The sequence below is a fragment of the Anser anser genome, assembly GCF_964211835.1.
Source record: "Anser anser genome assembly, chromosome: 13".
Lineage (NCBI taxonomy): Eukaryota > Metazoa > Chordata > Aves > Anseriformes > Anatidae > Anser > Anser anser.
In genome coordinates, this window is record NC_139734.1 from 14,632,679 (window position 1) to 14,697,286 (window position 64,608).

The 64,608-nt window shown below is 42.0% G+C and overlaps 1 long non-coding RNA gene across 1 annotated transcript; it reads left to right on the forward strand.

Annotated features, from left to right (window-relative positions):
* Nucleotides 1-40,292: 40,292 nt before the first annotated feature.
* LOC310881152 lies at nt 40,293-54,732 on the forward strand. The gene is made up of 2 exons (XR_014572142.1): nt 40,293-51,747; nt 51,909-54,732. It is a non-coding gene; the product is annotated as an uncharacterized lncRNA (long non-coding RNA).
* Nucleotides 54,733-64,608: the final 9,876 nt, after the last annotated feature.

The following is a 64,608-nucleotide window of genomic DNA, read 5'->3' on the forward strand; positions in this document are numbered from 1 at the left end:
ACTTTCTGGACAATTGCAGCAGCACACAGAGACCAAGGGGCTGTCTGTTCCAGCGGGATCAACCCCACAAAGGAACGGGATTGAGAGTTTGACATTTAAAAGTTTTCTGAAGGAAAACAATTGACAATGGACACAGTGACAGCTTCCTTTCATCTTTGAGGAGTGCTACTATAGAAATATGAAGTGCTTCAGGGGAGAGATGGTATAGGCCATGTACACTCTTGTGAACAGATAAAACAGACACACCAATTTCTATCTAAGCTCTCTATGTAGAGCACCTGCTGTTAAGAAGCCCACATTTTGTTTCTGAGGTGCAATAATCCTAACAGTAAAGAAGCACGTGTGAATATTTAACTTTATTAAGTAAACTACACTGATCCTTTAAACAGGTTGTTGGTTATCTTGAACATCAAAAACACTCTGAATCCTCTATGCTTAAATGTATCCATCATCAGTTTGGTACAGATACACAGGCACTGGCAAATAACATTGTCACAGAAGATAATAGGCTCCTGCTGCTAAATAAACACTTAGAGGAAGATTCACATTTGAATTTTTATTCCGTTGGCTTTAATGAGATGCCATCAGCTGAAGTTTACCCCCATATTTAGATGTCATTAAGTGAAGCTCTTTACAGTCATAACAACAGTAAAAATGTTCCCAAGAATTTTTAGAATAATTTCTACTGGAAATAAGCTTTTCTGGCAAACATGCATTTCTTTGCAGGCTTCATGCAGGATTGCATTGGTAGATAAGGAACCACACAGAGCAAGGATGGGACAGAGGAATCCCATGGAGTGACCTGGGACTCTGTCAACTTGTGGGGCCAAGTGTCCCCCAGCAAGCAGGGGTGCAGCCTGTGCACACATGGTAGCAATGTCCTCTGTCCAAAGTGTTGTAGTCAGTGTATGGCTTGACGCTATTGCAGTTACATTTGGCATGGGCGTAGTGTACAGGTCTGGTCACCTAGCCACACAGACAGGAGAGGTTCAGACCTGTTGAGAGTACCCATTTACGGTGCTTTGATCTCCTTCATACCCAGGTACACAGACTCCCTCCTGAATCATTTGCAAAGTAGGAAGTGCACACATTTTTGCAACCTACCACTGTTCCTGGGGGTCCTTCTCCATAGACTATCCTCCTTTCATCTTCGTGTGGTACAGAGATTTTAATTAAACAGTAAGTGACCATCATAACCCAGTGTTACATAAAACAGTACTGCAAGATTCTGCGCTGAGCTGTCATAAACTATTTGCTCCTCGTCAATCAGCCCCCAAACTACACAGCATCAGCTAGCAAGAGATGAGCTCTGAGCCAGGCCACTGACACAGAAAGCAGCCCTTGCATCCCCTATTGCTCCCCAACAACATCTGCTCCCGAATGCAATGAAAGGCTAAGACCAGCCAGGTTTACTGTTTCTCCTTTCTTTGTCTCCATGTGCTGCTGAATTCAAGTGTGTCCAACTCCACATCCCCGGGGCCTTGGTAACGTCTGGGGATTTTAGGATCTCCAAAACTAATTTTCTCCTTCATATTCCAGCAGGGATAACTTGGAGGAATAATGATTTGGCCATATATATATTTACATCCTATCACATTGTACTCTAAACAACTGCCTCTGGGTACAAAAGAACACATTAAAATGTATGCAAACTAAGTTAGCAAATGTCAGCTAGAGGTCCTAAATACAAACTGTGCTTCTCAGCCCCCAGGCTGGAAATCTAAATAAACAGATGTTCTTTGCACTGTACCCTGAAGGTTAAACTTAGCCTTTGTTAGACAAACAAGGGACATTGGTATTCTTTTCTATATATGATGTGCTTATGGCATATATAACTGTGGCTTAGACCATTTGACATATTTCAGCTTAAGGATTTTAACAGAGAAAGGGAAGTTATAATACCTCTAGTAGTGGAGGAGCAGACAGACTGTGAACAATTAATCAATAAATCAATAAATCTACAATTCAGAAGACTGAAGGTAGGATTTAGATAACATTTCCGAAGACTATTTTCCTTATTAGCTCAATATAATGTTTATTTGGAAGTGTATCAAGCCAGGGTTATGTTAGCTTGGTGCAGCACCTGCATCTCTCCTGAGCAGAGCAGCTTGGCTTGCACCACGAGAATGGGGTTCCCAGAACTTCACATCAGCTCTGTAAGCTGCAGACAGCAAGACGGTGACTCTGAGGGCTCTGAAACCTCCACACCTTTGAGGAAGGCAAAAACATCTGAACTACACACTGAATTCAATCCAGAAAACAGAATTTAAATATAGTTATGTGCAGTCAATAGTCACATTTAAATAGTGAGCGTTCAGTTTTTGTTGTTGTATTACATGTGCTTCTCCACACAGAATGAACCTATTAAAGTAACAGATATTGAAAAAATGAAGAGGTCTAAGGGCCTGGTGGGGCCTGGTGATTCCTCCAGCTGATGGAGGAAAGGTTTACAGTCTAATGCTTACAAAGGACCTTAAAGAAAATTTCTGAAACGACCTATAGAGAAAATTGCAACTCACCCATAAACAAAAAATTTGAAGAGAAAGTTGGGGAGAATCCTAACCACTGTGTTGTTTTTCCCTGGAAATTAGTGAAACTAAATATACTGAAAGACCATTTGCTACTCACAGGTTGGTCAGCGGGGTTTCTACTTTCTCTTGAGCTCTTTTTGGGCTTTGAAATATGAACTCAAGGCACATGTTCATCTTTTTTTTTTTTTCTTTTTTTTTTTCCCCTGGGTATTTGCATTTCTTCGTATGTCTCTAAGCTGAGCTGCTTAACTCTTTTCCCATCCATGCTTCTGTTCTGTTCTTATTCTGCATGTCTTTGAATTTTTTATCAAATGCAAACTTCTAACCCACGTACACATATATTTTTCCAGTTCAGCAATAAATAACATGAATATAAGCAGTCCATGTTCCAACTGTAAAGTGCTGCTTGTGGTAATGGCTGCCTCCCACATTTGATTGTTTTAATTTACCCATTTCATTTCTCTCCACACAACTAAGTGAATTCTTTGTCTCCCAGGGCCATGCTTGCTGACCTTGGAGATTATTTGATCGTGTGGTTCTTTACAGAATGCTTCAAGTTCTGCTAAATTAGATCCAAATTTTCTCAAGGTCTACTAAAAGACATTCTTTTACTAAGTATTTTGCAAATTGAGAAGTGGTGCTTTAGCTTGTGTACCTGAATGCTCTGATGGTAAGGCGTGAGAAGTCCCTGGAAGATAGAGGGATGGCTGAAAGGGGTGATCCAGCTTCTTCAGATGATTCATTCTGCTGCACGTCCAGGGACAAGAGATCCATTTTGCAGGGAAAAACAGGGATGTCATTGTTCCTTCCTTCATGTGTCTTTTCTCCCATTCCCTTCAACCCCAAGGAGGTCAGGATTGGGGTGAAGGTAGCCTGCCCAGGCCTCTCTGGGTGCTTTGGCAAATTCTCCCATGAGCAAGGGGACAATGTAGACTTGAAGACTTTATGGGCTTAGTTTTCAAAGAAAAACAGAATAAAATGTATACCCCACAACCACCCATCATGATGGACCCTACACTACAAGGGGAAGGATTAAAGAGCAGGGAGAGCCGTAAGGACAGTTATGTTCAATGCAGCTTTGCTAAGATGAGTTACACATCACTAACTAATCCAGAATGACTCTCAAGGTCCACTGTTACTCAGCATAGGTCAACCAATAGGACTTTTTAATGTTTTGCTATGTTGTTTCAAGAATAATGGGTTCAGGTACAGAGACAAGGCCTTGTAAACTGTCTGCAATGAGATACTTTGTATTTGGAAAGTAGAGAACTATGATTGCTGATCATCTAATTAAATTTCAGGCTAAGTTTGCTGTAATTTGATTTACTGATGTGTTCTGAGTGAATCACAAACATTTTGAAATAAGAGGCTAGTATGACAACTGTGCACAATGATACAGAAAATAAAGGACTTCTCTATGCCAATTGGAAATAAATCCACAGTTATTTAAATAAAGGCATGAATTATTTATGGAACTTCTGTAGCACAAAGATGCTGATGCAAACACTATCATAACAGAGAATATAAAAGCAAAACTAAATATGTGACTTTACTGCCAATAATTCTGTAATGTGTCTAAAGGAATAGTACTTTGTTTACTACATTCGAGCTGTTCCCCCCCACATACAGTGGACAAGAGTTTTCCTGTATTACATTCATGCAATCCACTAGACTACATTAATATCCTTGTACTAAATAATTCCTTCCTGGAGTTGAATCAATATTCATGTTATTATACAGGGAATATATCTGTTGAAAACTTCCAGCCAGACTTGCCCATTTCTACCATAAGATCCATTTATAACAGTTTTAATGTCTTCCATCAACAGTCAACATTTTGCAAGATTAAAGAAAAAAAAAAAGTTGAAAACAATTCAAAAACACAACTTTCAAAGCCATTTTCTATAGGAATAAATTCTTCTGTAGTGAGGGTAATTGCTCCTTTTAAAGCACTGTTTCCACTGTTCTGTTGGAAATTATGCTTAAGTGGGGACTGAACTCATCATTTCCTCATTTAAACGTCTGTAAACAGTGTAAGTGCTGGACATTAGGTCTTGATCAGAAATCTCTGCAAAAATGTTCATTGACATTTTGTGCAAATTAAAGCTAGTTCCATTTTGTATAAAACAGCATTTGAACTCTTTGCTCCTCACAAATGATCTGGAACGGTAGACATTTCTGCTAAATGGTGGTGTTTTGGCTGCCTTGAGCTAGAGTTTAGGGATAATGGTTCATGCAAGGTGTAGTTAAATAATGGTTAAAATCAGTAAATAGGCCTTGGTAGATTCAAAACAGAATCCATGGAAAGGGGCATGAACCACGCTATCCTGTCTCAGAGTCCCACTACTAGGATTGTATTATATCAATTATAAGTTGCCCTGCAGCTATTATTAAAAGAAATAAAATGATAGCCTAGAGGTGTTGCTCTTGATGCATCTGTAGCATTAAGTGATGGTCTCAGACCATTTGTAACAGTGCATAACTTAAAAAATATCCTTATAAAACACAACTTGACTCTGCTTTTAAGAGAAAGAACCAGTCCCCCCAGTCCTCACACAAAGGCAAAACTTCACAGGAACACATCAGATAAACATAATTTCCAGAGGAGCTCTTAATTGACTGCACTTGTGGAAGATGCATCAAAATGTCCCAAAATGACATGTTGTTGCTTTTTCAATTTGCTGATAGTTTGCCTGCAGGTAAACCTCTAGCACAGTAATAGTTTTTCTTGGCCAACATAACCAATATAGATTTAGTATCTTTCTTTGCTAAATAAGAGGAACATTAACGATAGCTGCTGGCTAGAAAATTAACCAAGTGAACTCTTCAATTTCTCTGTCCCTGTCTGTCTCTCTCATTAATTTTTTATGGAAATCAAAGACTAATTCTGTCTCTCTGCTTGTAATCACATTCGAAACATGTTCATGACTCAGTAATCTGCTTATGAGCATTGCTGTTCTCTGCAGTAACTCTGCAGACACCCACATTTGGGGCGGTCTGAATGCTCACACAGCTTGCAGTTGCCAAAAAAGATTTTTTTTTTCCTTGCTGTTTTTGTCATTTTAGACTCTCCCTCCATTATGAAAGCTAACGGCATGAACAGGAAACCCATCAAGCCAAAGTTAGAAGTCATAAGAAGCTATTCACCATGCTGCAAAACTCTGGTAAGCAATTTCTGATGGCTTTATTCAAAAAGTGAAATTGCTGCTGGTGCCTTAACAAAACGGAGCCCAGTCTGAAAGGCCAGATGTGAAATCCCACACTCATTATCTCAATGCAAGGGAAGTCTGATCCAAATTTGATATTTTGGCTTGAGCAAATGCAAATAGCAGAGTTCCTCTGCATACAGAACGTACTGTGGATGAGGTTTTATTTTAAAATTAAACCTGATGCCAACACGTTAGCTTTCTGAGCTGTGTTCAGCATCATAATTACCTGCTTCGACCAGTAATAGGTTGCCATCATACAACAGAACTATCCAGTTTGTGGTAGCTCTGCTTGTTGTTATTATTCCTCATTCTGCCCAAGCAAAGAGCCTCTGGGGAAGAACTGTGAGCAGATATCCATATGATCTTTCCACCAGCTACTAGAATAAAAAGTGAGCAAGGTGAATTCACGTTTAACAGCAATAGAATGACTTGTGTGCTCCTCAGTAAGAAGAGACAAAAGGCAATGAAGAACAAAGGACAAGGAACTGCTCTGCGGGATCACAAGGCACACAGATGGGCTTACCACGCTTATCCTTTCAGATACATTTTCATGGCGCAACAACCCAGCTAATTTTACCTAAGAGAGAAATGGCAAAGCAAAGAGATAATTCTCTATTAAGCAAATGAACTTTTAGTTATAGCCAGATTTTATATCACAAAAATATAAGACAGCAGCACAGAACTTCTTTTCTATTTTTGCATATAATCCATATAAATACTTTTCCACATTCAAATTATGCACCAAAATCAACTCTTGCAGATTAAATACATTTATTTATTTATTTATTGTGAATCTGTGGACAGCACAAAGACGTTGCTAGCAGAGTTTGCAGTAAAAACAGTTGGAATGTTTCTACTTAAACCCTTACTCTGTACACAATAAACATGCACGTATGTATTGCACAGAGCTCTGGTAATGTATTCTAATATTCTCTCATGTTTCCTGCGATCACAGTTCCCAAAGCATAATATTTTGGAAGAAGCTAATTTGTTATATCATCTAAAGAAAACAAGCACAGCCTTCCCAGCTCTGCTCACACAACACATAAAAGTAGAAAGGATTTCTTTATCCTAAAGAATGATCCTTGAGTTGCCTAAAAATAAGCTTTGAGAAGCACGTGGAAATAAACACCACAAATATGAATGAGAGGGAATTCTAAATGAGACATTTATTAGATTCAGAAAGGCAAAGAAATAATACAGGAACATGTGCCTTCTCTTCAAAACTAATTCTGTTTGATTTGACATGTTCATTTTTGTGTGTTTAGAGCTAGGCAGAGATTTGCTGGAAAGAGGTGGTCATGGGGACATGCAAGTGGGTCAGAATGACATGTTTCTGCAAGCTGGATCAAATAATTTTTTTAACAATTGCCTCATGGAGAACGTGTAAGGACAAAAACACACTGCTGCCAGCTAAGCAAAACTTCTCCTGAAAGTTCTTGTGCAGAATGTACTGTACTTTTGCTTATTTACCCCTTTTTTTGTTTTATTTTGCCAACTACGGTATTTCCATATTAATCTAGAGCATGCTCATTTTAGGCTTTAAAACTGGGTCAACACACCCAGAAAATTCACACCAAACTGCAGTTCCTGAGCACAGATAGGCAGAGTTGTCAAAATATTCTCATCACTGAGTAAATCTGTGCTTAGAGCAAAACCAACAGCCTGGAAAACACAAGTGCCCTGCAAGCTATCAATTAGCCCTTACATCAGGATAAACTTGTGTCAAAAGAAAATTACTTCCATTTACTTGAAGAAATTCAACTCTGCTCTGATTTACAGAAATGGACAGGAAAGACTCTATTTGCATGAGGAAAGGGAAAGGTCTTGCTTTGCCATTTGGTGAGCTCCCATAGGGAAGCTGCTATACCCTCAGTGGGTACAATTTTAGGCTGAAGGTCTTCCGAGATTTCAAAGGTTTTCCATTCCTCATCAAGATCAAAAAAAAGTACTTTCAAGAGATGTTTTCACAAAAACCACAGTCTTCACAGAGCAGTAATTTGGATGTTTGACCTTCCACTCAAACTCTTGGTGTAAGTCAAATGCAGCAGGGTGATAAAGCAGTTCTCCCAGACCCTGTGCAATTGCCTGACCAAGGCTATTTGCAATTCAGGGGAAAAATACTGTCTTTTAGAAAATGTGTATTTTACAAAGAAAGTGTGCCTCTGCAAATCCCCCAGCATAATACTGCATATGGTGCTTGCAACATCTTTAGATGAACCAGGAACAGTACCTCTTCCCAGTGTGTCTTTGTGGCAGCTGGGTGCAATGTCAGGGCTGCAGGTTCAGGAGCTTTTCTGAAAGTATAGAGGGGTTTCTGCTCATACTGCCTGTGCTGTGCAGGAGCTTGCAGTTTCAGCAGGAAAACTTAATTTGCCATATATTGTTAATCTTAGTAACCCTGCTTAAGTATCTGGCAACATGACCAGGGACCCATTTTTTTTGTAACTGTGAATGACATACAGGAGACCACAGAGCAGCCCTAAGAGAAGCTTCAGTATTGGATGTAGTGTGAAATCTGGCCCTTTTGGGGATGTTCAGCTGAGATCACCCAGAAAAAAACTGTTCAAGACCTCCAGCTCCCAGTTGTACATTTGCCCTTCACCCCAAAGCCCACTGATTTCAGCATGGGCCACCCCTCCAGAGACCCTGCACTCTTTACCAGGGAGAAATTACAAGCCAGTAAAAGCTCTGCAATACCAGTGCAAACTATAGATTAACTTCCTTTTCAGAAACCAATTCTCCTGAATGTCAGAGAAATCCACGTTTCCACAAGTACTCTGGACAGATCTTGTTTTCTCTGGTGGGTCTCTCCTTGTTTACAACATTCCAGATCTATGAGCCCTTTGATTCAGAACAACAAGATGAATAAAAAATAGTGTGGTATAGCATAATTGAAGTTGCATGAAGAATACAAAATTTTTGAAATTCTGTAAGTTTCATTTGCAATGGCTCAAACTGGACTTTTGGTCTCTTTCGAGCTTCTCTTACTGCCTGTAATTAAATGATTCATTTTATTTAGCTAACACATGTAGAGACATATGACTTAAAACTGTACCTGCAACACAGTTTTTCATTAACTTTAACAAAATTGACATCTGTATTTTTTGTTGATTTTTTTTTGTTTTGTTTTGTTTTGTTGTCGTTGTTCTCACAGGCACTGAAAATTTGGAACAGATCTAAGATAAGAAAATATTTGAAGCACTTTTATCCCAGTTTATGCTTACTGATCATGCTTCCCAACTCTGTATCAAACACAGAGCCAGATGGTAGTAAACAAGTGAGCTTTTCCCCGCCTGTAGATCTTCATACAGGCCTGTATAGGCAGTACTGTTAGAGCACATGAATGCAATATTCAGTTGGTTGTTCAGGTGCAAAGATCAAACCTTTGAAGTGAAGGGGTAGGTAGAAAAATATTAAAGATTACTTCATTACCTCCACTTACGAGAGGAGTGGTACTAGTTTCTGCAAGTTATGCTTAGGTGAGAAAAAACATCTTGCTTATGATTCAGAACATGAGACCACAAGCTAAAAGAGTAAGTTCCCAGGCAGAAATGTTAACTCCACAGAAGTCCAACAAAAAATTCCCAGAAACCTGGGTGAAACCAAAGCTTCCCCCCAAACCACTGGCCACATCTCTGCCTTCCTGCACTGACATTTTCCTGCTCTAGTCTCACTGTTCACTCTTCTTTTACATGACATCCTCCTAACTTAATCCTTCCTCCATTTACAATGACACCATCTTATTCCAATATGCCTCTGTCTGCTTCTCTTCCGTTTCTTTTGTTTTTGCATCTCTGCCTTTGGAGCCACTGGGGAAATAAATAAACAAATGAAGTGGTAACCTTTACCGTGCAGGTTTTCCCAGCCAAATGAGGCAAGAGAAATCAAAAAACACCACCCTTTTCCCAGCCAAGGACCTTTCAAGGGTTTCAGTCTTTTGAGGAGACTGAACTCACAGACCTGAAATTTGCTCAGATGTATTTTCCTACTCTGGTTCTAATTTAATGTTATTGGCTCTTCATGGCTCCCAGGCCCCATTCCCGCTGTCCAGTCTTCAAATAACACTGCAACACATTTCTGGTTGAACGTCTTACAGGCTCTCCGTCTTAGACTCCAATGGGATTTAATGAACAGGAAAATAGGCATTTGAAAGACGCAATGGATCTCAGGCTACTGAATGAGGTAAATGTAAATTGAATGCTCAAGACTAATTGATTTAAAAAAAAAAAAAGTGTAATAGCTAAACTAATTTTTACCAAGATACATTTTCAAATAAGACATATATTCCCCCTTCAGTTTCAGTACTGCCAATACAGTGCTACATCTATTGGTATGGCACACAGGATGTGTGGGTCAGAAGAGTTCAGTCTTAAATTTGTAGGAAAAATGAGGCTGTATGTATTTTCCAGTTCTCATCTGTGTTAAACTCTCCACCTTGAGGTATGCAACATTTACCAGCTTACACGTTTGACATTTCCCGCAGTCCTTGCTTTGACTGAATGCCCATTCTCCTTCTGCTTTGGACTATTTCAGAGCCTGTTAACAAGGAAAAATAGAACTGGCCAGGAAAATAAATTACTTTTTGAAAAAGATCACTGTAGTTCAGACATGTTTCTGAGTAACTGGGCTGAGGAAGGGGATAGCAATTGCAAACCACAGGCTCAGAAGTACCTAGACATAGTGACCATGCATTAGAAATTAGGCTTTATGTTTCTTCAAAGGCATCAATTTGTCTTGTGTTAATGGTTAATTCAAGTCACCTATTTAATGTTTAAGAGACCAGTATAACTTGTTTGCAAGAATACGACACTGATGAGCTATTGCAACATCACAGTACCCTCAGAAAAGAATATGCACCAAAGCTAGAAAACTGCTCAATAGGAATTCATTGGGAAGATTCCAAAACCCTCCTAACCCAGAGGCTGTACCCTGCCTTCAGTTGATATGCAACCCTTTCCATCAACATAAGTGAGAATTTCAGCTTTAAAATGCTCCTGAATCAGTCACTGCTAGAAATAATGAACCTTCTGCTGGTGATGCTGTGAAGACCTACAGGAAGCCACAAAACTGAGCCCTGTGGTCACTGCGAAGAAGTATATGCACTGGGGCTGAGGGCTGCCTCTGTTGATAGGTAAGGCTTACAATACTGAGGTCTGTTTTTTAGAGAAATGTTGGCCGGGTAATAGCAAACCTGACACTGGTATTATAGAATTGTCTTCTTGTGTCTTTGTCAGAGCTTTGCGAAGGACAGGACCAGGACATGCTTACAAAATATCCCCTATTAACAAGGGGCTAGCCCCATTCAAATGGATTGGGGCTGCTCAGCTCCACTGAAGAAAGTTTCTGTGCTGCCTTCCAGTGTATGAGGTTGTAGCTGCACATACGCTTAATTTAAAAAATTAAAACTAAATTCTTAATTTTACACCATTACCCTGCAAAACAAGAATGCACTGTCCAACAGAGCACTAATCTGATTTTAAGGAAACTTTCAGCATATTCTCCTCCTGTCGTTGGAGAAGGAAATGGGACAGGCTGTGCATGGCCCTTACAGCTGTTAGTGATGAACCTGGCAGGCTGATTTGGGCTGAGCCCTCTCTCCCTGGACCTCAGAGCAGGCTGGCACATCTGAGCTCCAGCAAACACCCTGACATGCCCTGGCACAAGGGAGAGGTCGTGGGTGATAGGTTTCCCTTCCTCAACTCCCCTGCAAATGCTTGCTGGGTATAAACCACCTTCAAAGACTCCCTCCCTACTCCAATTTCTCAACTCACCCACCTGTCTCTTGTACTTGGCTCTGTAACAATAACAACAAAAATAGAGAGAAACTGCCTCTTGTTAAAGAAAAATTTGCAAGAAGGAAGAGATTAATGTGGAACAGCTGTGCTATGGAGTTTATGAATAATTTGCTGAAAATAAACCTTAATGGCAAATTAAGAACAGAGATTAGCTCTGCAGATCTGTGCTCTCAGTGGGTAACTACGTTGCACAAAAGTGCACCACAGAACTCAGCATCAGGAGCAGCTCTGCTGGCAGCGTCTCCTTGGGAGCCAGGCAGCAGTGTCCAGTTAGCAAGCAGTGGTGGGGGAGCTGCTTTGTGACCATTTGCTTGGCTTCAGTTAGGCTTTTGCTTTTGGAAACCCTGACTGTGGTGAGTCCATTCAGGAAGGAATAAAAAGGAGAAAACCGCCAAATGTAACAGCTCGGATATTTCCCCTCTGCATTGTTCCCAACAGGTAATAAAATTTTGGGGCAGCTGTTGAATGCTATCACTCCTGTCAGGAAAGCTGTGGACTCTGCCGAGTTCAACCTTTGCTCTCTAAGACGGATATAGCTTCCCCCATTGTATTCAGGATGGCATTACCTGTTCAGAGCCCCAGGCGAACCAATGCCAGGACTTTGAGGTCTCTCCAGTGATTTAGGGTCCCACCCCAGGTGCCCCAGAGAGCTAACAGCTAGCTGGTAGCATGCATCCCACGGGCCTATTTGAATGAATCTTCAGAGCTCACCAAGAACCTGAGATTGCATTTCCTAAATATTCAGCAGCACAAAACTCCTGCCCTGCTTCCTGCTTCCTGCTCCTATTCCATGTGAGGCTGTTCACATGCCATGCTCTGCCCTGCATGTGGCATCTCTGCTACCTCCATTGATCTCCGTGCTTAGGACTGCACCTGGCTCTATTTGCAGAGCAAACCTCTTCCTGCTGGTGCCCACTTTTTTGGGTTCAGCACCATGGATGTAGAGCATGTCAGCTCCCCTCCTGCTATCAGGGCCAGAGCCCACGAGGGGTGCACCTCTAAGAGCTCAGGGGTGCTCGGGTCCCCGGCCTAGGGGTTTCTCTGCTGCATGCCTGTTCGAGCAGGATCTGTGAATTAAAACCCTTGGCTCCATCATCAGTTTCTCCCATAATGGCTGGGTACCAACAGGGAGAGAGATGAAAATACCAAGCCATTCTCTCTCTGAAAGGATAAAGGCCAATAAAAAATGGATGTTGGCAGTCTGACATGAATAACCACATGGGCTGGCATTCTGAAATGTCCCAGATTTGCCAACATGCCTGACTGCTTTGTGGACATTGAATAACATGACCCTAAACACAACAGGAACCACTTGTGCCTGCAGAAACGATGGCAATTCATTTTGTGGTTCATTCAGCCAGCTCTGATCACTGCTTTTGCTTCAGTTGAGAAAAGACATTAATCTGCCTAATTTTTCTCTCTGTAATTCAAATCAGACAATCTCCATTTGCTAAATGTGATTGATAAATTAATTGCACAACATTAATTCCTGACACTAGTTCAGAACATGCAAACTGGAAATAAGTCGCTAGGAACCTTTATATCTGGAAAATAAATTATGGATGATTCAGGAAATGTTCAAGCTCAGTATCAGGATATTTTCAGTACCAGTGGAGGATTGAAAGCTCATTTAACCTAGTACAGTTCAATTCTTCCTCTTCTAACACCCTCAGCAATCATAAGAGATCACTGGAGTTGCATGGCCAAACATGAAGGCCTATTTGGATGGACATACTGCATCTGGCAGAAGAAATTTCCCTTGTGTTGCTTCTTGTTTTTCTGAATTGTAATGTCACTCCAAAAAGAACAAAAGATCTTTTCCTTCCCCTTTAAAACAAAAATATCCAGCCAGCAAGTAAAACAAAAATGTTTTCTCTTCAGTATCAAATATTCATAGCTTTTTATGTTTGCTTGCTTGTTAGAAGAGAGAATTTGAAAAATTACACAGTATATAACAGAAGAGATCATCACTGGCAAAAGACAACGGTGAAAGGCTGCTAGCCTGGCTGCCAGCAAACCCAGGCTCACAAGGAAATGACACTTGCTCCTTTACTAACCCACACAGACACATGGGACAGGTTGCGCTGAGATGCACCCTGATTAATGGAAAATTGTTCCTCAAAGCCAATGAATCACTCATTATGAAACATGAAGCACATCCAGTTCTTTCCAAACCAGAGGACATTTACTAGCTGCTCAATAAGCTTTATTACGGTATCTCCTACGAGTTTTATGCATGCAATCAAAGCGTCTACATTGAGTTCTGCAAATTTTAAGCACCTCCATAAAGCAATGAAATGACCTTCACACACACACACACACACACACACACACACAAGAAAAGTTAATAAAGGCCAATAATAATCAAGTTTTACATCAGCGAGGCACAAATATTAACCATATGCAAATTGCACTGATAAATCTGAAAGGAGCAAGCAGCAGCCAATGCTTTGTGTAATTACTGGAGATACTGGGACCAGAAACAGCATCAAGAGTCTCTGTTTGCTAGTCCTGCAAGACAAACCATGGAGTAGACACACACGAATGAGGAAACTAAAAGCAAACGTGTTCACAGGCCTCTGTAAAAACGAAAGGAGCAAAGCTGTAATTCAAATGCCACTTAATTTTTATGACTTTAACAGCCAAACAAATGCCCTTTCCCATGATTGGTTAAAAATCCTCTAATGGCATACAATTAGGAAAGGTATTTAATAAATCAATGCCACCCCCTTCTTGCCTTGGGCTGACTGGCACCTCTGTGCAGGTCCTTGCAAGCCGTCCTGCTGTGACATGGAGCTCCTCTGGTCGGTCGGGGGATGCAGAAAGAACTGTCAGGGCAAGGAGAGCAGAGCAGGCACAGAAGCTTTCTGCAGCACTGCCTCTGTCTTACTGCACATTCCTGGTGAATAGCTGCTCTTGCCCAGAGCCCACACCATCTATCACTGGTAGGAAAGCCCAGCAAAGTGCCCCCCCCCCCTTTTTTTTTTTTCTCCAAGCAATCATATAAAGATGTACAGGTAATCCCACAGCTCTTCTACCAAATCAAGGTTTGATGTATCACTGCATTCACTAGCTGTCTGCCACTACCTAGCAAAGGGCCTTTACTCTCTTGTTTTCATGCATTAAATACACAGTGCATCTAACAACATTTCAGCTGGTTTTCTTCGCACTGCACTACAAGCTTTACAAACAGAGTAACTAGACTTACTTCTTTTGTAAATACTGATAAACTGGAAAAAAATAATACTGTGATTGCATTATTATGCCTTTCTTTGCCTGCCTCCCACCCGCTTCCCCCCCCCGCCCCCAGCAGATCTGTCAGCAGATCTATACAGTCCAATGTTGACAGCTTGCATGCAAGTTAGGGCGCTGTAGCAACAACCCAGCAGCATCAAGCCTATAATTTAGATAACCCATTTCCCAGCCTGGCTCTGATTCTTGTCCTTGCTCCACTTCAGAGTCACAGACTGAAAATCAGTGCTTCCAGAGGCCACAACGCCTGCAAATGCAGTACACCCACGATTGATTTTCCTTAGGGGTATTCCATGTTGCTATTCTGGGCCTGTAATTACATCTCAAAAAAAAGTTGTCTGTCAAGATGAAGTCTACTTTCCTGATGATGCTGATTTTCTCTTCCTTTCACATTACAAAATAATACAAATAGGACGAGAGAGGCTTTTTTCAGATCTCTCTTTTTTTTTTTTCTTTTTCCATCTAGGCTGCATAATTTTAACCTCCAAACTAGGCCAGCTCAGAGAAGGAGCATTTAATTTAATCTGTTACACTGATTAACAAAGTTGTTGTATTGTTAAAGATTAAATGTGAAGAGTTTACAGAAATATCAGTCCTTTGGTATAAATGGCTGTTAGATGATGCTAAGAAAAAGCAGCCAGGATAGAGGAAGAGTAAAGAAAGAGTAAAGAGTAAAGAAAAGAACCTGACAGAAGCATGTCAGTCAGCAAGCTCTGACATTCTGGTCATTTCAGATCCTTGGGATCTGAAATGATGTTATCCCATTCATTGGGAAATTCAGCACTCTCACAGCACACATAATCCTAATGCACAACAACGATGATGGGTCAAGGGTAAGGAAAGCCTTATAGACTCCAAGATTAAATACAGTGGGTCTAATATCTTCTGTTGTTAACTTACAACGTTATAAAATTAATCAGAAAACGTATCATCAAGCCCTTTAATATAAATAAAATCGGAAACAAAACCCTCTTTTCCCTCCCTCTCTTCCTGGCATTCATGCTATTGTCACATCTGAAGGTACAGACCTGAGTGTGAGTGGTTTAGGGGTGTTTCTGATCACGTCCCTACATCTTTACATTGGTTATGAAGCTGTAAGCCTCAAGTAAAAGACCACTGGCTGCAGATGTTTAAGCAGACCCACTCACTGCTGCAGCCTGCTGTAATTTTGCTTTGACATCACTTCCTCTTGGTTTGGCAGTCCGTGCTATATGGGTTTTTGTCCTTTTTTCTTAACACTTTTGTTATCCTTGTGAAGAGTCTCAGTAGTGGAAACGGGCATTCCTGTGAAAAGCCTCACATCTGTGCCAAAAGCTTGTAGCACCAGACTCCTGTATGTATCTGCCCATGCTATGGTCTCTGTGAGTGAGGTGCATACTTGCTGCCTTTTCTCACTTGCTCTTCTGGCTTTCCTCATTGCCTCAGCGTTTCCAAAACGCTGGAACAACTGTGCTGAGAAAAACCTGGAGTTTGGTCCACCTACCTGCAAAACACAAGCCTCCATCTATTTCAAGAAGAGAAGTAGCTGACCTTTAAATTTTGCATTGCGTTGGGCTTGGAATAACTCAGAACTCTTTTCATACAAAGACTTTCAAATATATTAATCATATACAGCAATTCATAGAGTCTTTGTGTTTGTTCACTGCCTTCTTATTTCCCACAACTCCTGATAAATAATCTCCAGCCTGCTCCTGTCTGGGGTACGGATGCACTTTCAGGCGTGGTGCTAATTTTTTAGCCATGTTTTACACCTTGCAATCAAGGATTTTGCTGCCTTTGTAGATTTGTTCTGAAAAGTCCTTGGCTCCTTTTAGGACTAAAATTAAGCCTCCTTCATTGTGCATTTAATTAACTTTTATTTGCTTGACATTTCATTTTTATTATTTTTAAGCAATCTGAGGTTCTTGGCATTAAAAGCACATGTAAACTAATCCAACTGAAAGAATATCTTCATAAAGATTTTTTTTTTTTTATCATGCCACTAGGAATATTTTCCTGGGAAAGGAAAACGGCTGCAAAAATTCACCTTGATTACCTCAGTAGAACAGACACCATGCAAGGCAATAACAGGGTGAGAGAAAGTATCTGCTGAGAACTTGTGGATGCTGCATCAGGTAACTTGTCCTTCTGGTTTAGTTCCTACAGGTACCAGTAAGAGAGTGGAGCAACTGCAGAATACTTATTTCACTGGAAATAACACTTTTATTTCTTAAGTGTTTTAAAACTTGATTTTAGCCTGGCTCCCTAAAAGATTGAAGAGGAAGCAGTGTGTGAACTCCTCAGCCTGGTTATTTCTATGGTTCTCCTCCCTTCCTTCCCATTTTGGCACATGTGGGGAATGATCTGGTGCTCCTGAGATGTGGCCTGAGTGGAAATCAGTGGCCACACAGGAACATGAGCCCATCCTCACTGTTAGCACTGTGGAAAGGGAGCAGGGAGCAGCTGTGTTTCCCCCAAAATCCTCCATCCCACTCAGAGCTCACTGGATAGGGAATCTCTTGCTGCAACAACTCCTCCCCATGCTCCCGCCAGCTCCTAGCCAGAGCAGGACTGACCCAGCAGAAATAAAACAAACAAACAAAAAAAGTAATTAATCAACATGTACAGCAAGTCTTAGGGGAGCACAAAATGCCCTGCTTCCCACAGATAACTTGTTTTGACTATAACCAGCATATATATATATATATATACTTAATACATCTGAGAAGTAGTGGGATAGTTTAGGAGAAATGTTGTGTATCACATAAAAATTGAATCAATTAATATTCTGTGCCTTAATCAAGACAACAGCTTGATGAAGTGCCCTCATGAGAATCAAGACAAATGACAGATCTTTTGCTTTACAGGTAATCTCAACCCACAGTGTTCCCCCTATCCATTTTAAAGAACTCATAATTCAGCAAAAAGGGGAAACCTGACACTTATTGAATATGAGATATTTTTGTAATGGCACGGTTGGTGTATTGATTACATTACTCTTTTTAAATATTTTAACACAGTCTTTGGCTAATGGACTATTTAATTAAAGAGAAATAAACATTAGTTTTCAATTTATGGTAAGGATTGTCCTTATCAGGATGGGTTGCAGGATGTGATCCTCACTGTCTTTGCAGATTTATCACTTGTACCAGACAGATAGGATATAAATAACACCAGCCTTAGACTGGTGGCACCCACTCACTCTTCAGCACTTCATAATGTTCTGCTGAAAAATCAGTGTTCTCTGAAAGCCTAGTCCTGAATAGCAGGCATCTTTTTCTCAGCTGAAATTAAAAATGGTTGGGAGATGAGCAATGAGGTGCAGTTGTCATTATTTAGCCATATAGGCTACATAGTCTATTTGGATGATACTAAAACTGGCATGCTGTTTCCTGATAATAGAAAATAATGTTTAATAAACATTGGGTTTGCAAGCATCCATTTTATTCCTGACTTCTATATTCATTTTTGTTTCCATTTCCTATAATCTGGTGGATCCAAAGTGACAAATTTAATTTGCAAATTCCACCCCCTTACTGAAAATTGATATTCCAATCTGCATGGATGCGAGAAGGAATACAATCAAATTCATTGCTGTGGACACACTTGCCAAATAGGATCTTTGAAGCCTCTGGTTCCCACACTCCCACTGAAACCAATCTAATAGGTTTGCCCAATCCAATTTTTTCTGCAGCCTGACACTAGCTTTAGACCTCACCTAATCCGTAGCAGAGACCTCAGAGATCAGGGATGTCTCTTCCCCAGCCCAAGGCATGTGGTAGAAAACAGAGCTGAGCTTTTCAGAGAAAAGAGAGGCTTCAAAGAGCAAGTCTGGGTAAGAGAGAAAATTGAGGGTAATAGGCCATAAAGCAACTGTCCTGGTGACTAACAGGTACTTGAATGTAAGCAAGTATTTACAGATGGTTTACACCATGTGGCAAGGCTGCCACAGGGAAGGGATCTCCGTGGCCTAAGGTAGCTCAGATATCCCCATGCAGGCTGTAGGAAGGAGCCTGAGCCACTGCAGAGCTTCGGCCCTGCTCTTGCCATTGAGCCATCCCCGTAAGTCAGCACCTCTGTGCCAGGGCTGGGCTGATCAGTCTGGGAGAAGAAGGAGAAAGTGGAGAACTACATAAGGTCAAGCCAGAAGTTTTCACCTAACAGGCATAGGTGGGGAGGGGAGGAAAAATACAGCAGGAGCCTGCGTAGGTTTTGCTAAGACTTTTTGCCTTTTGACTGTGCATCTGGAAACAGAGGGCAATGCCCCACTGCCCAACCTGCTATACTCAAGGGACAAACAAGCATAGCCTTAAACACCCTCTGCAGCACTCCCTGGGAGGTGGTTTTCCCCAAGCGGTTTTGTGTGAGGGTCCCATGTGGGGACCAAGTGTCACCATCTGCTCCTGGGAAGCGAGAGAAGAGGAAGGGGTCCCCGCAGAAGTGTTTTCTTTGTGTCCTTCAAGGGGCACAAATTTGCTCTACCCTGGTCCCCAAAACCAGCAGGCTGTACAGGTTGTTCACTCCGAGGTTGTTTGCCAAACAGTGGGAGCAGAAACCTCTCCTGAGGCACCCCCAAGCTCCAGACATGAAATTTGATGGTGTCATGGTAACATTTTGAGGACTGCCACCTGTCCCTTGACTCACACTATGACATTTCTACTTCTGCACTTTGCGCAGTGGTTTTCTCCCAGCTGCTGGTAGCATGGCTCAGGTGTCTGCAAATAATCTGGGGCTCTGTGTCTGCAATTCAAATTATTCCTCTCCTTGTGCAGCACCTTGCAATTGTCAACATTGATTTTCAAAGCTTGCAGCACAGCGTTAACCAGGAGCTGCTCTTTCTAAGGGATTTCTGCTGGCTGTTTTTCTTCTCCATCTCTTTATTTTTCTCCCCTCAAACAGAACCACTGGGAGAGAGTGCCTCAGCACAGAAACACTTTGTTTGGGTGCCAAATCCTCATTGCAGTGGGGCGTAGCCAGGAGGCTCACATCCCTCTGCCAGGAAAACTCTTTGCTTTTCAGTAGCTCTCAACCCCCCAGTATCCCTCTGGCAGCTGCAGGCAGGAAGGAGCGACCCGATTCCTGTCCCAAAGCATTCCCACCCCCCTCCCCGCTCCTCTGCAGGCTGCAACTCCACAAGACTCTTCCCAGCTCAGAGATTTTACTCTGGTCCAGGTCTCTCCCCACAGAATCTGCATACAACTGGCCTCCAACTTGCCACCTTGGCTCTGAGCATAGTTTTTAAAATCAAAAAGAAAGCCAGAGCACGGAGGAGAATGAACAACCCAGGCAGTGCAGCCAGCCTTCCTATTCTTCAGCACCATACCGCAGAGGATGAGGGTCCCTCCAATCCCTGCTAGCTTGCTGCACTCCTTCAGAGCAGATTGTGTATCCAGAAACAGAAGAGACTTTTTATTTGCTACTTCTCTGGAGAGCTCTTGAGTTGCTCTCTGAGCAGCACTCATTAAAAAGCCATCCGTGGCAGCCATTCGATTTCTTTTTAAGCAATCAGTAGTTGAGGCAATTTTAGAAAAGGGATGTAATTCTTGTAAGAACAATTTCTGCCCGGACAAATGCTGCTGATGGGAGTGGCACAAAGAAAACTGGGAAAATAAACTTCTGCCTGTGGGGAGGGGTGGGAAAAGCAGAGGCTGCACCAGCGTGCTGTCCCCCATGCCTCGCACTGTGCCCAGAATGGCAGCCATGCTTGAGGGGCCAGTGAGCGACCCTGAGACATGAAGGAGACTTCTCATCCAGCAGACCCCAGTGAATGTCCCATGGGTCAGTCCCCTCTCAGGAAGGAATGTATTCATTAACCTTTATTTCCTCCCTTTCTTTCATTGCCATTTTTTCCCTGCTTTTCTTTCCCCAGCAAGGGAGAAAGGCCATCACAGAAGCATGCCAGCATCGTAGCAGAATGCAGGGTTTTATCCCTTGCACCAGGGATGATATTCAGTCATGCTGATTGCGTGAACATCCTGGGAAATGGCTGGGCTGCAGAGTCCCCAGGTTTCCTCCAAAACACTCCTCTCAGAAGCAAGAATTGCACATGGTAATACAGCAGCGTTTCTGCTCTCTAGTAGCACTTTCCTGGTTTGAGGTAAACATGGCATTCCCTGTTTCCCAACTCTATCATTCATTTGCAATGGGCAGTTGGCTGAGAGTCCAGCAGAGCAGCTTGCTTGTGGAGAATGTCTGGATGCAGGAAATTAGCAGGATTTTAGATGATAAAATTATTGGGGTGCTGGAAGGGAACACATATAGTTATAGTAATCAAGCTTACTCATTCTTTTATATCATTTTAAAAGAATACCCATAGAATGTTGAAGGATCAGGAGAAGTAGGGAAAAAATGAAAACTGCAGGAAGAGATGCACACAGGATTCATGAAACAAGACAGAACCATACCACACAGCACTGAGGAGAGATGCAGAGACACAAAGAGTAGCACAAAGCCCTGCAAGCTCTTCCACTAGCATCCCACAACCCATGCACGAGCAGCCACAACAGCCACCACCTACAGAGCTGGAGTCAGTACTGCAGCTTCTGGAGAGATGTTGCTGCAGTTATTTTCTACCAGAAACAGTGCAAAGACATCTTTAATCAACACATCTACCTGGGAAGGAACAGAGCAGGAAAGAAAAATTGCCCCTGCTGAATAGATATTGATGCCAAACCTGGGCCTAACCCTGGTGAAGCCGCAGGCTGAAGCAGCCCAAGGGACTGGGCAGAGCCCAAGTGCTGCTCCTCCCAGCTGAGCCCAGCACAGCTGCCCTGGCCAGGCTGGCTCTGGGGCTTGCTGCATCTTTCATCTTGCTCTGTCCATGCACGCTGCCTGTGGGCTTCAGCTCAGGGCAGGCTGGTAGCTGCTCCCCCTGCACCTCTGGGGTCGGCAGCAGTCCTGGGGAAGCCCCGAGGGCACGGCCCTGGGGTCTGGCCAGACCCTTCTTACACTTTCTGGAGTCTCACTGCCCAAGTAACCTGATGCTATTTTTCTTTGTTCGGTGGTTTGTGAAGCTGATGGAGGCACCAGCCTCACGCAGACTGCAGTGACCACCAGGCTCTGGCCCCTGCTTTGGTGTATTGGCTGGTTGTGGAGATCTTCCACCCGTGACACCCGTGACACGTGTGTTTAGCAGATACACTCCTAAAACCACATTGGAGAATTGGAGTTTGGACAATGTTTCCTTTCCCAGGTGTCCATGGGAGTGCTTCAGCAGGAAGTCTGAGGGGCTTTGCCTCTACTTAATGCTCTCATTACATTTATCAGTCAGTCCGTGAAAGATCTGGTGTTTGCTTCAGTCCTTCCCTTAGCAATCTGTGGGCCAGGAGAATTGGCTTCTTATGCCAGGTTTGCACTAGGCTCTGCCAAGCTCTACTAGTGCTGGAATTTTTTAAAAATATACCTCTTTCTGCCACATTTCTCTGCTGGCAAAATACATGGCAGCGATGTGTAGTACCAGCATAAATTGCATTTGCCAGTTGGGCTTATTTTGCTCACTGAAACAGCTTCAAAGCCGCATTTGTGTTTTGCTAGAGCAGCCAAATTTCTCAGCACAGACAAAGCTGACTTTCCAGCTCACAGCTCTGCTCTGGCAGAGGAGCAGATCTGACTCTGCAGACCCTGGGGCAGCCTGGGAGGCTGTCCAGGTCCTGCCTCCGCCACAGCTCCTCTGCTCCCCAGCTTCCCTGCTCCTGCCAATGATGGGAACTGACTTCCAGTGGGTCCAGCTGAGAAACGTTTTTTTCACCCTATTTCATCTTGCTGTTTGAATCAGCTAAAATCTGCCATTTCCTTCTTTCTCTTCTAAGAACAAAAACATTACACAGCAAATACAAACATGACTCTCTGTGTTAAGACAATCTAAAACACGTTATCTTTTTACAGAAGGTTTCAAAGTAAAAAAGGATTTTAGTTAAATCAGCAAGGAGAGTTTTAATCAATGTTGAACAGTTCAGCTTCTCCTCTAGCCATTGATTAACGAACATGAAATACCATTTACCTTATAACTATTCCAAAACACCTAAATATGTTAAACAGCTTTTTGATTCTCTTTCTTTTTGAGGATGCGTGAAGATTCAGCTGAATACAATTTGTGCCATCAGCAACTGGAGTTATTCCATAGTTGTCACTGTTAACATTACATTTCTCTTAACAATAATGAGGTGACACTGAATTATGGAAGTCTTTATACTGTTTTAATACTGTGATCATTCAGGTGTTATGAATCTGTAGGAATGTTAAGGCAGTTTAGCTATACATCTGCTCAGATTAAAAGGCAATACTATTTCCAACAATTTTTTGACCAGGCAAATTTAATCAACACTTTAAGCCACAAATGGCTCTCCTGCACCTCCCTTGCAAGTAGTCAGGGGTGTCTTCTGAGGCACTTGCTAAAACCTCTCAAATTAATCGCAGCTATCAGTGAGGGCACGAAGGACATCTGGAAGGGAGAGGAACACAGGTGTAGTGAAGTCATTCTTTCAGAGAGTGGCTGATGTCACCTCTCTGACAAATTTAACCACTCTTTTCAGTGGCTTGTGGGGACAGGACAAGGGGCAATGGCCACAAAACGGAGCACAGGAAGTTCTGCACCAATACGAGAAAGAACTTCTTCGCAGTGAGGGTGACGGAGCACTGGAACAGGCTGCCCAGGGAGGCTGTGGAGTCTCCTTCTCTGGAGATATTTAAGGCCCATCTGGATGCCTACCTGGGCAACCTGCTCTAGGGAACCTGCTTTGGCAGGGGGCTTGGACCTGATGATCTCTTGAGGTCCCTTCCAACCCCTACAATTCTGTGAATCTGTGAATTTTGTGAATCTGTAACAGCTGAGAGATGGAGACCTGTTCCAGGGTTGAGTTAGACCAAACGAGTGGGCAGGCAAGAGCATATGCGTGAACCTCCAGCCACAAGCACATCAAACACATTTGCACACGAATGGGGCCAGTTTTAAACTTTGTGCCAAGAAGGAATCGGGGCTGTCTTCTTATGTAGAGCAGGATGTAAATATTCGTGATGAAGCATGACCGAAAAAAAGCTACTAAATATTTTAATCAACTCAGTCATCATGTGAAACAGAAGTAATTTTCCCCTCCTAGGGCCACATGGATGGGTGCACATGTGCTGCCTGATGTAGCAGAGATCATCTATTTAGGCTGCTTTAGCTTAATAGCTAAAATTCAGCTCTTTGACTTCCTATGTTTAGGAAAGAATTTGATATACATTTTTAAAATCTTGAAATAGAAAGAAGCTAGTAATAGCTGCAAAGAGGGAAAAAAAAAAAACAAAAACAAAACATTCAGAGAAAAGCACAGCCCAAGATAATCCAAAATTAGTTTAAGAGCATTCCCCCTTATACTGCCCGTTTCTTTATCTCATTTTAAATCTCTCTTTGAAAATCCCAACCGTCCTTCCTAAATCTTTATGTCATGTACAGGATGGTTTTGTTATTCCTTACCCAGATCATTAAAACACGTGTTGAGCAGCGTGGTACCTAGGGCAGGAACTCAAGCTCCTGGCTGTCAACCTTTGCCATGAAGAAAACCAGCTATTTCACCTCAACCTTTGTTTGCCATTTCCTCCTGATTTCTTTCTGTGCCTCTTTCACCCTGTGGGCTCTTCAATTCTCCAAGCACTCCCTTGCAAGCAGAGCTAAACACCAACTTCTGCCATAGTCCTTGTCCAACAGCAAAGTGTGCACAAATTTTCATCATCTTGTTTTGCCAAGAATAGGAAAAATTAAAATGTGATGGGGTATATTTGAGTTACATGCGCCCAGAGCTCATGTATGTCTTACCATTATTATTAATTTAGATTTTCAGTATTATAATTTAAATTATAAGAGTCAGTTTGACTGGTAAGTACTTCTGGAGTACTCTATTCCAACCCTACTTAAAGCAGGGCCAAATTCGTAGCTGGACTAGGCTTCTTCGAGTTATACGCTCCTACAGAACATTTCAATTGGAAATCCCATTTTGGGCAGTATTTAGGCAACCATTTACAAATTTCAGATCTGGTAGATGTACTTCCAGTCCAAGCAGTTTTTCCACTTCACTACACTGTTCTTAGCTAGTTTCCATACAGACTGAATAACAGAGCAGGGAGAAATACATAACTTTAATCAACTGAGACAATTTTTGAAGAGAAAAGGGAAAAAACACTATGAGAACCACTTGAAATGTATCTTGCCACAAAACCTTTGGAAAGCAGTCCAAAAGAAACTTAGGTACCAATGGGGGTCAGACTTAATACCCATCACCATAAAGATAAGTGAACCTGAAGGTACAGGTAATTAATTTCCAGGCTAATGAGACATAACAGTAACAAATTTTGGCTCAGTTTGTCTTCTGAAATCTGTCGGCGCCTTGCCATTGGCTTCATTGGCAGCAGGACCCGGTTCCCCGTTCAACACAAAGCTCATTTTCATTCCCCAAAATGGGCTGTGCCATGAGCTGGTGGCCTGGAACTGCCTCATGTACCTGGGCTCCAAAGCAGCACCCCAGGCAGTCCGAATTCCCACGGGGACTGGGGATGGTTCCACATGTAAATGAACATCACAGATCACTGGCCCTTTGCCAGAGGAGCTCAGCACCATGTGGTGCAGTTCACCCCCCTCCTTTCATGTGGTCTCCTTAGGGACTTAGAGAGCCTCATATGGGGGCCGCTGGGCCCCTGCAATCCCCTGCCTGGGAACACACTAGTTTTGGCACCTGCGTTACAAATCCCAATATGTTCTAGTACCCAAACCAAAGCAAAACAGTGTCTGATCTCAGAAGTGAATTTGGACCTTTAGAGTCTTATTGCAGGTATCTGGCCAAAATCCTGCCATCCTTCAGACTGAACATGAGGTATGTCAGAAAAAAAAAAATTCACAAAATCACTTTTCCTGTATTTGTTTCCCATTTCTTTTGTACTCTTCTTCTTTGCCAATGTCTTGCCAATGTATTTCCCTCTCAGGTTTTCGGCAACCCCAGATCCCTCCAACAGCAGCCAGACCGGCAGCCCACGAGGGAGGTGGGACTGAGCAAACTTTTCAGATAAATGTGGATCGTTTTACTGAGATTTCAGGTTTGTTAGGATGTAAAATTAATAAAGTTAATTAAATTAATGAAATTAATTAAATCACATTTAGGGCTGTGCCTAAAACTGGATGTTTCCCTGGTAACACGGAGAACCTAGTAAATCTGATGAACAGCAGTGTGCACAGATTTCCTCACTGTAGTATCAGCCCATGGAGCTGCAGGGAAATGGCTGGGAACAGCAAGTCCTCCAGCTGCTGTGAGCCACCAAGCACCTCCAGCCCAGCATGGAGCACAGCTCACTGCTGTGAACTAAGCATATTTTGGGGACGCAGACACAGCCTCCTGCACGGCCTGTGTCCGGCACAAATGACAATGCAAAGGCTGTTATACCTGTAATGTCCAGCAATGCCAAAAAATGAAGAAACTACAGCTGCGAAGTGCAGCTTTAATTCTTTCCCACTTAGGGAAAAAAAAGAAAAAATAAAAAAAAAAAAGAGAAAGTAGTTTTACTCGGAGGACTTTGAAGTCACCAAGCACCTTGGCTTTTAACAGCACAATGTCTGTGAGAAACATAGACCCCAAAGCATTAAACTATACAAGTAGAAAACTCAAACATGTCCTCTCTGGGTAATTTGCCTCAATTCCCACAGTGCAGCTGAAAGGGGAACCAGTCTTCTGACCCAAGACAACCTGCACAGATGTCTTGACCTTGGTTAATGAGCCAAGGCTTCCCAAACCATACTGTCAGAGGCGGTGACAGTAAGTATTCAGAATCAGTGTTTGCAGGGAAGAACGCATGCAGTGCAACCAAATTAATTAGAAAACATAAAAACTGACATGATGTTTAAGAAATGAACAAAAAGGAATCCAAAATCATCTCCTTTGCTTCTTCTTACTGAAAATGTTTTAGTGTATTGTTCTTCAATATAATTCATGTTATCAGCTGGTAGAACAATTATCTAAGTAAAAGATTTAACCATAATTAAAGACTAAACAATATTCTGAGAAAACACATACTCAGCCTTGCTTGAACTGAATTTTAATTCCCCACATATTTGGTGCTTTATCTACAGATTTTCCAGATAACCAGTCTAGGAGGGTGCTAGGCAGCATTTCATAACCTCTCACACACGACTTACAATCCATCACGTCACTACCAGAAGGACCAGCACATTCATTGCATGAGTTTCTTTGGCCTGTCCCAGTCCATACAATTAGCTCATGCCATATTTTGGATTCTCAGCTGAATACAGTTTATTTCTCTTCCAGCATAAAATACAGGGAAGCCTAAAACCATGTCTGTATGTGCACAACACATCAACTGCAACAAAGCAGTAGGGCACACTGGCTATTTCTCTTAGAGGTACCGCAAAATCCCCCACCAATACCTTTATAACACCTTTTATATTGCTTCTGTCTTTTTAAAAATAAGTTAATATCACAGAAAATAGGGAGGTAGCAGAGGGTGGATGGGGGGAGGTGCTTTTAGCTTGCTTTTAGTTTCTCACTGCTCTAGTCTGCTAGTGATAGCCAATTAATTATATTAATCTCCCTACTTTAAGTCTGTTTTGCCCGTGACAGTAATTGGTGAGTGATCTTCCTGCCCTTAACTCAACCCTTGAGCACTTTTTCAACATATTTTCTCCCCCTCTTTCCTACGAGGAGGGGGAGTGAGAGAGTGGTTGCGATGGAGTTTAGCTGCCCATCAGGGTGAAACCACCACAATAATAAACAGCATTCTAATGACTGATAGCACAAGGAGATGAGAGCCAGCGTTCTCCTTGCCACACGCCAGCCTCTCCCAGTTAGGCAGCTGCAGCTGACCTTTCAGTGAACAACAGGCGACTGAACCCATCAACTTGTCCACGACAAATGATAGAGTGCATTAAATTAAGAGTTTTACAGCAGTGAAATGTCAATATGCCAATGGTTCCTGATGGCTTTCCATATGACTAAGCAACACATTCATATCCAGAAAATGTCAGCATCCTGTGGCAAGAGCTGACAGACGTTCAAAGCATGTTTGGCTTAGGGACCTATGCAGCCACACATCACCATTGTCAGCATTGCTTGCTGCCATGCATGGTTCAGTCTAGAAAGACCCCAGTAAAGGACAGGGATAACACACAGAAATGCAACCTGGACTTACTGCAGTATTGAGCTAACTTTAAAGCATTTTAGAAAATGCTCAAGTGTACATACCAATACAAGGTTGTGCCATGGTGTATCAGCTGAGAACAGAGAAGATTAAACTGACAGTCTATATTTTGATTTATCACATAAAAATGGCTGGGTTTTTATTCATTTGGCTTGATAAACAGCTCTTCTACTTGACTTTTTAATTAAATTGTGAAGACTATTTATTATATGACCATAAATTGTTCGTGTAACTAGTTTTGTTATTGAGGGATCTGAGAGCAAAGGCCAAATAAAATAAAAAGTAATAAAAATGTATGTTTTTCTCCAAAAAATCAATAGTAATTTAAGCATGCTACAATTCTATTTGAGAAAGATTGATTATCTCACAGGAAGAATTTTTAAACATTTGGCTGGTTCCTTCCATTTTCCTAGAATCGCTTTCTTTTAGAAAACTGACAGCAAAATGTTAAGACATGTTGACTTTTAAATACCAGGCTTTGAAAATCACCTACGTTTGTGCATATCAGGTAAGTGACGGGGAATATATATTTTAATAAAACTGCCCGTAATCTTGATAAAAAAGTGAAACACAGCCTGACATAATGCTTATCCACATGCAGCAACAAAAGTAATCTGCAATAACTATTTCCCCACATATGAATTCAATGCCACATAATAACAATCAACACACAATAGAAGAAAAACTATAGGTACAATTACAGATCTGTTTTTTTTACCACTTGTACAAAAAGTCTGTTAACATACAGTGATGTTGGACGAGCTTTATGCCAGTTGGATGACAGAAAACTGCAAGGAAAACTACAGCTGAAGGAAACTAATTATGGAAAATCCTGCAGAACATAACACTAAATACAGAACTGAGTACAATAATTTCCACACTTTTCTCTTCTACATTACAGATGTACAGATTTGTTTAGGTAGATTTCTATACCTACACTTGCATTATATTTTATCTTTCTCCTCCTTACAAACATAATAGTACCAATTAAGCTTAAAAAGCTGTGCAAGCTGGATCAGTGAGGCTTAAAAATGTTTTAGCTGATTAGACTTGGAAAGATGCCTTGCATTTAACATATTTTCCTGGTCTATGTCCATAGAGCTGAAGGTGACTTCTACTTCACAGGATTTCCAGCGGATCTCCAGATAAGTGGGCTGCCTCCATCTCTAGGAACTCCTCAAGAAGATCACATTCAGACAGAGCATAGCTTCCTCTCCTCCTAGTATCCATTTTACCTTCCTTACATATGCTAAGTCATTTTTGGGCGTGAACAAAGCCCCACCGAGGGATTTTCCATCACATGATTTGCAGAATTTGCCCTTTACTACCTGCTAGAGATATTTAAAAGGACATGTGTCAAGTCAGGACTCTTGAAGGAAAGTAGGTGTAGAAACCCAGGACTCCCAGCAGGCCCTCTGGAAAAGCAGCAAGGAAGGCTCATGTGCCTGTTGCGAAAGTTCTGTGAAACATTTCATTTTTGGTGAATTAGCACTTTCAAAGGAAGAAGTGCTGCATCAGAATATTGCCCTTTAGCTCCAACATGAAGGTACATAACAATAGTTTGATTTGCAACAAATCCTTCAATAGAAAGTGCTGAGCTAGCAGGGCTGCTTGCCTGGAAGGTTGTATAAAAAATTTGTACAAACACCATCAAAGATGAAATGAAGCGTTAACTTCTGGATTATAACTAATCCCTCTGGAAATAATCACTTATTCAATCAACAAAATAAGACCAGTTACATTAACCTTGAAAGATCTACTAATAGCTACTCTCCAAGCTTCACATACACAAATGATGAGGTTTAGCACCAACAGTTCCTTGAATCTGTTTCCTCACTCTATTTTCGCCATAAAACAGTAAAAAATATCCTCAGGCCTTTTTACTGTTTTGTTTACATAAAATGTAATAATTCAGGAGCTAATTTTCTTCTCACATGACCATGTTTATTTCAGACCCTACTTCAGCAAAGTTGCACTAATGCATATAAACACAGAGGGAAAGCACACAGGGGGATGCTTTCTCCATACAGCACTACAGAATTATTTAAAACCTAATTCAAAGTGCCTGCGGGAGTTGGGTCCTGACCTAAGACCATCCCAAACTCAGGACATCTCCAGTCAGACAAGTGGCGCAAGTTTTGAACTCTAAAAACCACCATGAGCAAGGGGATCCAAGCATTTTCAGCATGTGTTGCTGGGATGCAGAGCAAATGGAAAGAAGGCTGGGAAAGGAATTGCTTTTTCTTCCCCCCCACCCCACCCCCATCATCCATAACTTAACCGCAAATTCCAGTGCAGTGTATTTTTTTTCTCAAGAATAATTCTGACAGAAGATGGCTTCCTATGTAAAGCATCACCCTGCACTGTCTTTTTCATGTTGTGCTGCTGCTTTTTTGTGGGTGATGCTGTGCCTTTCCATGCTGCACAAATTGCCTGTGAAAAGAAAGGCTTTGCAGTAATCACAAATTCAGCGTGGCCGTTTCTGGAGTGTGGCCATTTCTGGTGATGGAGCACCCCATGAGCATCAAGTGGCCGAGGCTCTTGGATACAAACCCATCTCCATGCAAGCAGCGTACACAGCTCAGTGAGCTGGCCAGTGGGAAAGGAAAGAATGTTCCCTCAGCCATTTCCAGTTTCTGAATCCCTGAGGTTTTTTCCAAAAGGAAATTCAGAATAAATCAAACAGGACAGGTCATTTAGATCCCTTGGCAGGTAAAAGCTACAGGAACATGAGAGCTTCTTACATGTCTAGGTCCATACCCTACCAGAGCTTCATGATTGCTCCACAGGAACACACTGACAGCTGAAATCACTGAGAAAGGATGGTTCATGAAGAGCCAGGAGCCATCTGGAAGGCAATGTAAAGCTGCTGTGTGATATGGGCAACCATCCCATTCACAAAACTGCAAAAACTCAGCTTCTTTCAGTATTCCCATAAAGCAGTGGCATTTAGCTGCTGGCTATGCAGAGACACCAGAATGGTAGTTTCCTAAAGAGCTGGAATTATCTGGGATATGGTCACTGAAATTCAGGTCCATGGAAGAGTATCTGTGCTGTACTCCATTTCAAGCATGGTACCAGGGGACATCACGATGCCCCAGGGTGGTTTCCACAACTGCCACAAGGTTACGTAAGGGAGCTGCCAGCAAAGATGTGGAAGAAAAGGAGGTGTCTCCTCTTGGCCAAAACTTGTTCAGTTGCAACTATAAATACTGAAAAATATTGTGTCTGCTGTCTGGCAGTGCCCCTGGAGATGTGCAGCAGCTGAGCAGAGAGCTGAACTTCAGCACTGAAGTCTTACAAAACCCAAAAGCTCAGTTCTTGGGTGCTCAATCCAGCTCTGACTGCAGAAAGTTTATTCCAATGAACTGAGGAGCAAACTTTACTGGTACTTATATTTATAAAAAATACAGCTAATATTTCTGCGATATTCATTCTGGGAGCTCTTGGAGGACAGCAACTTCAGAAGAAAGCAAACTTGAAAAGAGAAAAGAGTTTGAGTCAATAACAAAGTGTCTTTATCATTCATACATTTAACAACTGCACCTTTCTGTGCAGTTTTTAAAAGAAAATCACCTTCATTTGCTAGCTGTGCATTTGTGAAACACCTTTAGCCTTCAATTCTCTGGAAAAAATAATTAAATTTAATAGAATCCACCCACGTTCTAAAGCTGAGATGGGAAGTACTTATATTTAATAGAAACTACAGCTTCTAAATGATTATAGTATTTAATTTGCATTCTCTTTGCTATTTTAACTGGAGCTTTATTAGAACTGCATTGCTGGTTGCTGTGTTTATCTTTTACCGCCATTGTCAGGATAAAAAAAAAATAATACATGGAAAGCAGATGAAAAACAGAGAAAATATAAAAAGACAGAGCACAAGCAGGGTAGGCTGAATATTTGTGTTTTGGGAAAAAACATCTCAGATCTCTAAAAAGCTCAAATCCCCATTTGCTCTCCTTGTGAGCTTGCAGGAAGAGAAAAGAAAATATAGGATGTTGCTGGCTCATTTCCATACCAATTAAACAGAGAGAGGCAGACTGTCAATGGGTGAATGTGCAGCACTCCAGAAAACTGTGCCCATTGACACTGGTGCAAAAGTCTTCTCACAGCCTGCCTTTTTCTCTCTGCTCTCTCCCTCTGAGGTCCAGACAGGCTTTGTGAGTTGGATCAGATGCTCGCGTTTTGCCGGTTCAAATCCCCAGCTGAAGATTACACATCTGCACTCAGATGTGAATTTCTGTTAATAAAATCGTCACAAACATCAAGAAACAAGGTTGTAACACTGGGCCTAGTGTGCCCAGAACATTTGGCGGAGGTGAATGAGGATTGGGTGGGAGCAGAGGTATCCAAAGGGGTGGGTGAGCTGGGACCAGGTGGGTACCCAGAGCCCCACAGCCCTCCTGAGCCCACAGCCCTCCAGCTCCAGCCCCAGCAGTCCCAGCCATGGAGGAGGGACGGGGTGAAGAGTCAGAAGGTAAATGGCAGAGGGGGGGAGGTGAACACAAAAGCCAATTTGGTGAATAATCATACAGGATGATAAAGATGCTATACAGTCTGAGCTGCAGTCTCAGTATCCGTGTTGTCCTCTGCTACTGGCTCAATAGCATTGCCCAAATAGTTTTCAGAGAAGTCATAATGCCCCTGTAGCATGTTTCCACAGGGTCACAGTCTCTCCACACCACCCTGAGTTTCTGGTGGTGACTGACTGGCGGAGAAGGGTCCAGGCTGAAGGACACCTTGAGTTACCCATGTCCAAGAGGCAGGTGAGGAGATCTGCCAGCTCCCCTGCATGCTGCTTCTCCCTGTCTGAGTGCAGGAGCACATCCACCTGCTTCTAGCAGCATAGAACCAGACCTGTGCAATGCCTGCAGAGATATTATGTGATGAATGTGGATCAGGCCACTTGCCTAGAAATCTGCATATTTCTCTGAAAGGGCCATCATCAGTTAGCATTCCCCAAGCCCTCCCACAGCAGAAAGTATGGAAAGAATTAAATGGGGGAAGTCAGGACTGTCCAAGTGCAGGAGCACCTGCTGCAGCACATGAGACACTGGTGAAGCACAATATATTTAAGCAACCAGAGCACTCCAATAGCATTCACAGCTCATTTATGCAGAATGACCCATGTGCCTGCAGCCAAAAATGGTTCCTGTCCTGAATCATGGTACAGGAGTCTGGCTTAAAAAAAAAAAAAAAAAAAAAAAGAGAGACAAGAGGAAGCACTGTAGAGTTACTCTATTAGTTGAATATGAAGGAGATATGCTACAAACAAACAAATGTCATATAGGAGCCTTATCTATGCTGACTAACTTAGTCATTATATTCTCCTTCAACTTTGACCATAGGTGGGGATTTGCTCAAATTCATTTAGTCATCGTTGTCACTTGCTGGATAGAGCAAGGAGCATTAGCTCACCTATTTATAGATGTCACTGACTTTATGGCCCTATGAAACTGTGCTAAGTAGTCAAGGCAAATGCAGCAAACATAATGTCTCCACTTGATAAGAAACCAGATTCACACAAAAAAAAGTAAGAAAACTATCATGATTTCTTACTGGTTCTCTTTTTAACAGGAAAAAAAATAGAGAGAGAGACTACAGTGAACTATATTTCTTGTGAATGACAGGCTTATTGGGAGACTAATGTGTCCGTTGATAACATTTTAAGAAAAGGGACATGTTGCCCTTTGGTTAACTGCTGCTTTTGAGACTGTCAATCTTTTGCTCACTGCATTCATGAGTGTAGACAGATCACTACCAGAAAGCAAAGTTTGATCCAGTGTAACACTCACCTAACCTGGAGCAGAGCCAAAGATGCCTGCAATTACAGGACAGCAACAAGTTTATATCCTGGGGTTCCTGCACTGCAATGCATACAAAATATTTCAGACAGCATGATTCAGATAACATTTCAGATAGCATAATTGATAACAATTGTTTTAATTAACCCTTGTCAAACAATACAGAACAAAGCACAGTAATACCAATACTCCAAGGTTAGAGCACATTTTTTAAGATTTACTTACATGTGCTCAAGTGGATTGTCATCACGACTCTGTCTTGGCAGGAAACTCAAAGAGAAAAAGGTTACTGGATCATTTATGCAGAGACACATGAGCTTGCAACTATTAAACACAAACCTAGCAAAGACCTTACTAGATGGGAAAACAGAGGTTCAAAGAGGAATTAGCCTGGATTACCAACTGAAAATGATTTCTTCAGTGGTCTCTCTGTGCCCAAACTAGAAGGTCTTCAGCGTTTCTTGAAACATGTTCCATGTTATCTTGGGAGAAATATTCTAAAGAAAAAAGCCTACCAGTGCTGGCACTCTTTCTTGTGAAAGGCTGCTACCTCCTCCACCTCCCTTAGATCTACGACAGAGTGGATCTGCTGAGGGGTTTTGCAGAGCAAAACCTCCTTAAGATAATGATTCCAGACCATGGAGCACAGCGGGCGCAACCCCAAATTTCACTTCATAGCAAGAGAAAGAAAAACTGCCTTCAGCATTTGAAATCTTTTAAGCAGGTCAGATCACCTGATTAGAAGCAGTCTGGCTACTTGGAAGAAGATTTTGTAGGAGTTTATCATGGCAGAGAAATAAAATTTATATACCCCATTACAATTTAATTAATTTACTTGTAATTATCCAGCCTAATTCATCTACAGTTGTGCCAGGATGAAACAGTTTATACATCAGCACACCAGATTGCCACATGTGGCCTCACGGGTGCCCACACTGGTCCCAGTCAACACTAGGGGCTGAGCTGGAACCCAAACCAGTCAGAACACAAATGCTGGGGAAAAGCAAGGGGGTTCAGATCCTCATTTAGGTTTCTTCCCAACATGCAAAGTTTGAACATCACAAGCTGTTCTGAAGGGGTATGAATGGTCATGTCAGGTCCTCCAGCCCATCTCTGACCTCTGGCAATGAACCAAATTGCTCTGCAGGCCACCATCGCAGATGGACAAGGCAAGCCACAGGTCACCATATGTGAAGATGATGGCTGGAAATGGTGTTACAACGCAAAAAAACCACATGTCATGTTGCACACTATTGCTTTAGAACCTCACCAAGTCCTCAGATTGTGGCTGAATCTACCAGGCTCCAGCTGCACTTTGCTCCTTTCTAGCAGTGCTCAATAGTTTGTGTTCACTTCAAGGTGAGCTCTTCCTTCAATTTTAATTCAACTGTGTCGGCATGTTTTTGTGCTCACATTCAAGTGAAGCTAATTTTACATGGCAATATGCCAGTTCAGGAAACCAATACGCAAATTCATAATTATTCATGCATAATTCAGGAATTATTTGCATACAGTAAACAGGCCATCATCCTGATGAAGTGTCAAATGATATAAAGTGCTAATGAAAGAAAGGAGAATAGACAAGAGATCATGAGACCAAGAGAGAGAGAAAGTGGAAGTGTAAATGTATCCTCTAATGAACTTTTGAAAGTCTCTCCAGGCTCTTGTGCCTGAAAAGAGACTCCCAAGACACCTTTAAGCCCCGCTCCAGGAGCCATCCCCTCTCCCACATTTGTGTTCAGGACAGCACAAGTAGTCCCAGGGAGCAAAGATACAATTTCAGTCTGGCCTAGGGGTTATCTGGGTATAAATCAGATCTTTCCAATCAAACCAGAAATTAGTTCTTCCAAGACCTAGTAATTCAAAAGACCCATCGTTGTCAGAGGTGAAGTGTTTCATTATTAAAGGGCTCTTTGGCTGTCTCAGGAGGGTGCCTACACTTTCCTGGAACCCTGTTATGTATTATGTATGGTGAAATTATTTTAATCATTTCACTGCAAGAGCAAACATTTCCCAGACTGATTCAAGTCTCTCTTTTGTTCTTATCCTGGGGTTTGTGAGACAGGGTCCCCAGCTCTGGCAACTGTGAAAATACTCTATATTGCTAAGAGTGCTCATTAACAACATGGTATTCACTGAGGAAGAAAGGGAGAAGTGGATTCACACTCTGAGATTCTGGCATTGGATTAATTCATATTGTTTTACAGTGAGTGCTATATTCAGTGGAGCGACCTGACTTTTACAGAAAACATGCTATTCACAAGGAAAAAAACAATCAAGTTTTCAGCCAACAGTAAATTCTTCCTTTTTTAAATTTGCAGATTTGCTTATTATTACCTAAAGTTTTAAAGCTTCAATATTTCAGAAAATGTCTTTTAACTTTCAAAATTTAGAATAAACCTCTTATTTTTAATTATGATTTTATGTAGATATGTAGATAAATATTTCTACCAAACTGTAGACCCAAGTTATTTCAATATTAATCTTTATAAAAGCCTCAGAGTAAAATGTTGATTTTTTTTTGTGAGAAGAATGCTTTTCAAAGTCATTTTAAAATGTTTTATTTTGAAAACTTCTTCTTTTTAATCATAGTTATTAATGAACAATTTGTCAGAGCAAGGAACAGTGCAAAAACACATTAGAAAGCACAGTTTCTGTGCTGACTTACCATGTATGACCCTGTTGCTTTATGTATATTATACTTTGCATAAAATTAAATAGACGTGGTAGTGGATTGCACCTGGTACTAACTCCTACTAGACTGGATGAAGCCCAACCAGGCTATTTTAGGTGTGCAGGGCTCACAGGGCCTATTGGAGTTTCTAGTGCTTTTTGTGTGCACGCATTATTGGTTGGTTTATCATTGATTAAGGTTCATAAAAGACCTGACTTTGATGGCTGCTTCTATTGAAGTGGAAATCGGTGATATCTACCCAGCCTTGCGATAGATTTATTATACCTCCACTGCACTGAAAACATACCTGTTATTATCGGAGGGGCAGTTGACATCATCACTAAATACAGGTACCAAAACATTCATTATCTCTAAGCGTTTTGATTATATTACAGTTTGTTCATTTATACTCTCATATCAAGAGCAGCAAGGCTGCATTCAGAGGACAAAAGGAGAGACAGGCATTCATTGTGTGCTTTTTTGTTTGTTTGCTCACTTCCTTTTTAAGAACATAGGGTTTGTGGAAAGGCAATATTATTTACAATCAGCGCTTCACTTTTGCTTGCTGTTGGTTTGCTGTTTGTTTTTTTTTCTTTTCCTTTTCCTTTTTTTTCTTTTTTCCCCCCCATGAATTGACTGCCAGGGGAAGCTGAGATTGGGAGATAAATACATGGGCTGCAGTAACCCTTGAGAAGAGCTGGTGATCTGTGTATCCTTCTGTTTCATGCTGTTGTATGCATGATAAAAAGGATTTTTTATGGGGAAGATGGGTTAGGAGAAAGTGTTCTAAGCACAGTGCATGGCACAGAGAGAAAGAAGGAAACAAAGTCTGGAAAAGGCAGGAGCGCTTTGTGCTATAAGAAAATACTTCAGCTTGTCAGAATGAAAGACAGGCATTTGCAAAGTGCATAATTTCCACAGAATTGCGTGGGCTGTGGGTGGCTTCAAGGTTACAGCTTCTGCTCTGCCACAGATAGGTTTCAAGGCCAGAACATAATTTTATCCTGTGATATAACCGTCTGTATTATTAAGTTGCTGTGGCATGTCTGAACGCCTGTTGCCCAAAGCCATTAGCGCCTCTGTTTCCTTGTTTCTCTGAAGCTGTGGACAGCATGAGAACAGGGCAATTTGGTATCACTCTGTGACTTTTCTCACCTTGGCCTTGTGAAGTGTGTGGGTGACACAGTCACAGTCACAAACATTGCTTTGAGCAGCAGCACAGCAATCAGCAGTGGCTTTTAAGACATGGTGAAGGTGATGAAGGAGAAAGAAGGAAAGCAGAAACTCCTGCAGCGGACATGAGCTAGGGAAGACGATGTTTTGTCGGTCATCCCAAAGGAAATTCAGCTTAAAATTTAACCACTTCAGGGCAGGAAGCAGAAGTTCAAGGAAGGGAGATAACATGGGCAATATTTTGTACTTGTGAATTCACAAAGGTTGACTTCACCTACTTTCTAATGAGTTTGGAATCACCCTTGGAGAGGCATTGGGTTGAAATTTGATTTCAAGCAAATTCCCCCAAAATAAATCAAAGAAAACACAAATTACATGCCAACAAGACAGACCTCGAGGAGGTTGACAAGGATGAATGCTTTTTGATGTCTTTTCCTGATAGATGATTGTAGGGGTGGGAGAGGACTGCATGGTTGTGACTTCCAGAAATTGCTCCATCAGGGCGCCCAGGATGCTCTCTCTCAGACCAGGGCAGGCAAACATCTTCACATCCATGGTTCCTGCCTTAGGGCAAGAACTAGGCAAAATGACCTCCTGCAGTCCTTGCCAGTCCTGCTAACAAAAGATGTCTTATTATCTATGAGCTCCCCCTAATTTCTCTGTTGGCATCTGCGACGGATTCCAAAGAGACACAAGGAACCCTTGTGAAAGAAATTTTGGGAATATTTTTTGGTGCTCAGGAGGCTTTGCCTGATCCTCTGGAGCGTCTCATGAGATAGATACATCATGTTGTAGTTAACATGGTTTCTAACAATGCATTAATAAATATTAACAATACCTTGAGAGATGCTGATCCTTCCAGCCCTCAGAATTAAAAAAAAAAAAAAAAAAAAAAAAAAAAAAGCTTGATTCTGGGAGACTTGCTGGACACCAGTGGAGAATCAACAAGGTGTTTGTCTTCACACAGGTTACGAATAGACCGACTGAAAATAATCAATATTCACCTTCACTCACATCAAAATGTCTGCTATCAGCTAGGAGAGCTGTGTGGAGCAATCAGAAAAGAAAAAAGAAAAAGAAAGAAAGTACTCCTTCCTTTGTTACTTTACCCATAAATAACAGACAGAGAAATGTGCCAAAATGCTCATAAACATGTTTTTTCAACACAAAACCAAACCTACTTATCACAAGAGCCATGCAGGGTTGTGCAGTAAATGCTGACGGGTTGAATACACAGTTGCTGCCTGGGGCCGCTGCAGAAAATTTCAGGTTTTGCTGTCACCGCTGTGTTCCAAGGACAGCTCAAAACAAGGTTAAACAGCAAGGTAAATACTGGGAAGGGAGGGGGGAGCCTTTCTGGTGAAACACACGGCAGGATTTTCGTACCTTGCGAGCCCTTTCTCTCCTGTTTGCTAGCTTACCCATAGTAGTATTAAAGCAGCTTTCTAATGACAAGCTCAGAGTCAGATTTTCCCTGCCTACATAAGATTACTGCCAATTCTACCCACCAAAAGTATTGACCACTGCTTGGATGGGGTCATGCCTAGAGCAGCCAGGAAACAGAGAGCTGCACATTGTAAAACACAAATTAAGTCTCCACTGACAGTGGTGAGTGTTAGCACAAAGACAACTTTTCCTCCCAACATAAGGCTTTGTAAGAGGTTGCAAGAGTGAAAAGAAAAACAACACGTGGTGAACATGACCTTTGGGCAAAGGAAGAGCCTAGGATTAAGCAGTTACATCTGTTACAGCCTGAGGAGGTGCAGGAGGGTGCTGTGGCAGTGGCAATGCTGCTGAGGGCCACCTCTCACTTCTGCAGCATGGACAAGACAGATGAACTCATTTTTTTGCCCTAACTGAGCTGACACCAACCATCAGCCCTCTCAAGTTAGATACCCAGGGCCAGCACAAGCACTAAAACAGGTGGCAACCATAAACCATAAATTCCCTTCTGAAACTCCGCATTAAAGCAAAGATTACACCATCTTAACAACACAGCCCCTATTTATTTTGCCTTGTACCTTACCTTGTATTTAGCTTCATTAAAATCAGCTTATTCTACACCAGTGCAGAGCTGCGTATAAATTATGCTGCTGATGATTATAAATTCATGTTGTTATTTTCAAAGTAGGAAACCTTCTCAAGGTGGGAGAATCTCTCCTATAATCCTTTTACTTTAATCAACCAAGCTTGTAAACTTATTATAAAGTAAACAATCAGAAAACTGGTATCAAATTTGTCTGACAAGGTTATCCTGCCCTCCTTTAATATTTTACTGGTTATGAAGTAGGATTTAAAATAAATGCCTTCAAGGTACCTTCAACCCTGGCAGATGGCATAAGTAGCAAAGCAAGAGCTGTAACTGAAAAATCAATAGCAAACTCATAATTTACTGCCTCCCACATCAGTGTTGAAAAGAAAGAAAGGGGTGCCTGTCTATGGATGCTGAGAGTGTCCTTTTTCCGGGCTGATAAAGCTGATGAACTCCAAATCCTGCCTGAGAGGTCTCTGGCTAGGATGGCCACATCCCGCTGCAGTGGTTTTGGAAATCTCCAGACTGCTCAGTTGTTTCCAGGACTGAAGCCAGGGGAAGATACACCACTTTGCCTGCTAACAAATCCCCAGTCAATTTTCTTTAATGCCTGTGGAGCAGATTCATGGGAATTGGCAGGGGAAGGGCAATTAGGCTGGGACTGTGCCTTTCACATCCCCATTGACAAGTGACCAGGCACAACCCTGAATTTCACCAACACCTGGTGAGAACATGCAGAAGACCTGTGCTCCAAGAAGAGCTCCATGTGGGTATGGGTTAGGGCAGCTCTACTTACATGTTTGCATGGTATTTTTCCTGATTCTCAATTTCACAGAGGACTGGCAGCAGGGCTGACTCATGATCCATGCATTTAGAAGGAGCTGTATTCATAAACCATAAAGATCAGCCCTGCATTCTCCAGGCCTGCTTCCTGAAATATCAACATGGACAGCTGAGGAATGAGTAGTACATTGCCAAGGTTTTCAGCAAGGGCTGAGACTGACTGGCATGGCCTGAAAAAAAAAATGCAAAAGTACCTGAAATATTGGCTGTACTTTGGCTGCAATGCATTCAAATGTTCGTGTATCTCTGCATTTGTAACCAAGTCCTATCTGCTGGCAGGCCTCCAGCACATCACACAGCAGGAGTGGTAGGGAAGCAATCCCAGAAAAGAGGTTTTGGCAAGTTAGAGAGTGTCATGTGGAAGGTAACTGGGCAAGTGGTGCAGGGGAACAGGCAGCATTCAGGTGCGAGTAATTCTGGAAACATCCACAGAGCAGGTAAATTCCAGGAAAGATCATTTTCCTTTATTGGCCCCTTCATTTTGCTTTTTATTGCACACTTCAGATGCAATAAAGGAAAAAAAAATTGGGGCAATAAAACAGCCACAAAGAAACAGCCAGGCATCTTCTGAAATACTGTGCAGGGCAGGACCCATACAGTTTCAGGGAGGAGCAGGATGCTGCTAATGAAGGAACAGAATTGATGAGCCAGTGCTGGACCAGCCCTAAGACATCCATCTGAATGAAAATCACACACTGTTTACCCTTTGTCACTTTCCCTGTTTCAGGACACTTGCCCACAGGTCCCCACAGTGGGGATCACAACGATGCCTGGGGAAGTGGAGCTGGATGACAGAGCCTTTGAGTGCCTGCGGTACGACAGCCCCAGAGCAGTCCCATGTGATTCAGGTGCCAGATGTGATGAGAGGAGATGGTCAGGGACAGGGTCTGTGGCACCACGATGCAGCATCAGGAACCAAACCAAGAAAATTCCACCCTCATATCCCAGTCATGTCAGAGTAGCCCTAATTGTACTGCACCTCACCGGAGAAAATTTGGCCTCACATATTAAATACCCAGGAAAACCTTTTTTTTTTTTTTTCTCTCTTTCTTTTCAGAAACTATTAAAGTATCAACAACTCAAATTGTGCAGGAATGCTACAGAGCCCAGCTAGGGAGTTAAGATCCTTGCTCCAAGCAGTACCTGGAGCAGAGCTGCAGGACGGGGGCACGCTGTGGCTTAGTGGGACCAAAAAAAACTCAGAAAGGTTTCAGATGAGACTCAGTTTCAGAAAGAGCTCCATTGTGCACTCAGTAACTACTTGCAGCAACCTCATTTATGTGAAAAACCTGACAATTTCTCTGCCTATGCACATGGGACTTTGCTGCATGTAAGGCATACCTGTGAACAGATACACCTTCTGCACAGATCATACACACTGCAGAGCTACAAAAAGCTTTTGATTTTGGAAAATTAAAGTTCAGCTCCACTGTGCTAATGAGCAGTCATTACTTGAAGATGCCAGCATCAAAGTCAAGTGAGAGAGATTGTGCAGCAGAGTAAAAGCATGAAGAGGTATCAGAGAGAAGCACAATCACCTTTCGTGCAGAAGGATGGGGCTCTCACCCAAAGGCTGCTGTGTTGTGTCCTGGAACGCATCTAAAATGAAAGAAGGTATCAGACAAGATAAAAACAATGTGGCTGAGCTGGAGATGGAGCAGCCATGACCCAGCATTTCTGGTTTGGAGGCTCAGCTCTGTCTTGAGCACAGAAGGTGCTCGCCAGCTCCAGGATGGGGTAGTGGCTGCAGTCAGCTTGACCGAGCATGGGGATTTGATCAGGGTGACCCTGCTGTCTGGAAAGTTTGATCCTCTCCTTCCTTCTAGCTGTACTCTCCCCTCATCTAGTCCACATAGACTCCTGCTGCCAGAGTTTCCCTTTCCAGCAGCACTTTCAACAGGCAAATATCTGTTGCCCAGACCTCCTTTTCCATCCTACCATTTATGCCAGGGGCTAGGGAAATAATGAGAAAATCCACCCACAACAAGCCAAAATGGAGCTAAAATCCCTGTTGAGAAGCATGGGCTCTATACCACACGCTCGGGTGGGATAGCCTCCGGCTCTTGCAGAGCAAAGCAGGCAAGGAAGGGAAGGCAGGAGCAGGAGAGCCCTGGGGGCAGCAGGAGGGGTGGCAGAGTATGGAAGGGGCTGCACAGGGGCTGGGTACCTGCACTGGCAATGGCCATGCAGAGGGCAGGTCACTCACTGGGGTTTTCTGGGAGAGCTCATCCACCTGGGTTATTCAATCCTACCTATTTTTGCTGGTAAAAGAGCTTAATAAATCCAATACAGGAGCAAGCAACATAATTAGTAAGCAAAATTACACATCACAACGTGATGAAGAGTGAAGAGGGGAGAGGTAACTCATTGAAATGATCTATCCGCAAGTCTCCTGTTGGAGCAGGCTACATAAACAGTTTCTCAGAAACTTATTACATCTGCATGAGTAAGAACTGTTTTGAAAGCAGCAAAAAGGTAAAAGTTCCAAAAATTATAATTGGCAACAAACATTTGATCAACCCAGAACTAGTATCTTAACACAGTGACATAAACAATGCTGACTTTCCTATGAATTGTGTAGAAAGACATCAAATAACATCTACTGCCATTTCTAATTTAGCCAGATAGTGTAAAATAATGCCAGGAAAAAAGAAAAAGAAAAAAAAAAAAAAGACCATCCCAAAATACTGATTTCCAATAACCAAGTGTCAGTAACTAAGGACATGAAAGAATTTAATAACAATATTTAGTGCAGGCACACATTGTGCTACTGTTTGTCCAGCCAGCAACACCTAATTGAACTAAAATTATTCACTCTGCATATGCAATTAGAAGGCACAATCTCAGGGCCATGATATTGTCAGTCACTTAATGTCAAGCTTTTATATGAGACACAGTTGATGACACTCACTTGTGCATGACATGGAGGAAATGCCAAGTGCTGGAATTGCAGTTTTCATTTCCAGCAGATATTACTCTTTATGATAGCCCTGATCTTTTTGTCATAAATTTACAGATCCTACTGCTGTGCACGGATATCACACACTAAATCCATCAGAAAACATTACCCAGTATAGCTCTTGGCAACACCGATTCCACTACATCAACCAGCCAAAACAGGGCTCTAAATGAGGAGAACAACTTGGATCATATGTTTTACTAATTATGCACAAGAAGAAGATGTAAACAAGCTCCATTAAGATTATTATGCATGAGTTCATGTTTCCACACAATTCACAAATTACCTATAACTGTGTTTCTAAGATAAATAATGTTGGAACAATAAAGCTGACATTTTATCCCAAAGACTATGACTTCATTGTGGCTTTCAGGAAAATTACCCTTAGATTTACAGTCTTATTAACCTATGGCCCTGAAAAATGTCTGATGAGACTTGTTTATCATCCTAGTCTGGTGGCTGAAAACAGTCCTTATCCTTAATCCAGATGACTCAATGCAGAAGCATAATGGATCTGGACTAAATCCTTAACAAGGTGGTCTGAAAAAAACAGCCTCAACTTACACCCCTGTGGATGCCCCTGTTTTGCCTAGGAGAAAAGCTGTGTCAGGAGGGAGAACAAATAGGATATATTTCTTTTTCTGATTGAAGTCAATCCTACACAAAAATATTTAGGTGTGCTCAAAAAGACAAACCTTTTAGAAAGCATTTGTCCAGCAGTGTCCCTGGATCACATCAAGCCTGTGATCATCCTGCAGAGTGATGGATATCGAGCTTCTGGAGTTGGGACAAAGACACAGGGCTCCTGCCAGTAGCAGCTCTATGTCTTGGACAAAAAGCTCCAAATGCATTACACCATGGCCTCTTCTTGGGTTTCAGATCGCTCTGAGCATCTTGCTTTGCAATATCACTCCCTTTTTAGAATCCTCCAGCTCCAGCATTTCTGGCCTCACTCCTAACTTTTTCTTCTTTGAGGCTTTCTGTTGAAAACGTTGGGAAGTGACTGCACTCATTTTATTTTAACAGTGCATAATCACATCAGGGCAGACTTGCGACTTTTTATTAAACATATTATCATTTTGATACTATTTTCTTCTGGTCTGTTAGGTAACAGGAACAACTAACCATTGTACTCTGCAAATTGCTCTGATTTGTTCCTACTGAGCACTGGCCCACTGTCTAACACTAGGAAGGACAAATCTGACTTGAAGAGATTGCATATTTTCCTATAGTATCTCCTGCCAGAGCTAGAAGAGAGAACCAACTTCCCTGAAATGAGAATAACAACACAGGACAAGTATGTCATCTCAGGCACCACTGCAAACTGAGTTATGCTCGCTTTATGGGAAGACAGCAGTGCTCACCAGGCTTCTTCCCTCAGCTGGACTTGTACACGTGGAGCAAGCATTAACTAACATTTCTTAGATTTGTAAGTCCCTAAATGACCTTCTGGTATCTCTTTATAACAGTTTTGAAGCACTGCAAAGTTCACCAACCTTGTGTCATTTCTAAAATGATACTGAGAGCCTTTGCTTAAATTGGCAGTGGAGTAAAGAGTGGCTTGTCCCAGCTGCTCTCTTCACACCTGAAGGGCTTTAAAAAAGATGACCTGAGGATTTCTGAAGAAACTTCATCCATGTTCCTAAGATGGCCATCATAAGACACACAGCTGCTGTAACACTGAGTGCCCAGTGGACAGGAGGGTGGATGGACAAGTCCATCAGGCAAGTGTTCAGGCGTTTATCTTCCAAATTTATGCTGCTCAGGGGCTCCTGATCTACGTAAAACTGTGCCCAGACCCTGAACATAACATTTGCAAGTGGCATCCATGTTCTCCTTGACCATGACATAGCCTTTAACTACAGGTATTTTAGAATTCTATTAATGTCTCTAATACTACGTAAGGTGGATTAGAGTTCTGTTCCATTTAGTCTTGCTCATCCATCATTTATTTAACTTTGCACATTGTCATTCAAAGAAAGTATTTTAAAATCAAGGCTCCATTAAATCTATTCAATTATCTGTTGTTATGGGTAACTGTTATCACTGGCTGCAATAGCTTTTAATAACTGAAATAGAACTCTATGAAAATAAAAATACAATTGTTAACCTTGGAGTATCCCTAGGCCCTCATTTTAAAGCAGCTCAGGCATTAATTCTGCAGCTTATAAATAAATGATTATTAAAAAAAGACTAGGAAAAGTTGAAGAAACAGACAACTAAGCAATGTCTTCTATCATTGATTTTGCTTTTTTAAGCAGGTAGGTCTTTCTTCCATGCAGCACACAGAATGGCTTTGATGTTTTATGTAATGCTGTCACTCACTGAGTTGGAGTTCAGCATAAAATTCAGACTGCAGTCTAACCTCACAGCTTCTGCATTCCTATTTATGAAATATTTTACACTTAAGAGTATTAATATTGCTTGAAAACTGTGTTCAGAAGAGGCACAATTGTGGTGACTCAGTCTTAATCACTTTGTAATTAGATGTGGTTTTAGTAACTTCAAAGTGAGGGGAAATATTCGTCTATTTCCTTATTATTCTTACTCTAAGTCACGCTTGTAAAAACTTCAAAGTGTTTTAAAAACAGTCTGATTTCATACATAATTAGCTGTGGAACTGATACTTCCAAACAGAAGCCTAAAACAATAGCAACCTACTTGTAACCATGTGGCAAGGAACAAAATGAGGCAGAGACGACAGCAAGAATTAGTTGATACCAGAAATCACCTCCCAGTTTCCTGACCGGGAAAGCTTGGGATCAGACAAACTGCATGGCCATGCTTCTTTAGGCTTCTCATTTGCGCCAGGAGGTTAGAGAAGAAATCTTATGGATTTAAGCATGGGAAAAGGTCACGAGATATGTGGCTAGACACAGGAACATTTTAAACAGGGAGGTGCAGAAGAGAAAAAAGCTCTAAAGAAAAATACACACAGCCCAGCTTCCTAGGGGCCAAGGGGACCTGGTACAGCATCATACAAAGTAGCTAATTACAAAACAAACTTGCAAGACTGACTGCAATTTCATGCTGCTTAGACACAATGGTTAGTTTTGCATGGGGAGACCTGTTAAAGTAGGACTCCTAGTTAGCTTTCTTTTTCCTAATCCTGGTCCATGCTACCTCACCCAAATAGCCCAGACTGCTCTTCCATGGCTGGCAGTGGTTGCACAGCACAGCCAACACCACCTCAGCAGTTCTCTGGTGCAAGAATCAATGCAAACTTCTGTTAAAGCATATTTTTCTGCTGTTTCTCCATCACAATGCAGAGAAAAAAAAAAGAAAAAAAAAAAAAAACAAACTTTGAGAGATGTACCTATGAGATTAGATGAATTACAGGCAATATGAGCAAGGGATGCTTTCAGGTATTGACTAACCTTCTTGCTCAAAGTAATTATTGCAGGCTGCAGCAAAGAAGCTGCAGTCCCCTAAATACCTTCAATCATATCTCATTGGCCTCCAGCCAGATCAGCCTGTAAGAATCTTTCAATCACACAATCCTATAAAACACAATTTGGTTTCACAATGGTGATGAATCTGTCCTCTGACTAACCTTATTATTTGCTTGGTCACCATGAGAACACCCGATTAGACAGCTTCAGATTTATCCATATGTTTTCAGTATTTGTTAATCACTCTATTGCTTTATTGATGTACCCATATTGGACAATTATCTTCACCCAAAGAACACTTTTTAATTGTCAATACCTGGGAGGCTGGACATTTGTGATAAATCTAATTAGGGGAACAGCATCTCTGTTGATCTATCTGAACATAATAAGCATCTGCAATACAACAGGTTAAAAACAAGTGGAAAATGGAATAAAATGTGTTTTCACCTGTAAGAAAACTACCTTGCTGGACCCAGGAAATACACTTGTCCTCATCTGTCCAGAGTGTAGCAGTCAGTGAAATCTCCCCGTGGGATTCAGTGCTCTGAGGTGAAGCAGTTGGGAATTAACAGCAGGAACCAGCTCTGTGGGGCTTGCTAGCTGGCTGTGCTGGCAGGGGACTTCTCAGAGCACAGACGTTACCAGTGGAGGCAATCCTGTTCATGATGTCTGTTAAGGTCCACCAGTCCAAGAAGCAGTTGTGATGTTCAAGGAACATGTCAGACTCGTGTTCAAGGCAGTAGTTGTCTTACAGAGCAAGACGTAAGATTAAACCTGTGTAGAACTGCACTGTACAATTAGGACTTGCTTTTCTATTTTTTATTTTTAAGCGTCAAAATTGTCAGCCTGAGAGCCAGAGAAAAGGTGGTGATATCAGAGGGACTAAGAGCACTAAAGAGCAGAGCATACTGCAAAGAGACACGGCTCACCTCTGCCCTGCATTAGGCTGGTAATTACTGTCCCATACCCCTGGGAAGGGAAGTAATAAAAAAAAACATTTCATCTCCTAAAGAATGGAGATCTGAAAAAACTGTAATCAACGATGCAATTTGCTTCTAATTCAGAAACTTTTGAGGTCTGCTGCTGTGAAATAGTTTATAATGAAGCAATTTCTACCACCATGCTGAAGAGGATAGACATTTGGGCCAGGAACAAATCAAAAGCCACTCCACCAATATCATCCCTCTTGAAGAGCCATCAGTATTGCCTCTGAAGTGCCTTCAAAGCATGTGACTTAGCATTTATTATCCACACTGACGCCATGCTAACCTGCCCAGCGCAGTTGGTGTATCACTGGCTTATCTCTGCTGCCTGTGCTGTGCTGAGCCTGGGGGCCCAGATGGTATTTGAACTCCTCTGTGCAAGTAGATGTGCAGGACACGGAGCATGAGCTGCTCCCATTTGCCTCTGAGAAAAATTTCATGTCTAAATAATGAAGCAGTGGAGGAAAAAAGGCATTTTATAACTCCAGCTGCTGAAGCTTGTGTCTGCAAGGGCTCTACTCCATAGCAAGTACCAGCAAAGACTCAGCTGGTGCAGAGCCAGCTGCAATGGTTGTAGGATTTCCTCAGCTCAGCCAGGACTAGTGAGGTGCAGGGGAGCATGAGTGGCAGGAGGGCTGGGTGCCAGGACAGGCACCCCAGGGCTGAGCCTGCCAGCCCTGGGAACCAGCACCGGGAAGTCCTGGCCAGGTCAGCTTCCAGACCATGGCACTGCAGAGAGGCAAGCTGAGCACTCACCCTAACGAGATACCAATTACATCAACAAACTGCATTAATTTTAATGTTCTCCCATTTATGCCAGAGTCATTATGCCTTCACACTCCATTTACCTGATAGTGTCTGCTGAGACAAACAGTGGCTTATTAAGAGCTGAGACATCTCTGCACCCCAATAAGCCGTGGGTCAAGGACCAAACCTCAGGTGCAAGCTTGCTGGGGCAACTGGTACCGCCAGCTCCTCCAGGGGCAGGCAGAGCCACCCAGCCCCTCTCACTGATGCACACATCTGATAGAGGGGTTCTGCTCATCAGAAACTGCAGTTTACACGGAAAAAAAAAAAAAAAGGTGACATTTTTCAGTCTCTCACATTGAATTTTTAAACTGAAAACACCATGATCTTCAAAGAAGGCCAAAAGGAAGAAATATTAGAAGGCAGCACATAAACAGAAACTAATGGAAGTATTTCCAAAGGATTCTTAATCACAAAGAAAGTTTTATAAATATCTATGGAAAAAAATTACTGTTATTTTGGACCAGCTGTAGAGTCAGCATTGAGCAACAGATTTTGCTGAGCATCCACTCTTCTAGAAACACTTCCCAGTATAGAAAGCAAAACTCCCTGATTTCTCAGTGCACCGAATTTGTTAACTTTGTCTGAGGAAATCTACCTGCCCAGTTAATTACTTTGAACTTCAGAGCAGTCCCAAGGGAGAGGCTTGGGGCAGCAGCGGGGACACAGGTCTGCCCCCATTGCAGGGAGCAGCACTGAGCTAGGGATGTCTTGAAAGAAAAACCCAGCAGAAAGCACAGGGAACAGAACCCTGGGAGCAGCTGGAACAAACTGTATGGCTGCAGCTGTTGACTAACGAACAGCAATTTACTATTCTACTTAGCATCAATTAGTGTTAATGCAAGAGGACCTGGCCACTCCACAAGCCAGCAGCAGCAGAATCTCCCTTCAGAGCCTACAGCACCCAGATTCATGCAAATGGGGCTTTCTTTCTGGTGATTACCAGCAAAAACAGCAACCTCTCTGCATACAGATATAACAATAATAATTTTAAATGGCGGAACTAATGTGATTTGACCACACATCTAGGTTTTTCCCTTCCCCTGGATAAAGCCCTTATATTATAATTTATTTATTAGCATAAGCCCTTATTGTAATCAGGATTAACCTCCTGCCTTGCACATCTGGGAACTGCACAGATACAGGGGATACATGTGCAGCACAGGGGACCCACGACCAAAGGTCCTTATGGTTTTGTACAAGCAGGGGGGACTGGAAGAGTTACCAAAATGGCACCGCTGGTTGCTGGGAGGAAAACAGCACCAGCGATGTCTGTGGCTGGCACCAGAGAGGTGCTGGCAGCTGTGCCTTTGCCCAGGTTGATGCAGCATCCTCTGGCTGGAGACAAGTGATGTTCCCCCAGGCAGGGCGTGATGCACATCATCAGACAGTGCTGTCCCCCAGCATCTCCTCTGGGCTTGTCACCACCCATGCATTCTCCCCCGTTTTCTGCCTGTACCACGATGACTAAGAACAACTGCACTGCTGAGATGCATCACTGTGTCATCCAAATGCAAGTGTGAGTACAGGGATAAATGTGACTTCCAAAACCACTGCAGGTTTTGGGTGTAAAAACAATTTTTGATGATAGAGTAAATCATTATACAGAGAAAAATCTCCATACCTACTGATAAAGTTTTTTCACAACAATCTGCAGTATAACACGGCAACAATCAATCTTAGTAATTCCAGTTAAATCAATGGAAATACCCAGGAAATAATTTAGTCCTAAGTGTTTCTTTATTGACATTAAGGTGAATGACAGCATGACTCCTCACTTCTTTTGTTTGTTTTTAACAAGTCTACTGTCTGGACATGAATAATAATCCACCACGTGGACTATTACCAGAGTATTGAAGCAATTTTGGTTCAATTCCTAATCTTCCTGAGACAGGGAAGGCCCTGTCTTCCAAGGACCGCTTTCACTGACTCTGAAAGGTGTCAGGGCTCACCTCCTGCTTCCTGAAGGCTGCATTGCCCCAGGCACGAGATACAGAGAACGAATAGTGGTGGTCATCTACAGGCCTGACTGGACCAAAGCCTGCATCTGTTGGACTGGTCTATCATAGCTCTGTAGAGCTGGGGCTGCATTAAATAAATAAATAAATATTATAGATTTTTTTTTTTTTTAAAGAAAGGTCCCTTCACAGACCTCTCCTGGCCATACAGGTGGGATCCTGCTTCCATTGACCAGAAGAAAAGGCTGTGAAATCAATGAGGTTGGATGGCATCTGAGTTTCACATGTGCCAAAATTAACTCAGTAAGCTGTCAATGCCACAGCAGAGTTTTGCAAGGCAGGTTATTTGTAAAGTTATTAAAAAAATAAATAAATTTGAATTGGGAAAGTGAGTAGGTATTATGAACTCCAACTGAAAACTTTAAAGACAGTTCACTAACTAAAGAACACAAGGAAAACAAAACAAACAAACAAAAAAGAATAAAGCTCGGAGGCTTTTAGTACTATATTTATCAGATAATCTAAATATAATAGCTAAATCCATCCGACTAAAATATTGTCTTTAACAGGCTTAAGTTTCAACAATTCATTTGCTATTTTTAGTGACTACATGAAATCAGCCAGCAGTGTGATTTTTTTTAAAAACAAAGACAAATGTTAAATTATTTGTTTAAAGAAGCCCAAATCACAGTGGGTGAACACAGAAAAGGAAAGCAGTAGCAGAGAAAGATGTAAAACCTAATTAAAGACCTTTGGCTGCTACAGAATAGAAAACCAATTAAAGACCTCCTTTTGCCTAGAAAAGTCCCAGAAGAAATTCCTAAATCTTAATTTGCTTCTGTCTTTATCTCCTTTGTGACAGGTCTCTGAAGTCTCCCTGCCAAGGCAGGAAGATAGGAGAGGAGTGAGTAGAGGCGCACGGGGCTGTCTTCCCCCTCTGCAAGCAGAGACGGCTGGACTGCGATCTTTAATTATGGAGCATGATCGGATGCTCCTTTAGAGAAAGGCCTTTTAAAACCAGAGCTCTATTTAAAATTTGATAGGCAAGCCTCAATACCTTGCTGCTGAGTATAGCCTTTGTGGCTGAAGCAGGATGACGTTCAGCCCAGGCCATGCCTGGAACCCACCTCCTCGTGCCAGCAGTTTCAGCTGTTCCTGGCTTGAGCCACGCTGGGTAAAACAACTGCAGCATAAGCAAGAAGTCAAACTGAAATTTTCAACTTTATTCAGAAAACAAAAACATTATAAAAATCAGCACAATTCTATCCTGCTGCGAGGGGATACTGCTTTAGCACTTTGCCAGACACCTGATAGCATTTTGTTTTATTACTGCAGAGAATTGTCAAGGAGAAAGTGTAAGGACATTCAGGAGGAGCCTTGTTACAGGTTTGTATTTAATTTAAGAATCTAGTCTAATTCCTTAGTAGTTTTTGTTGTTTTTGTTATTGTTAAATTAACACTTAATTCTTTGCTTGCTATTTGAATGAATTCATACCTGTGGCCAGCCAGAGAAGACAAAACTGGAAATTACAGTTCTGGGGGTGCTATGCTGCGTGTAAGTAATGACTAATCTTCATCTCTTACATGGATTTTGACATTTATTAGTTTTATTTAATACCACTTTTTGTTCTGTATGACAACCTCATTATGACATGGATTTTGACAGTCACAACCACAGCAAATGCAAAGACCCAAAGGAACCAGAGTGCTCCGCTCCCAGTCATATACTGGGACCACAGCCTGTCCTCTGTGCCCCTGCGACTGAGCACAGCTGCCACCCTCCCAAGCACTGCGGACATGACTATCAGCAATCCCACATCATCAGCACCCTCTGAAATACGACCTGGGAGCTGGTGCTGTGCCAGACAGGGAGCATCCCGGGACACAGGCAGTGCACACCCGTGAACGTGATGCCTAACTGGAGCAATACAAAAGTCCCTTCTCTCCCTGCACAACTTCACCTTTCACTGAATACCCCCTTGCTCCTGTTGCTGTATTCCCTTTTCCTTCACGTTTTTAGACCTCTAGTATGTCTTGTAATTTCCTTCCCAGTCAAAACAGACTCAGTCTTTCCAAGCTGTGCTGAGCCCTGTGGCCAGGTCAGCTCCCCTCGAGGTTGCTGGTGACCCTGCTCACCCACCCCCTCTCACATGCTCTGGGCTCCTCACCTGGAGGAGGAGAATTAGTATTTTGTTAGCAAAATGCTATCAGGTGATGGATGAATGACAACAGCAGTTTCTGCAGGGAGATCCTATCAGTATTTCTTGAGCTGGAGGATCGCTGGAATTTTCTTGTTATAGCATGCATCCATGAGGCTTTGCAGAGAGCATCTTGGGCATTTCAGGTGCTTTCATTGTCTTTCCTGCTAAAGCTCCGTGCTTTATCCAGGTAATCAGCCAGAGAGAACAGGCCTGCCTCTAGTCAGACACAAGGAACTAACACAGTGCTGCTACTTATCAGCAATTACATAAAGCAAACTTTGTCCTTCAAAAAATATTGAGTTTACCTGTTGGACCACATGAACTCTAGAGATCCTTTCCAACTTCAACCATTCTGTGATTCTCTGATATTTATAACTTGTGCTCACAGCAACTTTGCTCTCTTTGCTTGTGCACATCATGACTGCAGCTGCAGGCTTGCTGCCTTGAGTGAGCCATGCTGGGGACGCACTCACACCGTTCTATTCTTGCTCCCAGCCCCGGGTGGACACTGGGCTCTTGCTCCCCCCACGGACAGGGCACCCAGCCTGCCAGCCGCTGCCCAGAGGAAAAGGGAAATTTTCTGCATCAGAAGGGCACATTGGCTGTAACTCAGGTGAGATGCAGGTGAGGAAAAGCAGCAAGGCACAAGCACCCCAGAAACATGCATCCCATTCTGAGCAGCTCAACTCTCTGCAGAGAAACAGATACCAGACCAGGCTCTTCCATAGCATACAAGGACGAGGGTTTTCCACTCATGCAAATAATCAGACCCTGCCACTGTCAGGGAAGAGTGACAGGGACACACGTGGGATTCATTGTGTACATGGAGCTCACTGCACACACGAGCTCATCGATACGGAGCTGCTGTTGGAGACGTCCACATGCAAGCGTGTGCAGGCTGGGGCCCCCATGCACATAAGCCGGGCAGCTGCAGGCTGCAGATTGTTACTGGGTGGGTGCTGCTGTTACAGTGCTGGCCATCAGCAACTCCTGTACGCATTCACAGGTGTTACCCACACAGATGAGAGCTGGAAAACATAACAGTCTGGGGAACAGCTTTCATTTCAGCACCTCCCCCCAAGGACAGGGACACAGAGGGCGAAGCTTTTTGCTCAGGGACCAGCTGTGACCCTGAGGTCTCACTCTTAGGCATGCCTCAGGGTTCTGGTGGTCATTTTGCTTCAGACAGGTGCGCTTGTCATTGCTTAGCATTTGTAAGCAGGCCTCAGGGATCATTTTCACGAACCAGGGTGATGAGTCATCTGACCAGCATGCTTTCCCACACAAGTGAGTCTTGCTACCTCACTTGTTACATGAAAAAGACAGCTTTTATTTGGGGACAGCAGTTTTAATCCTGCTGGAGGAGAAAAGCCATCAGGAGTTCATTCAGTGCAGTTCGGGGGAAGCTCTGCAGATCAGCTCTCAAGAGGTCAGGCAACCGAGAGGCAACTCCAATTGGGAATTAACCCATTTTGCAGTTGCTGCTAAACCTTGGATTTAATTATTTTAAAGGAAGCATTTTAATTCCCATCAGTACTCTTTCCGAGACCTCCTAGCCTCAGAGCAGGTCCATTTCCACAAAGGCAGTTCACAGCTTTCTCAAAAGTAGGTCAGATGCAGAGCTCAAGGGATCCCATGCCACCAGACCCATGCAGCCACTCCAAGACCATCAGCCTCAAGGGCTCTTTTACACACAGAAATAGGCTTCCACCCCCCGCACACCCCCCATTGGTACAGCTAAAAGTAATTTTCTTTTATGCTAAGCCTTTATTCCTGCACAACAGACTGTCCTGAGAGAAGGATGGAGAGGGTCTTGTCTAGAGGTTTGTGTATTGTAAGGTCACAGCAGGCTTTTCCTTACGTAAGTCACTAATAGCATGGCTAGACATACTGAATGACATAAAAGTCTAGAGTGGACAATTAAATATAATTTCAGTGATACTTATCCTACTTGGAAAGAGTACTGGTTTTACAATGTCTAATCTTTGCAAAATGTCTGTAAATTAATAGCAATATTTAATGTGACCATGTCTCCTGTTGGTGGTCTCGTTAGTTTGTCCTCTTGTTAAAAATACTCTTGGTTTGTCTCCAGGAATACAGTAATTCTCATTAGCAAATCATGGTTAGTCTTATCTAATGGAACAGCACAGACTAATATATGTGGAAAATACATAAAAGAAATTAAATGATGGCTTTATGCCTTTCTGAGTGGTAAAAATAGTCAAAACGATATGTTATTTTCTTTTCAAAATGCCTAAACCTAAAATCCCCAACCCACTACATGAAAAAGCTAGCAATAATCTCATGCATGTATAAGTTATACCGTACACCTCATTGTGCTCAAAGCATATGTCACACCCACAGCTGCATCCTTTCATTACTCGTGGCACCTCTTAGAGGTCCTTGACACAAGCCATACTGACCTGGCAGGGGTACGTGCCAGCTGGAAACAACACAAAGTGCTCCAGTTATACACCAGGCTCATTTTGGCTTAAGCTGCAGCTTTCTAATGTTTCTCCATTACAAGAACTTGGCCTCTGATCTACAGGCAGTTACTGGTTGGATTTCCCCAAAGTGGGTCTTTCACGTCATCCCTGCAGAAATACTGCAGTCTGTGGGAAGCAGCACAAGCCCTGCAAAGTCCTTTCACGTTAGTCCTAATTTGCAAAAGGATACATTTTACAGAAATTTTAAAGCATCTAGTGGAAATTCTTAAGACTATACCGAGTACCTCCCATGAAGTAGGCTGGTCAGGGCACCCCACTGTTACATAATGCCTGGGGCTTGACTGCTGCATAAATCAATATCTGCCTTTCCCCTGTCTCTCAAGATCTGTTCCCTCATATTTACCAGCAACAAAACCTATTTGTTTGTTCAGATGATGCATGGGCAAGCGAGAAAACAGCTAGTTACTATGAAAAACAACATCAGGAGGACAAAACCAATCACAGCCACAGGTTTATTTTTATTGTCATAACAGACTACCCATCAGTGAAGGGATGTAATGATGCTTCTTGAAATGCACGGCGATGCTTTGGGGGTATAAAACAAAACAAAAACAAAAAAACACCACCAACAAAAACAAAACAACAACAGCAACAACAACAAAAAAAAAAAAACACACACAAAAAAAAATGAAGGCCAGACTTTCAGATTTTATCTGGCACTAGGCCTCTCTGGGGATCTGGTTAGACAGCAAAAACCACTTTGCATGCAAGAGCTTGTTTGCCTTCTCTGCTTCATTTAGTTTCTGTATTGAGGAAATGAAGTGACCACAGTAATTTTCACAGTTCCCAAAGGGCAGCCAGTTTGGAGATCACCCATTCAAATAGCACGGCTGAGCGAGGAGCAGCAAGCAACAACTGAAGCAGGCCAATGCTGCCAGGTGGATCGGTGCTGAATCTGGCCCCTCTAACAGACAGACATGGAGGCTGTGAGAGACAATGCTGAGCACACCAGCAGCAAGCCATACTGCAAATAGGATGCTCCCTTTGCTGGAGGAGAGCTGAGCTACAGGAGAGAGTTGAATCTATAGGGTACCAAGGCAGCCTTGCAACATGGCGTGCACTGAGTGCTTCCACAAGCCTCACCACTTTCTTTAAGCAGTAAAATTCTAGGAATCCATCAAACAGGCTAAAACGTAAGCAATACTTTTACTGAAGTTGCTTTAAAATCATGGTAGTTTTCATAAAAAGTCTCATTTTACCAGTAATTTTATCATATTGTTTTGGTTTAGAAAAAGAAAAGTTCCTTCACTGCTTAGCCACAAACAAAACTCACACCACCCTATGCCTGTAGTAATGCAAGGAATACACTCCAGATTATTATTTTTTTTTAAGCCTTATATTGCTTGAAATAGCTTTTCAAGACATGTAGATCTGATTTATTATCCCCACAAAAACATCTCAAATTGTACCATACCATTCACTAGGGATGGAAGGAAAATGACCCTTAAATGAACATACGACATTGCGTCTGAGTATTAACACCTTATTCAACTGAGGGAAAGGAGTTTCCTTGTTACATCCTTCATGTTTATCAAGTTACTCAGATATGAGCACCTGATTACTGGTGACATATTCTAACAGGTAACCAAAGTTACTTTTATTGAGCAAGTAAACTGTAAAGCTTCTTCGTGTGGTTAAAGAATACATTTGGCCTTACATTGTATGTGATTGCATTACTGGAGCCCTCCTGTTATGCAGACCTGGTAAATGAAGCACAAGGGTGTCAGGCAGTTTGAAAGGTCTGAACAGTACAAACACTGCTGGTGAAATGGCTCATGCGCATGTACATTTTCTAAGAACAAGTTGTCACTGCAAACTACTGTACCTCTGCAGTGTCTTAATGATGGAAAGCAAAGACGGGAGATTGCTTGGAATTGGTAAAGCATTTCCTACAGGCAATGAGGAGGACCACGGCTGGCATTGCCATATATTTGCCCAGTGTGGTGAATATTTTTACAACCACATGTTGAAGTAAAGGTCATCATCTATGATGGAACAAGCACTAGAAGTAGAAGAAAAAGAACATTTCGTTGCTATTCAGTCACTCAATTTTTCTATTTAGCCATTCAAGGTGGTCTGATTTTTTGTCGTTCCCCCCCCCCCTTTTTAAACAATTATCCTACTCCACCTTGACAGCTTGTTTACAATTTGTTTCTACCCACAGACAGCTGACAGATGTGATGTGATTAGCAAGACAAGCCAGCCTGAATACAGAGCAGACAGCACAGCAGAAGACACGCAACAGGACTGCAAGCTACTTTGCACGCTTCAACATACTTACAAGTGTCAAAGTATTCTTCTGAAACTAGAGACATACATTAACTCCTACAACTCCATACAAGGTGAGGTTTCAAAATTGACTGCATTTAGGAGGAAACCCAGTTGCTTATGAATAATAGAGAAGAAGTAGACAGCTTTTTGTAGCTTGACTCTTTCAGTCAGAAACACTTTCAGTTCAATTCCACTACCGCTAGCAGAGTTACTAAAATAATTACTGCAGTTCAGCTTGTGCACTGGTGACCTTCTCCTTGATGCCACATCTGCAATGCCATGGTAACAGGAACCTGTGCCATGGGTACCGCAGGCTACCACAACTGCTCTGATCTGCAGGAGCAGAGGTGCCTGTGGTGAAACACTCCCCTCCAATATTCTGAGCTGTCATACGTAAGGTCATCTGCGTATTTTTACAAGCAAAAGGGTAGCGACAATGAATAGGAAAAACAAAGAAATCACCTAATAAACCCAAATGAGCATCTCAAGCATTAGGAAATTCAGAAACACAGGGTCTCACTTACTGTGGTCTTCACATTGCATGCTTTATTTTCTCAAAGCAAAACAAAAAATAAAGAAGGGATGAACAACTCCTGGCTCAGAGTATAGCTAGCTGAGATGCCACCATGTTTTTTCGGGCAGGATTTTTTGTTACTCATCTGGAAAGCACGGAAGTCCTCACACCCCTTGCACAGCAGTGCTGTTTCAACACAGCTGAAGCCTAGCTGGGTTTCAACTGCCTCCCATGCTCAAGAGTGACGTCTCAGAGACAGGAAGGGCATCTTGCACTGCGTTAGGCATTTAGTCTGTACTACACCAGACCTTCACTCAGTTACTCCTGCAATGAACCCAGTTACTTGGTTACTTGCACCAATTCAAGAACTGTTCTCATAAAACCACCTAATAAGGCTCTCCCATCCTTTCTGTGTGTGGTCAGTACAGCTACTTGACAGTGTAGGGCTGTTGAGAATAAACAGACAAAGAAAACAAGTTCTTCAAACCCTAACATGCATCAAGAGCATGGTAAATTTTTTTATACGTAAGGGAACCACAAACTTTCCAGGTGGCTTAGAAAAGGTGCAAGAAAGGGAAAGGTCTTCCTTTAGCAAATAGGAGAGTTAAGGAAATGCAGATGCATTACACCCTCCGACTGTGACAGTCCTTGAACGCAGCTTGTGGACATCCAGGGCCAACAATGCCCCTCCAAGACTCAGACATGCTCTCACTAGATCTCAAACAGATAACAGTGCTTTTTAGTGTAAAGTTGAAGAGCCACGCTGTTGGGAGGTCACAGATCACTGGAGGTACATGATGCTCCTGCTCTCCACGCACTGGTTTTGCCCTCCGATTGCAACATTTGTGGCTTCTTCCAGCAATTTTTCTCCCCTCACTCTCAGTACACATTGTGCTAGTTAGTTTTAGTACTATAGAGATTTATCTTCACTATTCGCTTTCATTCTTGTATCACATGAAGCATTCCTCTACTTAATATTAACTCATTTCTGTGGCCAGGAATAAGATGAACAGAGGGTTTAATGGTTAGATATTGCAAAGCCAGTTCTATGTGGAGCATGAGGTGGAGAAAACTCAAGACCAGGGGCCCCTCTAAGAGGTTAAGTCCTGCAATTTTTTAATTTTTTTTTTAAAGTTGCTTGCCTATTGACAGACTGATTTTATATACTGTTCAAAATTGTAACTACTTCTTTTCCCTTCAGCCAGTGTACTGTTAAAGAACCTGGAATTTGTCCCAGAGACCATATGACACACGTCATCTCTATCAAATTATTCACATTCCGGAAAGTCCATATTTATACAAGTACAAATATGGAATAGGAAAGTGAAACGTGATTCCTTAAGAACTGTATTTTCTGGAGTAACCCTAAGCTGCAGGATGCTGCCCTTTATCAAACACCATAGCTTCTTATGCCACATGGTGTTAACAGAAGACTAAAAAGTTCATCTTGATCTGGAATAGGCAGCAAAAATGAGGAGCTCTAGTTAGAGCTCCCAGCTTTAATGCCCCATCCAATGAAAATGTATGTTTACAAATAGGATAGGCTTTCTTTGGAGAGAAAGTAAGGAGGGGGAGAGCAATGAGGGCTGCAGCATTTTTTTTTTTTCCCCTCATCAGCAACACTAAGAACAGGACATATGCTTGGCGATACGAGGTCAGTCACATTCCTAATTGCTTAGCCTCTGCATGCCCCAGCATGCCTGGAATAAGACAAAATGCATGTGAAATATTTAAAGACTGGGCAGAATTAACCCCCTCCTAAAGCAGTGACTGTAAAGTGCCAAAACAGAGTGGTTTTGTCTATAAAACCTCTAATAATTACCTCCACTTGCAATCACTGCACCTAAAATTCACCCTACATTTTGGAGAGCCAAGATTCAAATAATTCCTATAAACTATCAAAGACTAATAAATAAATTTTTTCTTTATTCCTGTTGGATGAAGAGATTTCCAGGGCTTCCCCCCCTCTTCACAGGAGGCATAGTATGAGCCCTGCTCATCCCTGCTCAGAAAGCTCCAGAGGCACAGCTGGCACTGTGGCATCCTACACTCCCAATCCCTCCAGTGACCTCCAGTTTTCCAGGGCTGAGGCTGGAGTCTCACCCGAGGAAGAGGCGGGTGCACAACGGTCACTGGCATTATGCAGCTGTTCCCACTGAGGAGAGCAGATCCGTCCTCAAGGCAGGTGCACAGGGCTGGGATTTAAGCCTTGCTGCCTCAGAGCAGACAAGTGCGCATTGTTATTCCACCGCATATGACAAAAGCCACTGCTCTGGGAATAATGCAAAAATGTTTGATTTTTTACTTTCCCAGCACTGTGTCACTGCAGGCCAAATGGAAACCTTGTGGGCTATTAAACAAGATAAATTTGACAGGATTGTAAATCATAAAATTGTCTCAAATTGCAGAGCTGCTGACAGCATATACTATAATCCAGTTGGCATCTGATGTTTCCTTCATTTCTTCTTGCCACAGGATGAAATATCCCTTCCTTAAAACTCTCCACAGCAAAAACAAAAAGCAGCAATGCAAAAAAAAACAAAACCCTGAATGATGAACCAAGATCTGACCTTTCATCTTTCCTTTGAAAGGGTCAACTAAATGCAATGTTATAGTACTAACAGAAACTGGCTTTAAAAAATGGTTACAAAAAACGTATATCCCCTTATTTTCTATATAATTTTAAAACGTTATTCAAAATTGACTATAAAGAAAACTGGCTCATGGGGACTAGAGCTTCATCCATGTGATCACTGCAGAAAAGTGAGGCATTTGTTATACTTGAGACATCACAAATACAGTCAAGTGTTAATAGTGTAGCATACCAACAGAATCAATCCGTCTCTTACAGGGACAGACATAGGGATTTACTTGTCTTTAGCTACAGCAACAATCTTTTCATCGCTAATATCCTGAACATATCTAAAGGAGAGCAACTCTCCCTTTTCTTTCTGGAAAGATGGGCTTTCAAATTCAGATGTTGACTTTTCTTTCTTAACTGCAATTAAGAAGCTGCTTTGATTTTCCCTCCAAGTTCAGTTTTCCTGTCCCTAATGCAGGTTCTTGTTCCTTTGAAGCTGGGAGAGCATCACCCTCAGCAAGTCTTTGTAGGCAAAAAGGGAGCCTTACAGGCAGAGACTGAGTAAACCTCACAAAAGGGAGCCTTACAAGCAGAGACTGAGTAAACCTCACAAGCTATTGCTCTACCCACCTATTAGCAAGGCATATACATTATTTTTTTAAAAAGAGCTACATAGGCATTATTTGCAGAATTATCTGAAAGACTAAAATGCTCAAAACTGAAAAAAGTTAGAAAGCACAGGCTACAATAATTTGCATTTAAATGTCTGATCCAGGGTAGATCTGTTCCCCACAGCAACAATACTTTTTTTTTCAGATGTATTCTGTTGCTAAGAAAAGGGAGGACCCATCTTTACCACATGTAATGATGCAGCATGGGAACCTGCACCCATTAGCAGGAGTTGCATGACTTCGTAATGATATGGAAAGCTGTCAAAAGCCAGTGGTGAAAACTGCAGTGGTTATGAGAAATCTGGCATGGTAGACTGACAGGCACTACATAAGAAACATGGGAAGTGGAGTCAAGTGATCAGTGGTGTTTATTTTTGTGGATAAAATATGTAGGAAAGTTATTTCCACAGTTCTAAGAGGTTACAAGCAATGAAATGAAAACAGAAAGCTTTTTATTATTATTTTTTAGAGATGTTTAACAAGGGAAGTAAAGACAAAGCTGTTAATATAACAAAGGCCAAGTATTTTGGAACAATAACTGGGAACACATTAACATGGACTGATTTTAAGTTTTTCCTTAACTCATTAATACTGCTCTGAGAGTTAGCATTTAAAATCTGAAATGTTCCTACAGTTTTTTGCTACCATGTTGTGCAGACAGCTGAGTGTAAATAAGCTTGCTCTCTACTGAGGTCTGGAAAGAATGACAAAGTTCTGAACCTCCTGCCTAAAATTTTCATATGGGCACAGAAGAGAGAAAGGGCAGAGGCAATGGCCAAGCAAGAAGTTCTTTGTTTTTGCCTGAAATCAACCAACAGCCAGTATGGAAGATGGGATAGGTTCTTTTACACTTGCCCAGAAATAACAGATCCCAGCTAGTGCAGAATGCTGCAGTTAAGGGAGAACACCCACTGCCCACATAGCGATATAGCCCTGTTAAGAGTGCAAGCAGGTATGAACAAGTGAGGTCTGGTTCACCTAAGCCAACTTAAAATTATTTAAAATAATTCCAGACAACCTGAGAGTTTATTGTCCAAAATAAACCTCTGAACCATGCCAACTCTAAAAAAATGCTTTTCTCTGCCTACAATTAGTTTTACTCCTCAAACTAGCTTTGTGTGTTTCCAGTCCCAAACATTTTAATTTGAGATTTTTTTCACAGTACAAACAGAATACTTCAAAATGGATAAGAAACACAGCCCTGAATAGAAAACTTTTTAACGATTATGTGGATAGTCTGATGGCATGTAGTTTGTAAGGAATGGAACCTCTCACTCCTGCTCCAAGTTCACAGAACCGTTACTCATTTAATGAATAAAGTGAAAAACTCAAACAGCAGCAATAAATACTCCCAAGGATGAAGAAAAAAACATTTAGGATCATAAATAATACACACAGGAAGAGGAAATCCCCATTCCATATTATCCCTTCTGGAATGTCAACCATGCACAGGTCCTGCCTAGCACTACTCCCAGGTTATCTGGGCTTTCATCTACAAACTGCTTGGTCACCAAGCAACTCTGGAAAACTCCTGCCTATCCTACCATTATTGGAATTCCTGACAAAAACTTGCCATGTTGTTTTAATGGGTAAGATATGTTGTGGAACAAATCCCATTGTGTTTTACCCTGAAGAGGTAAATAGCAAGCCCACCAGAGTTGGACAGCAAAAGATAGAGCCTACAGGCTGAGAAAAGTTCAGAGTGTGAGACCGGAACCTATGAACCAACGCCAGTCAGTGAAGTCATCCCAGTTCCCTCGTTTGTTTTCAAAACTGTGATCACCTTTTCTCAGTTATCAAAGATCCTGCAACAGTAATGGGACCAAAGAACCTCATTATTAAGCAAAGCATACATAACTCTGCATTTCAAGACTTCTCTGCCTTTATCTACATGCAAAGGAATAATCATTCACATTTCGGCTTAACTAACGCGCACACACAAAAATCTGAGAAGTTACGTATACCATGCAAGTAACACCTACACAGAGCATGGAAATCATAAAGTGCTACGTAAGAAAGTCTTACTCTTTAGATCTCTGGATTATCTATTACTACACACAGACTAAAATGCCACATAAGGTGCAAGCAATTAAAAAATGGGAGAGGCATTACTCCTTCAACAAGTATGCACCTTTTTACTAGGTTAAACCTGTTTATATAACTGATTTCCAAGTACACATAAGCTAAATTATGATTACATTTATCAAAAAATATTACATGCCAGCAGACTATTTCTTGTGATGTGGTCCTCACACCAAGGGAGAAAAGCTTCAGCTTTATCAATTCTGGTTAGGAGCAAGAGATGCCAGCTACAAAACAAAAGAATTAAAAAAAACTGGCAGTCAGCAGTCAAACACCAATGCAAAGATGCAGTAATTATCAGCTGGAAGTTAAGTAGTAATAACAGAATAGAATGAACTTTGCAAAGAAACTGCTCTGTAAGCTTTCCTTGGGTTTTCCGTTTTCTCTTCCCATCACTTGTCTTATTTCAATACATTACACATGGGAAATGTCGTCTTGAATGTCTTGAGTTGTTCAAAGTACTGTGTTTCTTTGCAAGAATATCAACCAGATCTTTTGATGAGCTCTGGATGGAAGAGAGCACTTCTGGCATTTGCTGCTAATTGGGAACCAAAAAAAAAGTCCAAATGAATTCCAAGATTGTAATGAGATTGTAATGTGGATCTGACATAATAAAGACAGGGTAGACAGCTCCAGTGGTTCTCCCAGCCAGCACATTGAGGTAGTCTTATTCACATTCACATCAAATAGCTACTAATTGCTTTTTATCCAGATGCTTTTCTAATTTAGGTACTATAACTACAACATAGAATTATTCAAGATCTATGAGAAAAGAAGGGGCTGCTTATTATCTGGGCACTGCTGGCACTAGATGCTACAGTGGGCTTACTCTTCGTAAAAACAGCTCTACTGAATTTGGAGACAACATATGCTACAGCTATATGCACACCTGCAGCTCTGGATTCAGAGACAAAGGGTTTGTTATGGTGTGGTTAAGAAAGATGCTTTCAATAGGCTAAGTCATTTCATACTGCATTACAGAAGAAAACAGTTTGCAGTCTCTGGCAAATCTTTGATGTTTGCTTTTCACACCTGGTGAGTATGTTAACTAATGTCATTATGAACACTTTAATCCAGAGGGAGATATAAAAATATTCAAAGATTAAAGATTTTATTGAAGCACTACATTTAATCTATGCTGCGTCCAACACTGATGACAAAATGATGTGCAAAAAAAAATCCTATTCTACCTAAAGCGGAGATAATGC